We start from the raw sequence: 70,706 nt of genomic DNA, 5'->3' as shown, positions 1-70,706 counted from the left end.
CTTAAATATACCTCCGATCTTGCAGAATGAGTGAAATACACCCCAAATTTTCGTCAAGTTTAAGGGTGCTTAGCTTTCAACACTTCTTTAAGCTTTATTAAAAGTTACATGCTCCTAGTTCGTGACCACTTGCTATGTCATGTTTCAAATCGAATTTATATATAAGTTTTATTAATCAAAGTTTTTTCAAGATTGACAATAATTTTGAAATGAAACTAGTAATTTGTGCTAATTTTACGAATGTTTTCAACTGTACTTTTCTCTTTTCTTAAGATGTTCATTTTATCTTAATAAAGAACTTGAAGATTTGTTATCTGAATTCAAATAAAAATTTAAATAATTGATCTGCATACATGAATCTCGTTATGAAAAATAAAAAAATTGATGGAAGTTATATCTACTAAAAGATGAGAGCTTATAATTAATATAGTTTGTTTTCCAAGTTTGAATTTCATACACCTCCGAATAACGATACATAATTTATTGATCTATCGATCATTTGATTTATTGATCGATGATAATATAATATTCATGGCACAATACAAATACTAAGGACCAAACTAAGGACGAACACATTCTTCCTTTTGTTAGGGACAACATATAACTCTTATTCTCATTTATATTATATGCATAATTAATTCATCCTTTTATCTGACCTTTGAGCAATCAACTTTAGGGCTAATCTTGAAGGGAATATTTTTCACCCCACATTTTCCAGGGAGGGCTGCAGCATTCTTAAAATCGATACCACTAACACTTGAGGCAGCCATTTTCAAGCACGAGCAAACGCCTTGGCGGTCTGCCGTGGTTTTGGCGATACTGTAGAGGGACTTGATCCCTCTACAGCAAGTCGGTGGCACCTTGCCACCTTTTACTACGTAGCTAAGGCACGGGATTAGGCCGTTAAACACCGAGCTACACGTGATTGCCGCATCAACGCGAGGTGATGCGGCAATTACTATGTAAATTAGGAACAAGAGAGAAAGGGGCTTAACAAGATTTTTTGAGATAGCCATGAATAAACACAAAAATGTGTGAATAAAATTTTAGGTCTCACTAGGAAATTTATGAGACTCTTCGTAGTCTTGTTGAAAGGTGATGGACGATTATATATAGGAGTGAAGATTATTGATTTGATACCATAATATTATGTGCAACTTCCAAAAACAATTATTTAATATTGGTAGAGTTTAACTAGTAGTGGCCTAGTGGGTACGTTGACTAAGTCCATTCTTTTTTAAAAAAAAAATAAAAATAAATAGCAAGCTATATAAAATCTCACCACTTTAGATCTAACTACTTTAGATCCTAATTAGTAAGAATTTCTTTAATTATTTATATTACTTTAGATATTACGTTTTGGCTTTCGAAATACATGTATTATGGCCTATCAAATACATGATGGAAGACAATTTGATTATAATAATAGAAATTCGAAATGAGATATTTTACGAACTTAAAAAAGATATAAATTCAATTGTGGGTTATATCCATTGTGTATAACAACTAAAGATCAAAATTTTGAATGTAGTAATAATGATGAAATATTTTTTGAGTGAGATATATCGATTGTTCGATTGAGAGTTGAAGGTAGATGAAATTAACGCTACTTCAGATACATATATAAAATTTTGTTTATTTCTTTTCCAGAAACATGTACAAAAGTGAATAAAAGTTCTTCTTGTTCGATTTTTCTTCTTTAAATTTCGATTTCTAATCTTCATTTCAAATTGTAATCGTGATGGTGAATTTATTTTTAGCCAAATCATCATCTTTCACATTTGAAATTGAAAGTATTGTGCAAAAATAATTTGAGTTACAAAGACAATAAAAGCTTAAATATATTAACATATATAATAAGATACATAAAGATACTATGTGAAATACATTAATAAACATACTAGATATAACCAGAGAAGCATATGCACGCCTTATACATTTAAATAAAAATCAGATACAAACATTAATGAGTTAGATACATTAATAGACAGTAGACACAAGACATCAGAAGTTTAGATACATTAACAAAAATATAGATACATAAAAATATACATGTAAAACACACGAGATACATAGGGCAATTAAAATCAAGGCTGGCTAAAATCAAATACAATTTATAAAGTTTGGAATCGTTGAAATTACAGTTAGATACATATGAAAATTAAACTATATACATGATAAAATAATTTTACAAAGTTCTGGAGAGATGAAAGGGACACTTGACGAGAGAGAAAAAATATTAATTAAAATTGGATTATTATTTTGATGTTTAAATTTAAAGATAATTAATCAATCCTAAATTTAAGAAATTTTTGTATCTAATTATGATTTTAAAATATATGGTATAAAATAATTAAAGTGGTAATATATGTAATTGTTTGAAAGTAGAGATAATATTAGTACATATGGTAGAGATTTTTGTATCTAATTATGATTTTAAAATATATGGTATAAAATAATTAAAGTGGTAATATATGTAATTGTTTGAAAGTAGAGATAATATTAGTACATATGGTAGAGATGTATATTTAGTTAGGTAGTTTTTTTAAAATTGGGGCAGGGGAAGGGAAAACAGGGAGGAAATTACAATGTAAGGAATCAAATCCTTATCAATATAGCGAGAGTTTAGGTTGTCAATCAACTACACTACTCCGTTCTTTTTACTCTCCTTTGTTCCATTTTACTTGACATATATTTATTATAGCTCATTATGGATTGTGGTGTAGTGGTAAGACTCTTCCATTCTTAATCATATGTTTCAAGTTCTAACCCCGTGTATGAAGAAAATCTATTCGAAGTTGCGGTGCACAATCCGAATTTAGCTGCGACTCCAGTGCGGGTTCCGGACAACTAGGGATGGTAATAGAGTGTTAGGGGTAGATTGAGCTTAACCCGCAAATTTAATTTAATCTACCCCACTCCAGTACCCTGCATAACAACTTTTTTCTTTTTTTTCAATCATGAATCTGTCTCGCATATTTTTTGTAGTATTTTTAAGTTTGATACTAAAAAATAAGATTTATAAACAAAATTATTTTTTTAACTAAATTGTATTGATTTAATAAATAATGACGTCAAAATTTATTTTTAGAGGTCAATTCGAAAACATGTAAGAAATTGTATCATATCTTGTTGGACCATTTTGATTTACTATCTTTAATATTTTAATAGTTTTAAAGAAATTATGTTAATAAATAATGTTCTACCACTTATAACATATACAAAAAGTTAAATTAAATTAGAACTCGCTTAAAAACACATATACCCCCAACTCGTCCATCCCACATTAATTTTTAAAAAAGCTCACTTCAACCTGTCCCACACAACCTTTAACCCGCCTACCCCGCCCCATCCACCCCCATCCCACTGCAATCCCTACGAACAACAGGTGAAAAAACAAATATTTATTAGAGATTTATGTTTTTAAACTAATTTAATTAATTATGCTGTAAAAGTATAAATTTGACTATTAATATTTTACATAGTTAATTAATAAAAGAACAGTATGAAGTAAATAATAAAATTCTCTTGATAATTTGCTAAAATATACAGAAACAAAGTAAATGTTGAACAAAAGGAGTGCATTTTGGATATAACTAAGCATTATCGGACGGGTGTAATATTTTTCTCCTCCAATAAGAAGTTTCTAGAAGTATTTAATTACTATTTAATTTCATCCACTACATAGTGCTGCATTTTTTTTATGGTGGCAGTGGCACTATGCTTTCACCTACCAACTCAGGTTGAAAATCATCATGCCATTCATTTTAATAAACTCAACACTCTCCTCCGTTTCAAAAAGAATAGCCTACTTTGATTTGAAACGAAATTTAAAAAAAAGATTTTTTAGTTTTATAATTTTAAATTAAAGTTATATCAAATGTATCAAAATACCCTTTAATCTTGTGGCCTTTGATTTACCCCCACCCCAGCTATTTTTGAAAACAATTATTCACAATTAAAATCCATACATAGCAATGATTTGTCAAATAGCTCAATGGTGGAAACTATGACAATTGGCAAGTACCATAGTTTCAACTCTGAGTGGAAATCAACAATTATGTTGTTAGTTTTATGCTTAACAAATAGTGAATATATGGAAATAGAGTGAAATCAAAATTTATAGTTCAATGTGTTCAAATTTTTAATATTTTTAAGTTACTCAAATCTAAATTAATAAAACGTATACATATTCAATATTTTTAAATAGAAAAGGATAATGCACAAGTACCCCTCAATCTATGATCGAAATCTCATAGATACACTTATACTATACTAAGGTACTATTACTCTTTGAATTTATTTTTTTATCAATAAATTTTTACCCATTTTCGGCGTAAGTAGCACAATCTTATGGATCCAACGCTGGTTGACTTTTTCTTTCAAGCTAGTGTCACGTAAATCGAAAAAAATAAAAAAAATATTTATAAAATAAATTTAAGAGATAATAAGACTTTAATATAGTATAATATATCTTTACAATTTCGAGCATAAATTAAAAAAATACTTATATATTTTTCCAATTTAAAACTAAAACTACTAAATACTGTTGAATTCATAATCTAACATTCTTGGAATATGAAGGTGAAAGAACAAGAACTAAATAAGTACCGAAAGGGAAGGGTCCAAGAAAATTATTTTCCACTTTGGGTGTATTTGACACGTGGCTACAATTTTTTCATTTTGATTGATCACACTATTTTTTTTAAAAAAAAATACTTTCTTTCGTTTTATTTTATATGACATTTTTTCACATTTTGAGATTCAAATAAATTTATTTTTTATCATAAGTTTTTCATAGATTCTTTTAATATTTTGAATTATCAATTATTGTAATTTATAGTATTTTTTACGTAGTTTATAAATATATAAATTTAATTTCAAAAAAGTTGAAAATTCCATATGCAAATATCTGATTAAAATTAAATTGTTTGACTCTCGAAAATAAAAAGTCTCACATAAAATGAGACACATGGAGTAACAATTTTCTTAAAAAAAGTTCACAATTGTACTTCGAAATTTATTACCATCCATCACTCTCAACGAATATACATGTGTCATAATTTTATCCGTTGATTAAATATCAAAAGACAAAAAAATTATACGATATATCGCTGTTTAATCTTCCATTAAAGTAAAAATTATATATACTCTAATTTTTAGATGATAAAAACATCAATGTCTAATAGTATGACAAAAGATATTTATAATATTATTTGCAAGAATATATTTACCTCTTTTCCCTTTAAATATTGCACTGCCGAACCTCCACACCACGCCGCTTAGATTCTTGAACCTAATGATGGGTATGAAACAAATAAAAAAGTAACCAAATTAGTGTCAAAATAAATTTACAAACTACATATAGCGCACTAATTTAGTTGCTATATAAGTTTCAATTACAATGAATCAGATTGTTATGGACAATTGATTTATGTAGTACTAAGGCAACACGTAGCGTTAATCGAAATTGGACAACTAATGAGTGTTCAACAAACATTTCTTAGCTAAGAAGAGATTACCAACAGTAATGTGCTACATGGAAAAAATATTAGTTTGAGAAAATATTAGTCCTTGAAATGAGTGGATGGGTCATTTGGTAGGCCGCATTAAAAGAAATAGTTTCTACATGATATTTGATATTATTTAGTTCTATGTTTGGTAGCAATTTGAGTCTAGCTATGTATAACTATTTCATCCTACATAATATTATAGGATGTATAACTAATGAGGTATTAGTAATACATAGGATATAATACCATGTGATTGTTGACACCCAATTTTGACCCCCGTCGTATAAATTAATTGTCGAGCTTCGAGAGTTTTTCGAATTATTTAAATTAATTAGTTTTATAATTTTGCGAAAATATAACGATTTAATGTTTACATAGTTGTGTATATAGCTGGTATCTTGTGTATATTCGAAACCAACCCACATTTCCAATTGACCCCAGGCCCACTCCTCTACCAAACCCAATTAATTCTCTTCTTCCCCTCCAACCCAATGTCAGCCCAACTCCCTTTATTTGTTCATCCGACCCAACTAACAACCATCTGTAGGCCCAAACATAACCCATCCCAACTCTTTCAGCCCACCAAATTAATTCCCAAACCCGGACAGCCCAATTACCCTCCAACCCAATTGCTTCCCCTCAACCCAACCCAATTCCAGCCTATCTTGACCCGTCCGCTCAGACCCGACCCAGACCCTTTTCCCCTTTCTTCCTCTTCACCCAACACCCAAAACAATTCCCAGAAACAGACGCAAACCCAGAAAAAAAAACAACAAAGAAAGAAAACAGAAAATCTCCCCTACGCTCTCCCACCCGTCTCTCCCCACGCTCCTTCCCTCATCCTCTCTCCCACGCAGAAACCCACGCGCAAAGTCGCGACCCCCAGAAACCCCAGACGCGACAAAAACCCAGAAAACGCGACCCCCTCTTTCCCAGAAACAGACGCGCGTTTCCTTCGCGTGTTCACCTCTCCCTCTCCTTCTCTCGTTCCTCCTCTCTCTCTAGCGCGTGGAAGAACGAGGTCACCAACGGAACCTGCAGTCCTGCTGCTCCGTACGCAGCCACACAGTAAGCAAAAGACGCGCCTTTCGCAGGCCAAGTGTCTCAATCTCGTGTGCTCACTCGTCCTTGCTTGAGGATCGAACGGCTGTGATTTTGATTCCGTTGAAGGTTGGTACGGTTACATCTCTTATCCTTATCCCTTTAGGGAATTTCGAATTCAAAATAGGGGATGAAATCTCGAATTTGCCCCGATTTTTTCCAAGAATTCCTCCGCCCTCCCTCTTCCGAAAACCCTAATTGTTCTTCTATAAAAACCCCACCTCTCTTTAAAATTAGGTTGGACGATTTTTCTGGGAGAATTGGAGAGTCATCACGGAGGATACAAAAACCTATTATCGAAAATATTTTGGTCTTTTCAGTTCGCTGTAGAAAAACAAATTTTGAGGGTTGGGCGATTTTAGGTTGAGAAATCTCAGAGAGAAAAACTTAGGTTGGATTTTTTTTGGTGGCTGAAATTTGGAAGAAACTTTGTGTTTGTTTTCTGCTCGTGTAGAAGAACAGTTAGAAATTTCGTGTCTAAAAGTCTAGGTTGGATTTTGGGAAATAGATTTTTAACACAAAGTGTGAAAAACTTGGGGTTTAGAAGTTTCGAGGGAGGGAGGGATTCTGTCGGATGGTTTTGCTTGAGCCTTCTCATCGTTTTGATAGTTTTCAAGTCGCGAAAGAGATAGTTACGAACTTAAAGGGGATAGAAATCTTATACACTACGCGAGAGTGTAAGAAGAAGACTCTCGAGAAATCGAAAGGCTGTTCTCGCCATCTGCTGGTGCGTCTGTGGTGGAAGTTCGTTGTCCCCTTGCTCGTCGTCCCAGCTTTGCTGCGTTTAGAAAGGTAATATCACATCTTTCGTTGTAGTGTCTCGCTTCTATTTTTCTATGTGTGACTGCTAGCCGTTGGTATTCCTGAACGCGTGCGTTTGGTCGCTTCAAAACAGAGTATGAAATGAAGATTTTGAATATCTGTTGACCTCCATCTAGTATCTGAAGTTCTGTATATGTTTGTCTTGTTCCATTTCGAGTTCGTTCATGGCATGCTCTTTGGGTTCCATCCTGTGGTATTCGTTATGCCTTGCTTCCTTTCATCTTGACACTGATCTTATCGTACTAGTCGTAATCTGTCCTGTTTCTGAAGTTTGGTAACGTGACGCTTGCTCATCATATTGCTGCTTCTGTGTTAAATTTTGGGGGTCATGTTATGTCGAAATATTCGAATGTTGAGTATAGGGTCTGTTTGCCGTGAATATAAGATGTTATATCTGTCGGTTGCTCGATCTCGAGGTGTAATTGCATTTGTCTTTCTCCTAGATACATGGCTTTCTTGTGCACATGCATATAAATCAAGTATTTTGTTGGCTTCTGTTGTTGTCGTATACGCCATTAGGATACTAAACGTTCATATTGAATTGATTTGATTTCCTACACAAGATAGCATGTTTGTTTCCAGTAACTTGTTTATGCTTAGAACAAGTGTAGTCAATTGGATTTTAATTTGAGGGTATGGTCATGTATTGAGAATAGTGACATAAGTTATTAGATATGACATTTTACTTGTGTTAAATCAGGGTGTGGCTACCTATTCGTTATGCTTTCCTTTCATGTGCGAGTATGATTTGCAATTTCATTTTAGAATTATATAGGTTTGTTTGTTATTCCGCATCTTTCTTGGATAAAATATGTATTTTTATTAATTTAGTTTGTTTTCTTGCATATGTATCCGTTGAATCGTATATTAATTCCTTTCGTTTACTTTGTGGCATGTAAAATCCGTTTGAGTTCACCACGAACTCTCCTTCTCCGTATCTCGAGAGAGTCGTAAAGACTCATAGTCTTTTATCAAGCAAGACAACCTTAAGAGAGGCGTACAAGTCATGAAGTTGGAAGAAGAATCCAAAGTGGATTAGAAGACGTTTCCTTATTTTATTTATTTATTTATTTATTTCCGTTTTTTATTTTGTAATGGGCATAAGCCCTTGTTGCTTTATTTTCTTGCATTTTATTTTGTATGTATAGATTAGGACAGGTACAAAAATGAGTTAAAAACCCAACGACAGGTGGGTCCAAAATTCGGTCAAGGCGAACAGAATCCGAATTTGGACCCAAAATCTCTCTCCCTTCTCTCTCTCTCCTTTAGTTGCTTTTTCGTGTTTTGTTTTGAATGCCGTTAGCTTAGGATTAGAAAACTCCAAACCCCCTTTCGAACGCCTTTCTATTTTATCAAGTTAAAACTAAATCTTAAAAACAATAAGTATTTCAACTTATAAATTTGGCCAAGTAATATTCTAATAAGTTCAAAATAACTTCAAGTTTGCAAATAATAAATAAAATAGTCAAATAAGTTGATCGTCGGAAAACTGTATTTAACGGAGTGTTTTAGGTGCCTTACACCTTCCTAAGGCACTAATAGGAATCCTGAACCCTTAGAATAATTTTCAAAACAATTTTCTGTTTAGTTGTTCTGAAAATAAGTTTTCTTGATTTTTTCTTAAAAATTAAGTGGCGACTCCAAAAAGTCGAAAATACCCTTTAAATAAAATGAACTCTTTTTGAAACCTTTTTTCGATAAAACAGTGAAAAGTCTATATAAGATAAAAATATCCCTCAAATCAATTTAATTATTTTATTTATTTTCTTGATTTTATGTTTTTTTTTTTATATTTGTACTAGTAAATTTATTTAAATACATTAGTTTACAAATTATTTAGAGGGAATTATTTAATTTGTATACGAAATGTGAGTTACTAACATTTACTCATTCAAAAGACAAACATATCGTTACATAACGTGTGTGTATATATACACACACACACACAACACACACACACAAATATTTGTATTATTTTCTAATTATTTGTATTTTGAACAATTTGAAAAGTCACATACATGTTAATACTATAACTTGCAATTTTTATGTGTAGTGTAGATGATTGATATTTTGCGAATGAGTCAATTCATTAAGATGATAATTATTTATCCTCAAATAATTCAAGCGAAAAAAATAGGGAACATAACAACAAAATTGTTCTCATAGCTAGTTAGAGGGCTATATAAAATTAATATTGTCCGACAATTATTTACTTTGACCCAATTACATAATAATTATACGGTATAATTGGAAAGAACAATTTGAAAGAGTTCTAATTCAAACACAAGATGAGATTAAAAACAATAAATCAAATACTTGATAAAGATAAACCATAAATTACTAGTATCTACATTATTAATTTTTGCACTAAACGACCCTACACCGTTAAGTTCTAAGAACAAGACAGACCAATGCCTTTAATTTCGCCTAACCTTCAGAGGTTTTCAAATGCCGCACGAAGTGTTCGTAACACATCACATTATATTAATGGCTATTCACCACGCAATCTAATATGGTTTTTCTACAATAAGGATAATTGTGACCATCAAACACATTGATTTAGTCTAGATTCTTGAATATTCCAAAAATATCCCAAGGGGAAAATATAAATGCTATGAAGTGGTAATTCTATAACTTTGAGTTTTATCTATGGAGTTTATGTGCATTTGGAGTTATACAAGAGATTAGGGTGGACCCTTTGTTGAGGGTGTTGATGTCCATGTTGTTCAAACTCCAAAATATTGTTGCACTCATGTTAATTTCTTCAGAAATGCACTATAGAAGGATTCGATACACACTCATATTCCATTGATATTTATGAAAAATCCAAACAACAAATTGATGTTAGAAGTTAAGCATTTCCTCTTTGGGAGGATTGCTTGATAATCGCTGATGTATATTTGGGGTTGAGGCGAAGTCTCCCCTTTTATTGTGCTTCTATATGATTTATATATACATCGTCAGGATCGCAATTTTAGAAATTTTAAAAAAATAAATAAATTGATTTGAGTGGCCTAAGACCAAAACCTCAAAGATGAATTGGCTTCATTGAGTCTTAGGTGATGTTTAAATTATGACAAATGCAGATCAACTTGGTTCCGGTTACCCGTCAAAGGTTAAGGTAAGTTCAACACACCAAAAATGATTTTTAGTGTAAATTAATTAATAATAACAACTTAATTGACACTAAATATCTCTTTTAAAAGGCAATTAGCTCTATTAATTGTAATCAGTATCAAACAAATTAAACTAGGAGTTATGCTCTCAATAATCAATTAATTCTCACATGTTCATCTCAATTATTAGATTTCAATTTTGGATTAGAAATTAATATATGATAGGAATAAGAGTGACATAAAATTAAGAGATCAAATCCATCAAGAAGTGGATATATATATATATATATATTGACCAAAAACATAAAACTTGAGTACATGCATTGCCACTTCAACCAAATTATTCAGCCATAAACATAAAGTAACTAGTGCTCTTCAAGACAAGGATACTATAGAGCACATATTACACAAAATTTACTGGACTTGAGAGCAGTCAATGTTTGGGCTAATCTTGTAAGGAACAGTGACACCACATTTGCTAAGTAGTGTAGCAGCCTTGCTGGTATCAATACTGTTTCCAAGACTTGCTGCCCCTGATTTCAGGCATGAACATACCCCCTGTCGGTCCGTGGTCGTGCTGGCTGCTGTATAGAGGGACTGAATCCCGCTGCAGCAGCCAGCTGGGGCCGCCGCCCTGTTGCTACCTCCCATGAGGTAGCTGAGGCAGGGCATTAGCTTAGAGTACACTGTGTTGCATGAGATTGCAGCTTCTGTTTGAGGTGAAATGATCACTATGCATAGGAGGAAACAAAATGCTGAAATTTTTTGCATTTTGGAGAAAGTCATTTGTATTTTGATAATTAAATGATGATGATTGGATTTGGGATGCTTAAACTATCTTCTAAAGAGTGATTATATAGATAATGGTTTAGTGGAGTAGGTGAATCCATTTCAATTCAATACTCAGGGTCCAACTCAAAATTTCTAATTAAATTCTAGTACAATCCTTATTATATACTTGAGTTGTGAAATTTGAGTACTTGAAATATATCATGATGGTGCCTCACTTACTAGGCATCCATTATTTACAATATCCCTCCACTAATTTAGTGGATTGTATTGAGGTGCCACTCATAGGCAATTCAGGGAAATGGATTAGATTGATTTATGGAGCTTCAACCAAAGCTTATAGCACCACTTGGGCATTTTTGAATTGAATAGAAGGTGGTGCATAATTCTTGTTGGAGATCTAATGAGAGAGGTATAATGGTTTCAGCTTCATTTTTTTGAGTTTTCTTATTAAAATTCAATTAATTTGAATTTATATTACATAATATTTATTTGGAAAAAATATTTTTTATCAAGGATTTTTTTTTTATTTTTCAGTTTCGAAAGGTTATTTTCATATCTAATAGATGGTCAGTTCAGGTTTTGAGGCTTTCATTTTCAGTTTCTGCTGTTAGATGTTTTAACATTTAATTTTGGATAATATTTTTTTTCTAAACGTGCTCAAATTAATTTTTTTAATTATAATGATGTGTGTCATATTGAGATTAATTTAACTTATTATCAAAAAATTTGCATTGTTTTATTTAAATATGATTTATAAATTGATATTAATATTTTTGAAAGTATATTCATGCTCTTAGATTTTTTAATGCAATAAATTAATAAATATTTTATTATTGAATAATCATTCAGTTAATAATATTTTGAACACATTGTAAATCAATTAGTACCTAACATTGAACTTTAATGATATATTACGAACAAACTAACGATCAATTAATAAATTTATTAGTAAAACAAATAATCATACTAACATATTTAAAATTTATTAGCAACAGAGTTGTGGTGTAGTGGTAAGTAATCATTCATCCTTAATCAAGAGGTCTCGGATTCGGTTCCCCTTGAACATAGAGCCTCCTTTGTTAGAGAGGTAGAAATTTGCAATTTTTTTATTTGAAAAATTCTAAGCAATATTTTTTCATAAAAATATTTAAATAAATGCGTAAGGTTGCAAAAAAGTTGATATGAAAGAGGAAATTATCATTTAACTTTTTTAAAAAAAATTAATTTTTATTTTTATTCTTTTATTCAATATTATATTTTAACTTATCATACAATTAAACACCAATATGTATTTTTATCTCATCCTAAATTTATGAAGTACAAGTAATAATTAATTGAATTGCCTATATTAATTCAATAATATACATATTATATGAGATTGATATACTAATAAATAAATCAAATTTTATTTTCTAATATAAATATTATTCACATTCTAATTTATTTTATTTTTTTTAAAAATATTGTAAGTATATATGGATTTCAAAGCACTCAATTAATTATTTTAATAGTTGATTGACCTTTAATATTATTGAACCATTATATAATATATGATTGGTGTAAGTTGACATTCATAAGTGATTTATATATCAATATTTTTTAAAAATATATGTATTTATAATTATTCAAAATTGAAAACATTATGGTAAGTTTTAAAAAACTATTCTTCATTGCATAAAAAAATAAATTATGATAAAAGATTTTTAAGTATGATAATTTATACTTAATAAGCTAATATATATAAAGTTACAGTTATAGTTATTTATTTATTTTTTTTAAAAAAAAATTATGATCATTGTTTTAGTTAAATAGGTTTATTGAATTAAATTAGTTTATTATTAAAAAAAGACTTTAATGACATGTCATGCCAACTAAGAAAAAGTGAGGCTTTTGGAGTATCAAGTATATTTGGAGGAAAATAGTGATAGATGAGTGATATTTTAATTCTAAATGAAACATAAATGATATTTGAAGGCAATTTTCTAAACTTTGGTGACCATTTAGGGAATTGACTCATGATATGAGATGGAAGCCCTCACGTTAGCAGATTCGGGTTTCTAGGAACAATCTCATGGGATGGAAACTCTCACGTTAGTTGAGGTCGGGTTTTATAGTAACAGTCCCCTTATCCCATAAACAATGCCTCATAGGTCTTTACCTAGTGGATCCACCTAAGCTAAGAGTATGGTTCTACCTTAGGCAAGTAGGACAACCCCTTTTCGATGTGGGGTAGACACTGAATTCCATGTTAGTTCACTTGGTCTATGTCGATTAAGGCCTATTCCCAATATGATAAGAATACGAAATATGAACTATAGTAACTCAAGAAACTTTACTCAGTATGTTATGGGATCTTACTCATGTATTGCACAAATATGATTTGAGGGTATTTATGACATGTTCTTATTATGATACGAAGATTACGAGTTGTTTATGCTTATGACTTATACCTTTCCATTTTCTTCAAAATGATGCTTTAAACTAGTAAATGACAATGCATTCTACTAGAATGTCTTTTTTAGCATGTTTTCAAGGATTTTATGCAGGACTATCATATTTAGTGCAATTTTATGAAAACTCATATTTTCTACATTTTTCTCAAAGTGTAGAGTCTGGTTCTTAAGGCCGACTATCATTTGGTTCAAGTTTGGATTTGACTATTCACCTTGCTTGTGGCGAGTCCTCGTGCTTCGAGGACGGGATATTTCACTTGAGTTTCTTCTTTGTACTTTCTATCTCGGATTATGTTGTTGGGGCTGTGACCCTATTTTGACTCATGAATTGCAATAGATGGCTAATTGAGACAAGTCTAGACTTCCAATTTCCTTTATAAAGATTTTATTGACTTAAATGTGTTTTCACTCTTATTTTTCTATTACTTTATGTTTTGATATGCTTAGTGGCTTACATGGTGCCTTTAGGGGTACTATGTGCCTTGTTATGCCTAGGGGTATCCTTGGGTTGTGACATGTACATGTCGCGATGACACACCTCTCGTTGCCGACGGGAGATCTAATGATCAGGTATACTGGTTTGATGAACTTTGAGCTTCATTTTTTTGAGTTTTCGATATCCGTATTAAAATCCAACTAATTTGAATTTACATTGCATAAGATCTATTTGGGAAAATAATTTCTATCAAGGATTTTTTCATTTTCATGACTTAAAACTGAGACCTCATTAAGAGCAACACAAGTGAACTTTAGCTCGACTCATCAATCTTCGTGACCACTTTAATATAGCATTACAACTAATAAAGGATTTTGCGACAATTAATTATTAGTGGCAATAAGATAATTGCCGTAATATGATAATTAGCGGCAATAAAAAATATAGGTATTTATACATCGTCATAGTCCATGTAATACAACTTGGAGCAGATAGTCCATCGTCAAACTAAAGTTTGAAGTTTCTCAAGATCATCGTTTCCAAACAAATCCTAATTTAGAGGAGTCCTAATTTTGATCAAGTAGTTATTATCATTCATTTGCAGGAATACAAAAAATGTTGTGATTTAAGAAGTTCCAGTTGAATATCGATATTCTATGAATCAAGTTCTTATAAGTTTAGACAAATCCTAAATTATTGATCTATCACATTTAAAGTAAAGGGATAGGTACTGCAAGACTCGAGCATATATAGTTATGTGAGGTAGTTGAGCCTGATTAATATATATAACTTGATGTATATGTTCCATATGCTTCAGCAGTTGGTAGTTTGATGTATGTTATAGTTTGCACTAGAACTGATATAGCACATACAGTGGGAGTTGTTAGCAGGTACATGACGAACCCTGGGAAAGAGCATTGGGAAGCTGTGAAGTGGCTTCTGAGATATCTGAGAGGTACATCCAGTACTTCACTTTGTTTTGGCAAAGACAATGTGACTCTACAGGGTTTTGTGGATACTGATCTTGGTGGGGATGTTGACTCGAGCAAGAGTACATCCGAGTACATTTACATCATAGGTGGAACAGCAGTGAGTTGGATGTCCAGACTTCAGAAGTGTGTTTCTCTTTCATCTACTTAAGCTGAGTATGTGGCAATAGCTGAAGCTGGGAAAGAGATGATATGGCTGGCAGATTATCTTGAGGAACTGAACAAGAAGCAGAGCGAGAAGATTCTTTACTCAGATAGCCAGAGTGTCATAGAGTTGGTGAAAAATCAGGTCTATCATTCGAAGACAAAGCACAATAGAAGGCGATACCATTTCACTCGCAGGGCAGTGGAGGATGGTGATATGTTCTTGGAGAAGATAGAGGGTGCAAAGAACCCGATTGTGTTGATGTTGGGAAACTGAGGTTATATAAAACATCGGTTGGTCTTCTGTAGTTGTTGCTACAGATGTTGCGGTGCGGTAAAGATGTTGATGATGAAGAGATTTTTTTTTGTTGAGAATGTATTTTTTGGATGACTGAGTCAGTCTCCAAGTGGGAGAATTGTTAGATAGATTAATATATATAACTGTTTAGGCTTTTCTATTTATTCTCTGTAACCAAAAATACTCTGATTTATTAATATAAATATACCTCACCGCCGTGGAAGTTTACTCACGGGGTGTTATCACGAAATATTGGGTTTTCTCTTTCTCTTTCTAGATCTCTCATCTCTTTCTCTTGAAAGTTCTTGTGTTCTTCATTCATCTAGTGTGTGCATGAATTCGATCCCAACAAGTTAAGCATATCATGATCAATCATACGACAGAATGCTTTCAACCAGACTGGTCTTTAATTGTTCCCATGCTTCTGCAACTACCTATCTGCTCCCAGCATCGGTAGATTTCCCTTTAATAGTTCAAGCTTTTGAGCATCCTGAAAAGAAAAGAAAAAACACCTTCTTTCCTGGATAGTAGAAAGCTTTCTGAGCTATTGTTGAAAGGATCCAAGTGACTAATCTCTAAATCAAATATGCTCAGTTAACAAAGCTTATTTTATTTGTATAGTTTAAAGAGCCAACTCGCATTATCTGAGCAATGACAAGAAGGAATTCAGAACAATCGCGATCTGAATGTTTCTATATTAATTAGTGGATCTTACAACAGATGCATTCATGATACTACCTAGTACAATAAAAAAAAGTAAAGTTGTGAAGCAAAATTATAAGTTGCTTACTTTCATATACTTTCAACATATAAACAAATTTAACAGAAAACAAGAAGTAATGACTGCTAATACAGTAATTCCTCTACCAATATGCAATGTAGGGCCTCACAACCTTCCCATATCCAATGTCCTTCTTGTAAACTGGTTTGCGCATCATACCACATTCTGCTTGAGACTGTTGCTTTATTCCATACTTGTTCGCCTGCTGTTCTCTCTCAATAGGACCACAATCTTTGATTCCTCTATCTCTCCTTGTCGATTTCCCGCTTCTAGTGGACTTCTTTTTTTCAGCCTGAATCACCTTCGACTTGTTCTGTTTTCTCAATTTCCTCTCAAAAGCATTGGCATCACTTTCACCCAATTTATTACCTAAATAGTCTTGTTCCCTTGATTTTCTTTTCTTTACAGAAACTTCCCTCCCATTATGTGCTTTTACATCAGTTGAAGCACCACGGTTTTGAAAGTTAATTTGGATGAGAGAATGGTAGAGGGCATGTAGAGCAGTTGTGGTATGGTCCTCACTAATGTCACAACAGCTCATGCCAGGAAGCCAGTCTAACATAGTGCAGACCCAACTCTGAGAAAGTTGATTGGGTTTTGTACCATAGGGGAGAAGCCTACGCTTCCGACATGTAGAACATTGAATCCAATCTTCTTGTATAATGAATGGAGCAGGTGGTGGTGAATCACTACTCTTCGGGGCAGCAGTTTTATCAGAAGAACGAAACTTAATCCTAATCCTAATGGGTTTGTGAGAAGAAATAGGGGTAGGGGAAGGGAGTTTTTGAGATATCTGTGGTTGAATTACAAGTTGATCACTTGCCAAAAACGAACCATAAACACCAAATGTTGGCCCCAAATTCTCAGCTCCTTCAAAATCTTTCATATATTCGCCCAAAACAGATGAATCTTGACATCAATGTCTATGTGATAATCATCATGTATTTCTCCTTCTTCAACTTCGTCTTCTTCCTTTGGAATTTTCACATCACTATAACTATAAACTAAATCATCATATATTTCTCCTTCTTCAGTTTCATGTTCTTCCGCCATCGTATCTTCCTAGTTCTAAGCTCACAGTTTCTAAATTTCTTTGCTAAGTTCACAAAAAACATCTAAATTTGGTAACCTATTTAATATAGTAGACACGCTAATTTTACAAGTAAAAAATAATTTGGTAACTTATGACCCATTAACTAAATAACCAGATACGTTAATTTTGTAATTAAAAATTAATTTGGTAACTTAGTACCCACTTATATAACTAATTCATTGGGCATCATATTTAGTTCTTCTCATATTATTATTATTATTATTTTTTGTTGGACTGTATTATTGTTACTATTATCGAGCTAATTTATTTTGCGGCCATTACATTTTCTTTTCCTTCTAATTTTTATGTTAAATTTCCAAACAACAAAAATATTTCCACATGCCTGTTGGCTGTTAGCATCCCTTTCAAGATCTCTTTTCGTTTAGTAGGCACTTGGTTATCTTTTTATTTTTATTTTTTAAAAAAATTTAAAGTTGAATTGAAATATTAAATGCAATTATATTTGTTTATACTTCTGGTTAGAATTGTTAAAAAGGGTCGGCTTAGTTCCACCAGATCCAAGCTTTGCAGGGTAACAGAATTAGATGGTCTAGGGCAGGTCAGCCCTTATTTGGAAGGGACTGAAAATGTTCAATCCAATCCAATCCTAAAAGGGTCGAGGGTTACGATAAACTTAGCTCTTTTTTTCATATTTTTTCTTTCAAATTAAAAATTCTATAACATCAAAATATGAGAATCTTCAAATCAAATATGACAAATAATGATGTTTCAATAACACTAGCAAAAAGTCTAGTTTGATTAGCATGTATCAAGGATACTAGATACACGAGATACATGTATTTGGTGTGTTGTATCTCAAATATGCAAGAGAGACAAGAGAGTGACGAGTGGGATGGGAGGGAAGCAAGGGTGCCGAATTTGTATAGTCTAGCTACATGTGAATCTGCTTGAATAGAGTATATCCAGAACAAATTCACCTAATTTTAAGTTTATGCATCCGGATATACCAAAAACTATTAAGATTCATAATATTACAACATAATGTGCATTTAAGTAATTAGTTTATATTGAGATTATTGTAAATTACCCTTAAATAGATAATTTTGACTCATGACCGACCCTGGCCTGACTCCGATCAAATCTCAAGGACCAATGACTCATATGGATCAGATTTATAAGCATCAACTTTAAATGGGCTTGAAAAATCCATCCCAAAAACCAAAAATAAGTTAGAAATTTTTGTTATAACTGACATATCTTTGTAAATTCAAAAGAAAAATAATGATAAATTGCTCATTTATACAAGGAAAAAAGGTTAAATATATCCTTGAACTTTCAAAAACGGTATGTATATAATATTAATAGTAAATATTAGTGGAACATATTGTATGAACTAGGATGATTATTAACCTAACATTAGGTTCTATAGTAATTTGCTAGATTAATATTATATTAGTGGAACATATTGTATGAACTAGGATGATTATATTACAAAGAAAGAAATTAAAATAATTATATATATATATATATATATATATATATATATAAGTTTATTATATATAAATATGTGCACTGACTAATTATAAAATTATCAATTAAAAAATGACATGTGTCCAACTTATGACATGTCAACATCTGTGTGGTGTATTTATTCCACTTTAAATTAGTTTAGGGGGTAAGAGGACTCTAGTTAAATTTAGGTGTATCTCCGAAATTTCGATCATAATCTAGTGGGTTACTTATGCATTTCTTTTCTATTTTATCATAACCCCACCCTATTATCCATTTATTTTACCCACCCATATTAAAAAGCTCAGTCCTCACATTGTCATTATTCGAATCAGAAAACTCTCTTAAAGAAAAATTAAGGCCAGAAACTCGGGCTAAGCTAATTTAAGTTCGCTTCACAAATCAACTTACATTGGGTATCATGTTGTTCATAGATAGATTACATTTCAGAGAATGTCAAGATCTATTCTAAATTTTGTATACCTTTTCATTGCCAATGCTACCTTTCTATATCAGAAACGTATCGTAATTAAATAATTTGTAATATAGATGATTAAATAAGTGAGAATACCATATAAGATAGACTTTTTAATTGTTTATTGTCCTCTAAATTGTTGTTTTTTTTAAAAAAAAAGAAAAAAAGTGCCAAGTATGTTGATAAATGAGATAAGACATTGTCACCGGCTCGGTGTAGCTCATCGGGATATTAAGTCACACAATCTATTTAACGACCGGATGAACATGGTAGGAACAATTTGAAATTAGTTGATGTTTCTAGATTAGGTTAGCGTTTTTCTAATATGGTTGGTAAATTATAAATGGATAGTTGGAAGGGTATTTTAATTTTGAATTAAAAAAATCAAGTAAATTTTGAGATGGCGCCATGTGTTTTTTTCGTTTGCATAAAGAATATATATGAGCTGAAAGTATGACGATAAGGGTATCTATAGTTCAAAAGTATAATTGAGAGTATATACATAGCATTTTCGATAGTTCAAAAATATATATGACTTTTTTCTCATTATACAATTCATTAAAAGTTTGATTTATCCATGACAATTTTATCTGATAAGGATGCTTGTTTATGTCATTTTGTTAATTGGATTTATATAGACAAGTCAAACATTTAATAGATGATGTAAAAATCAGCTTTTCTCATAGTTTTATGATATATTTTAGCTTTTTTCTTTTTAAGAAAATTATTTAATTAATAATGTGATTGAATCATAATTTACCACATGCAAAATTGAAATTGTTTTTAGTTAACAAATAATAATATGGGTGAATATTTTTCAATCGGAAATGTCATATAAATGAACCAAACTTTTAACGGATGACATGGATGAACCTTTTATCAAAATTTGATGACATGTTTGGGCATTTTCCCAAATTTAGGGTCTGTTTGGTCATACAATATGAAATTATGAGACGAAATCACGAGATAAAGTTGAAGTTTTGTTTGGACATGCAATTTGGACTTTTTATATTGTATGTTTTCTCATAAACATAAAAAATACATAAATTATAAAACTATTAAAATTGTCCTAATTCTTGTACAATCTTACGAAATAAGCAAAAACATATAAATTTGTATCACTAAACCATTCAAAAAAAAAAATACAACATTTATTAATTAAACTTCAATTCAATTAAAAAAATAATAAATTGAACACAAGTTATAGTGTACTAATTTTTAATATACTCTCCCTAAATAGTATAAATTATCTTCTCATATTGAATTTGCATTTCCCAATCATATGATTGAAAATACAAACCAACATTGTTATTTTGAGTCATTTGTTGATTAATTCGGTTGAAAAATAAATTTGACCAAAAACTATGAATTAGGTGAATATAAATGGTAAAAAGAATTAATTTGAATTAATAATAAACTCTAAATGGATTAAAAAGTAATGACTTGAGTTATAAATTTATTTATAAATGAAATAATGGTTAGTAGATATAAATATATGAATATTTTACGAAATATAAACTTACAGATCAATTCTTATATTTGAAAAATCTCAAATCATAATTTAAAATTTCCTAATTATGATTTTTGGAGAAATTTTTATATCAGTGAAATTACATATTTAAACGTTAATTTCATTTCATAATTTTATATTAAAGTATATAAAATTTCACGTCCAAATGCCTCTTTAAAATATGAATTTGAGATTTTTATGATCATTTTCAAATAAGTGATTTTTTTTTTTTGAAAATAAATAAATAAATAAATTTGTTGAGTGTGTCCTTCCTTGTTCTTCTCACGTGTTATCATCAACAACACAATATTGTCTTCTCTTCAACCCCCTTCTCTCTCTCGCCCAAACTGAAGAAATCTCAAGATCGAGAAAGGAGAAAATTGTTAGCAAATCAGATTTCACAATGTCAGCAGCTTCAACAATGGCGGTTATGGGAGCATCAAGCTCGTGGTCGAGAGCTTTGATACAGATCTCACCTTACACTTTCTCTGCTGTCGGAATTGCCATTGCTATTGGTGTCTCTGTTCTTGGCGCCGCTTGGTAGTGTCATATTTGTGTCGAAAGATCAAATTTTTATGCTCTTGTTGTTAAAGGGTACTCAAATCTGACTACAAGTTTTTGACTTTGTGATTGTAGGGGGATTTACATTACTGGAAGTAGTCTGATTGGTGCTGCAATCAAAGCTCCTCGCATCACCTCCAAGAATCTTATTAGGTAATTTCATAATATTACACTTTTCCCCTTTTTTTCCCTGTGATGATTATCCTTGTGAATCCTGGAATGTTGCATTTGATTTACTCTCTCCTTTTCAATTTGTTTGTTTGATTTTGACTCTGACATAGAGTTTAAGAAAATAAAGAAAACTTTTGAATCTTGTGGTCTTATATTAAAGATACGTATAATGTATCAAAATGTTGTTTAAAATTGTGGTCTTAAAGGTACCTGTACAAAGTAAGAATTAAAGAGTTGTAAAAAAAAAGAGATTCTTCTTGGAACAACTAAAAAAGGGAGGTAAGACGAACAAATTGAAACATAGGGGAGTATATATAAAGATTATCCTTGTGAATCTTGAAATGTTGCATTCGACTTAGTAAAGCTTTTTACAGTTTTAGGCTTGTTCTTTAAGAAAATACTAGCTTGATATTAACATGGATGGGCACAGGAATTCACTAAAGTAGTTCAATAAAAGATAGTGAAATTGTGCTAGACTTTGTAGTGAAGGAATTAATAAGATGTGCATACAACCACATAAATAGTTTTATTTTTTGGAATGTAATTAGTAATACCCATATATAAGCAGTAAAGTTCTTTTGGAAGATGGATTAAGTTGAACCCCGCCTACATAGGTCTGCCCTGTTGATATATAATTCAGCCCTCTTCGAGTTATCTCTTGTATTCCATATTTATCTTCAGATGAAGAATGCCTTAATTGTTGGCTTATTAGAAGCTCAAATGATTCTGTTAAGGTACCATATGCAGCAGATTGAAATCAGACGCTCTCGATAGGGTTAAATGCATTAACCAGTTTATATAAATAACACTGAAGGAACCAACCGTATACGCTGATTTTAAGCTATATGAATAGCTATGCAAACTAATTATCTAGGAAACAGATAACAGATTTAAATTTTAATCATACCTTATTCTCACTTAACATATCAGATATTCTTGAAATGCACAAGCCTCTCTCTCTCTCTCTCTCTCTCTACATATATGTTCAGTATATGTACTTGTATGTTTGATGATTTGTCATTGTGATCAAGTTTTAATTATATTAACATTACTAAGAAGCGCCATTATGCACCCATTTTTTCTTATGAAGGGAAAATAGTCTTGGGTAATAAACTAAAAAACAACCAAGTCTTGGGTAGGAATCATGACATAGGAATTATGCACCTTGTGAGACAAGTCTTGGGAAACAAGCAACCACCCAAAGATGTTACCAGTAGTATACGACCTGACTAAACAACAAGATCCTCCAACGTTTGTATCCTATTTCCCTAGCAAAGTTCTGAGTTACCAAATATCATTACTACTAAGCTCTTAAGACTCAATAGACATATAGTTACCTAGTCAAGTTCCAAATTTCACTACTTGTACTATGAAATCTGAATAAAACTTCTAGTGTATTTCTTATATAGAAGTTGTATTTAATTTCATAACAATCAAAATATTATTCATATTTGTTTTTTTTTGAGAAGTTAACATAAAATATTATTCATATTTGTTGGAGTGTTATATAGTGTCTTTGTACCTAATAACAGATGATATTGTTGTCTAATGTTCTTTACGTACCAGATTCGTACTCGTTGTTATCCTGTCAGATTTTACACATGTACACTGGTTGAAGAGCACCCTAAGGACTGCTGATCTCCAGCTAACTATTTTAGTTGTAGATTTAGCTCCACCCTGTCTTTCCATAACCCAAATTTCCTATGTGCTTGCCTAGTTATTGGCCATTTTAGTCTTTTTTTTCTGGTTTACTAAAGTTACATGTCCCATCTTTCACTTCACTCTGTCCGGAAGTTGTTCCCTCTACTCTCCATCTTGAAAAAGAGAAAAGGAAAAGAATTACATGTTTTTTCTTTGATAAGGTAAATAATTCTAATAATTTGGGAAAATTCCCATACACAAGTAGTATACCCATAAAATCTTGTGTTTTCTAGTGCGAATATGAGTTCATTGTTCTCTTTGAATAGAAATTTCAACCACTCTACTGTTCTGTTAAATTTTATGATACCCTTGTAATAAAACATCAAAAAACACAAGAGGACTATGCTTAAGTGTAATTTATGCAAGTATCTTCACATACCTCCACGAGATTAGCTTACCTTCCAATGGCATTGATGTCTCTCTTTCACATGTATTTGATAAAGAGAGAAATGCAAACTCAAGCTTCTCCTTGACTTCCTCAGAAAGATGGAATCAGCTACCTTGATGTAGAGGCTCTACAGATCTCTTAGTTTGTCGTGTTATTAGAGCTGGGAATTTTTCAGGGGTTGGAGCAGTATATGGTGGAATTGTAGTAGTGCTGAATTACAGTGGAAGCATTTTGTTAGTGATATTGTCATAGATTTTAACATTTGCTGTCCTGATATGTTCTGTATAGGACGGATTAGAGATATGATAAAGTCTTGTTTCAAATATGTCACTAGTATTAAGCAAGAAAAAAATTGCAATAAGCTATTAAACAAAATTGTGATATGACTAAGAAAATTAGAAAAAATAAACAACAGTTTTATTAGAGTAGTATAAAGATGTAAAGATGGATTTTTTTTAAAAATAGGGATAAAACACAACTATCCCCCAGACTATAACTGAAATTCCAAAGACACACCTTAACTAAACTAAGGTCTTATTACTCCTGAACTTATTCTTTTTGTAATTTTGTACACCTTTTGTCTTACGTTGCACACTCCGTTACTCCACGCAATTGAGGCGCGTAGGAGATATTTAGATGCCACGTAAGCCAAAAAGATGAGCAAAATTACAAAAAAAGGGATTCAGGGGTAATAGGACTCAAGTTTAGTTAAGGTGTGTCTCTGAGATTTCTGTCATAGTATAGGGGGTACTTGTACATTTTCCCTAAAAAATATAAAGAGTAATGTGTGTTAGTGTTTGGAGAGAGAGATGAGCAAAGGGTCAAACCACCCATTGATGTTTTGGGATAAATGACGTTCGATGCTCCCCACTCCACCCCGTGGTATTGAATTATCATGAAGAAGGAATTTGAATTCCCTCGTCACTCCCAAGTTAAAAATGTTAATTGAATCAGTCAACCAACTAACCAATCTCAATCTCAAGTTAGTAGAGGTTGACCATGGGATGTTTTTTCTAGGTTCACTCTATTCAGGATTATTTCCTTTCAATACTAAATGATTTATCAGCAACACAAATTTGGACCAAAGTTCTTGGTTATAATAGTTATTTTCCAATATTCTACCTGAACTACAAATCCGACTACCCTGAGGCCTTAGGGACTAAACTATACAATAAGGTGGCAGCATAGTGTTCAACTGTGTCATGTCAATACTTACTGTATTGGGATATCTCTGTCACATTTGTGTCATGGGCAGCGGTATTATGTTCGCATTCTCAAAATACTCTATTGCCCGACTCACTGTTAAATACTTGTTCCAAAGGATTGAATCAAACTTATGGTCATTAGATACATGTGACTTGTCCTTTTCATACTGAAACAAAAGGCTAACTTATCTTTACTTCTTGTAGTGTGATTTTCTGTGAAGCCGTTGCTATCTATGGTGTTATTGTGGCAATTATTCTGCAAACTAAATTAGAGAGTGTCCCAGCATCAAAGATATATGCAGCAGAGTCCCTTCGAGCAGGATATGCAATATTTGCCTCTGGAATAATTGTGGGCTTTGCCAACCTTGTTTGCGGGTTTGTAACTTTTTCTTATTAAAGGAACTTGTTTGCATACAGCGTTTTCTTCTGTTTCACTTGACCATCTTCCTAAATATATTCCTATAAACAGGCTCTGCGTAGGGATTATTGGTAGCAGTTGCGCATTGTCAGATGCACAAAATTCCACCCTTTTCGTCAAGATTCTTGTGATTGAGATTTTTGGCAGTGCACTGGGATTGTTTGGAGTGATTGTGGGAATAATCATGTCAGCTCAAGCAACATGGCCTTCTAAAACAGCATGATCGCGTACTTCGGCTTTCTTTGTGCTGCCATTTGGAAGCTGTATTTGCTCTCTTGCCAATAGTTTATTGTTTTTGTAGGAGTATTAATTGAAGAGGTTCTTGGTTCTCCCATTGTATTTGCATAAATGAAATCGACATAAGCTAGGCCATGTCTGACCTGCAACCGATATGTCATTTACACTGTTGTATTATTACTTCACTAGAACTGAAGAAACATGAAGGAGTCGCAGTTATTTTTTTTCCTGGAGAGTGCTGCGTGTACTTATTCTCAGCAAAGGAATATTGTTTGTACGCGGATAGCCGCTGAAAGTTAATAAGCTCCTGCCTGAGCCCTGAATGAATGCAAATTTGCTATTCAAATGGACTATTGCATTTGCCCTTTACATATTTGTTATTCTTCACAATAGGCTTGGGGACTGGAATTTCCTCTTATTCTTATAGGCCCCAAATGCCTAAGTTGGTTGTTAAACACACACAAAAATAGTATCTCTATTCCCTCTTGACTAGAGATCATACTTGATGCTTGTGAGGTCTCAAATTCAAATTTTAGCAAAGATAGAAAATCAGGTAAATTTTTTTCATATGTTCTAACCTTAGTTGTCTATTACATGTTGGTGGTAAAAGGTGATGGATATTTAAAGAAGTTAGTTCGAACATCGTGATCTTGAAAAAAATAAGATTGTAATGATAAGTAGTAACTATTGTTGAACCCACGGTCTAATTAATACACTGTCCAAAGAGATAGTCCATTTACTTATAATCTCATTTTTGAAGTGATAAACCTCGAATATAGAACTTGCTTTGAATTACTTTCTTTCCCTAATTACTTATTAATTTTTGTTTTATCAAAAAGGGATAATTTTTATTTTACCTGTTATATCCTCAATTAAATTTTGCAAAAGGTAGTACTTTTTATAAATTATAAATTTTTAATTCATTCACTTCATAATTAGTAAGAATAAAATAGTAAATTGACTACGTCAATTATTATTATCTTAATAAGTGTATCAATTCAAAAATGAACAAGTAATTAGGGACAAAGGGAGTAACGGGCAACCGAAGGGATGGATAATCTTTTAGAGGCGAAGAATTTGAAGTTACCAAGAGGGAAGCAAAGCTTAAAAGGTTCCCTTTCTGCCACTGAACCAACAAAACACTGTGTTAATGGGTTCCTAAGTCATTTTTCTTATAATTTAATGGATTTTTTCAATACAAATGCAAGATCTGCCCAAAAGTTAAAACTGTAACACATCCAATAGACATGTTTGTACTTCTCAAATCATGAGTGAGTATAGGATGATCTGCATTTTCAGCCAACACCACTTTGTCAGAAAACCTGCTCTGTGTCAAGGAAATTTATGTACTGGCAAGTATGAACTTTATTCTCACTATACTACATTCATGATTTCTATACAGATACAACAACAATAACACTGGCCTGCTATATGTTTGTGCACCAGAATAGTCATTTGCGAGATGGACATATACACAAAATGCTCGTCTCAATTAAGCATCCAACATTGCTTTAATAACCCGGCCAAGATAAAAACCAGTGACATCAGTTCAATATCGAAGGAATATCGTAGAAATGAGGCATGTTTTTCTGCTGAAGCTCTTCACAATCTTCTGGACTTGTAGCTTTTGGATCAAAGGACGAATGATCTGAAAGTGATAAACCTTGTTTAATACGACCTAGTCTCCTTGAATATAGAACCTGCTTCGTAGTTACTGGCAGCCTAATAGACTGGTATTCTTCAAGGGCAGAGTTCAGATTTTCCACTTCCCACTTCTCTAAGCATTTGCCTAAAACAGCTGCATCCAGTATCGACATGTTTGTACTTCTCAAACCATGAGGAGTAGTAGGATGAGCTGCATCTCCAATCAACACCACTTTGTCCCAAAAAATCTGCTCCAGAGGATCACAATCATATATTACATTTAGGAAAGGCTCCTTAATTTCTTTAATTACTCTGACCAATTCAGGAACCCAAGCCTTTTCAGCTTCTTCATGCATGTTTTGAACCAAGTTTTCACTAACCTTCATCGTCACAGAATTCCCCTAGATTTCATAACAAACTATTGGTTTTCAGAATCAATACTCTCAATATAAACAGACTATAATCAAGATACTGATCTGGAAAAACAAGCATAAAGTAATGGTACCAAAGTCCCCAGTCTACTCCTCTAGGTAACACTCGAAATGTGTTGAACTTACATCATTAATTGTATATCAGATATGTGGTTCAGCAAATGATCCGTCCATCCACTCTCCAAATCTCTAATTATTATCTGATCTAATGGAACTATATGTTGATCCATTCATGATAAATAACAGTTCTACATCCACTTTAAATCAATCAACTATTAATCAATTTTGAATTTATTGATATTAGCTATATCACATTGTTTTATTCAGGTCCATATTGTTCCAACGCTCACTAAATAAGAGGTACACACTCCCTTCATTCCAGTGGCAGGATGTTCTCTTTAATCCATTCCATAAGAATGGAAACTTTCTAAATTTGGAAACAATAACTTAACTTCTCATTTAATATTATGGCATGTTTATGACACAAGTTTCAAAAGTTAAGCTTTTCTTTACGAAACACTCTGTCCAGTCAAACTATGCCATATAAAATGAAACGAAAAAGGTAGCTAACTCTTTTACATTGGTCTTCAGCTTATTAGAACCCACAATTCTCCTCTGTTTTCACGGCTAATGTTAACGATCATTCAGGATAGAAATTACTTTAATCATATCACTGGATTTGACAAGCTTATTACCTTGAGGTTTGGTTCGGGCTGATTAATGTACCATATCCAATTGAACCTATGGTTCAATAATTCATAAAATACGCTATGAGTTCCAGAGCTCAGGTCAAAGTACAGGCATTTTCCAAGATCTGGATACACTTTCTTAAGGTTGATAATGGCTTCTGAGTGCTTCTTTTTGGAAAAATCAAGAACCCCTCTCCACGCACAGTAACCTGAATATCTAACAGAACATAGAAGTCACTGAAAACACCAAACTGATGCATTTCATCGACTGGAAGAGGGGAAAGAAGAACATCAATTGACTTTATATACTAACCTCAGCTTAAGGTCAGGAAGGAAATGTTGTCTGATTGAAGACAGACAACCATCAGCAGCAATAAGCAAATCAGCAACAAAGTTGATTGTAGTACCCGTTTCAAGGACTTTAGTTTCGACTTTCACTTTTGATTTGTCACCATACATGGAAAAGGAGAGGAACAAATAACCCCATAAAACAATATCTAGCGGTAGTGCACCGTACAAAAGGCTATGGAGATCAGCCCAATAAGCTGCTCTGAAATTAAAATGTTCATCCCTTGCCAATGTCTGGCTCACTTTTGTTTCTCCATCAGTTGCCTGGTTCTGTAGTTAATAGTTCAAGAAAACATCAAATAACAGTAACAAGTGTAACTACTGTATTTTATAAAAAAAAAAATGAGGAAACCAAAAAAAGGATTACAACAATAGAACACAAACTCAATCAGAAAAAAATGAAGAAATCCTATTGGTTGAGTGTCATGAACTTTCAACTTGTTGGTGTGGTTTCGATTCCTCACCTTGTAATCTATCTCCCCATTTTCCCCTTGCCCCAAATCTCAATTTGAAGTAAAAAAATCAACATAGCTGGGGAAAGTAACTACTCTATAACTTACTTGATCGATGACGAGAGGCAAGGTAGTTTGTTGGAGGAGTTGGGGTTGTTGAATCCAAGATTGAATGATTTTGTGAGAGAAAGGGTCAATTCCAAGGCCAGCACCAGTGGGGCTACCAGTTGGAGGTTGTGGAGTTTTCTCAATAACCACAACATCCCAACCAGCCGTGATGAGAGCATGTGCACAGCATATACCTGCTATGCTGCCTCCAACAATCACTGCTTTCGGTTTCCCCATTTTTTCTCTCTTTTTCTGCAAAAAAGCCTTTGGTCTGGGTGTGCTTGTACAAGGTTATTACTTTCTCTGTCTAATTTTATCCATTTTTATTTGTCATAAGATATTTTTAAAAATTAATTTGATAAAATTTTAAGGTTGGATTGAATTATATTAATTTAATATTTTAAATAAAAAATTAAAGTTTTTAATGCTGATGTATAATAATGGAAGTGATTATAAGCCACAACATAATTAACATTCAAAGTTTTGAAACTTGTTATCAATAGTCATATTAAATATAAAGTTTGTAACGAAGCACAATTACATAAACTATAATTATAACATATATATGATTTTTATATTTGTTAAATCTAAAATTTACTTGATTTTTAAATTTGGTGATTTCTCTATATTTATTTTAGTTTAGATGGACAAAATTATATGTTATTTGGGAATTAATTAAAATACACACCAACTCACTCGAACTGAAAAAATTAAAAAAAAGGAAAGACGTTTTTTTCTTTCTTCATAATGAATAGAATATTCTATACAGTAAGCAAGTCATATTTCATATAGCAATAAGCTCTATATTACTATTATAACAAAATATAACTTTAAATGATTGGTAATAATACTAACAATTACTATAATTTTAAGCTAACAATAAAGAAAAAGACATTGACTTAACTGTTTAGGAAATAAGCCAAAGAGTTGGAATCCTAAATAGTTTAGGGTTTGTATCCTAATTCATATAGGAATAGACTTTCTAATCCTAGTCTAATTTGATCCGTTAGCCTTATTAAATAAGAGTTTTGTGTTCATTCTTCTATTGCTTAATACGGAAATTGGGAACATGAGTGACAGAAGAAGAGTTGGTATTCATTTGAGTTTCGATGCACCTGATGAAAGAGACGGTGTTGAAAGTGGATGGAGAGGATAATATGGGAGAAGAGTCGGCGTATCTCACAGGGAGGAAGAAAAAGTTATTTGAATTGAGGTTAAAAATGAACAATCTGCAATGGTAGCAGAGAAGAAAAAAACAGAAGCTCCACCTGCAGAGTCGCAAAAATGGATTGAAGAGAGGAAGAAGAAAATTGGGAATTCGTTGGATGCTGATGGGTTAGATATGAGCAAAGCATATACACAAGAGTCGGAGCCTGCTCCAGCTGGTTCGGATGTTTTTAATAAGAAGACGCTATATGATGCACACAAGAAGCGGACAAAGAATGTTGCTGAGTATAATAGAATGAAGGAAGCTGATCGAGAAGCTTCTAGTCTCCAGTATGGAAAGGCACCAAAATTATCAGACGACAAGAAAGAGAGGATGGTGAAGGAGCTCAAGGACAGGGACGAGAAGCACCAATCATTTAGTCGGAGGAGAAAGTTCCATGAAGAGAAAGACATTGACTCTATTAATGATCGTAACGAGCACTTCAACAAAAAGATTGAGCGTGCCTATGGAAAATACACCTTGGAGATCAAGAATAACCTTGAGAGGGGAACTGCTTTACCTGATTGCGATGTTCCTTTGCTCTCTTGCTTTCCTGTATCATGATTTTAGATAATGTGAATTTCTATTTATAAACCAGATACAAATGAACTATAATATATCACAATAATATAGACACTTATATTGTCATTTTTCACTCATCAATTACTAGTACGATTAAAACTTGAAGGCAATTCAACCAAACAAAGTAAAATATGAAATCTATCATGATACTGCGACCTGCATAATATTTAAATGGTAAAGGTTGCCAAATTAGTTGATAAAATTTAAAACCAAACAAATCAAAAGGTAGATTGCTTAAACATGCAAGGTATAGGCCAATGACGAACAACTTGAAGCTTAGCATTCACCAAAGCATGCTCCTTAATGATCAATTCAAAGTTCATAATGTTGGGTATGTAGCAAGAATTGATGGGAAATAGAGGGAAGACGAGGAATTTGAAAAGTTGAGAACTTCAAGAGTTGAGAGACGATTGTCCCTCATCGGTAATGGAAAGGAAAATAGGAGAGTTTAAATGATTGATTGCGAGATTATTTTTTGGACAAAATTTGTTTTAATTATTTATTTTTAATTAATTAAATGGCCAAAAAAATATTTTCAATTAATTAGTTGATAACAGAAGTTAACCGAAATGTTTTTAACTTTTTAGTTAACCCGATTCGACTCGGATCCGCGCGAGTGACCCGTTTTATTTTTCCTTTTTATTTAAAATTTCCGTCATGACCTTTCTGAAAGGTTGCAACTTTCAGCAACAGTCAATACCATTTGAAAGGTTGCAAACATTCATTAATGGTCGTGTCAATTCTGAAAGGGTTGCAACCTTTCAGAACATATTCTTCTTGCCTATAAATACCACTCAGTCTTCAGAATATTTTTCAACGAATTTTTTGATCTTCCTTCTTCTTCAAAACACATTTTTCTTTGTGTACTTTGTTGTTGTGGATTGATTCGCTGATAGTAGAGTTTTTGGTATCTACACTCTGCTGATTAAGATCATTTTACCCTAGAAGATTATATTCCAAATCAAACCTCGAATACTAAAGGGGAATAATTTCCTTAAGGGGACACTGTAAGTTCAGTGGACTTGATCTTTTTCCAAACTAAAAGATTGTTTCAGATTCTGGTACATTCATTTTAAATATTTTTTATAAATAAATTTATGTTCATCTTGTTTACTGGTTCTATAAATTTCAATTACTTCGTGTTTCTGAACAATTTATTACAACCACTAATTTCTGATTTTGATAACACAGATTAGCTAACACATAATACATTATTCATCACTATAATTGCAAGAGTATCATTGTACAACTCCCAGTATTTTCCATTCTATTAAGTAAAGACAAGTAAATAGAGGGGTGTACGTGATTCTTTCACGACTCGAGGTGTTAATTTACTTATTAAAATATAGCCCCCCTTTACTAGATAGATTGCAAAAGGGAGGGCTGAGTGGTTGAGGCATAGGAATAACAACAGGAAAATCCTAAATTTATATCGCAGTACAATACTATGTGTCAAACACACACATTTGCCCTAACTTTGGTAGGATGGATTATCCAACAACTATGCTTGTAGCCCGTAGGTGTGGCAGCTCGTCTGATGGATTTGTCGAGGTGAAAGCTGGAAATGACACTACCATTACACAAATATAGTTAATAAGGGCAGCCATACCAGACTATCTCCGAGAAAATAGGGGCCCCAGTGCACCAAGTTCCTGCTATGCGCAGATCCAAGGAAGGGCCAAACCATAAGGGTCAATTGTATGCCGAGGCTATTCCACAGCTCGAACCAGTGACCTCCTGGTGAAATGACAACAACTTTACCTTCTGCCTTTTGAGTTTTCTTCACTCTCAATTCCCCCCAAATATCAGCGGCATCATCAGAGGTGTTTGGACACATATATAGTAATAGTTACTAGTCATATATATGTGCATATCTATTTACTAGTCAGGCTCAGGCGTTTCTCAAATCCTACAAGCTAAAAATTTTAATTATACTTCAGGATGATATTAGTCCAAAAAATTCAATTCAATAGCTGTAACAAAAAATTATCAATTACATCTTTTATCCTTTGTAGCGTTCCCATGATTCGCATAAACTATTTTAAACCTAAAACAAATATCACTAGAAAATTGCACAGTGAAAAATGTAGCATAAGGTGTTATCCCACACTGCCACTTTACATATTTTTAAAAAACAAAAAAAAAATGTTCCTAGCCTTTAATCACTTCTCTTCTTGTTGTATACATCCTGAGCTTAGGTTAATTGCTTTATACTAAGGGATTTGCCGTAATTCCAACAGATGGAGGAGCAGCAGCAGTGTTAGAGCATAATGATGGAGGTACATAAAAGCAACTCTGGAAGAAATTGTGCTGAAGAACCTCCACCGCTGTTGGCCTCTTGCAAGGATCCCACGAACAAAGCCAAGTTATTAGATTAATTGCATCCTCGCTAACATATGGGAGTACGTTAGACAGAGTTACACCACGTATCTGTGGAAACTGGTAGTTGATAGCAGCAGCAAGTTCATGTCCATGAGCCCATTCACTCTTTGATGGAGTACCTATAACACTGCATATTCTGTAAATCTCATCTGCTTCACCCAAACCAGGGAATAGAGGACGAAGAGTTAATAACTCCGCCATTATTGCACCCATTGCCCACATATCAACAGCAGGACCATATATTGGTGATCCTAAAAGAACTTCAGGGGCACGATACCAGCGTGTTGAGACATATTCAGTATATGGAGGCTGAGAATTGATCTCCCTAGCAGAACCAAAATCAGCAATTTTTATCATATAATCTTTTGAAACCAACAAGTTCTCTGGCTTAAGATCGCGATGAAAGTATCCTTGTTGATGGATGGATGCAAGACCTTGAAATATTTGGAAGCACCAAATTCTCACTTGTGACTCTACGAAAAAATGAGGCCGATTCTCCATAAGATTATATAAGTTGCACTCCATGTATTCAAACACAAAGTATAATATGTCATTCTCGTTAATCACTTCCTTGAGCTTAACTACATTTGGATGGTTCATTCTCCTCAATGACTTGACTTCTCTCAAGTTGATGCATTCTTTCCATGAATAATACTTCTTCTTCATTTTCTTAATCGCAACCACTTCACCACTCTGTTTATTCAAAGCTCTCCATACATTCCCAAATGAACCATTACCAACTTCCTTAACTATCAAGTACCTTTCCATTAGAACAAACGAAACGTTGTTACGTTATTCCTCTTCAATTTGAAAAAAACAATATTTATCTATTCACTGGGAACTAGTAGTCTAACACTAGGAAAAAACTTGCCAATGAAGGACTTTCTGGAATAATTTGAGCAGAGGTACAATTGGTCCATGGCTTAAGTAAAACTAATACACTGGAACTGAACTCTAACAAAGCCACAGAAGAAAGAATGCTTAACTCTACCAAACCCTTAAAAACTGAAGTTTATTTGTTCTCTGTCCTTGAATCTCAGGTCCTATTTATAATGCTAAGAAATTAACATAACCAATTCCCATATAAATGCTAAGTTCTAAACAAATTAGGATAAGTGACAAAGATACCATATTTAGAATATTAACTAATCAAATTGAATTAGAATAAGGAAACCTTTTCTGAATATGAATTAGGACAAATTAATTTCTACTCTTAGTTTATTTCCTAAATAACAGAAGAAATATTGTTAAGTTGAAATTTAAAAAATTGATTTGAAAAATAAAACATAAAAAATAATAATCATTTATTTCCACGCTTTAATGATCATAGCAATAGTCCTAAAAAAAGGAGAGAAGTCAGAAACATGAGCTAAAGGCTCTCTTAAACTTAAATGAATCTCCATGGTTCTTGCTATATTGTTATTATAGAATTATTTTTTTATCAAATGGTACCAAAATTGTGTCTTGCAAATTAAAATCTCTCACTTCTTAAACTCGCTTGGCACTCATGTAAATCTAAGCTATTAGAAGAACAAGGAAAAATTACGTCGTTAAGTAATTTTATACTATTTAATTATTTATTATAGCTATAGTTTGCTATAATTACTACTCATGACTAATATTATATATTAATTACGTGGGCTGACTTTTAGTTTGTATAATTAGTCACATTTGTATATGTATAATTCGCCAGAATATACAAATACATATGTATAATATACAATTATCTAATCGATATACATATACAAATTCACCTCTCTCCACTCTCTGCCTCTCTCCCTCCTTTCTCTCCTCCCTCTCCCAATCTCGCTCGCCTCTCTCCTCTCTCAGTATCTCGCTTGTCATATATACAAATGCATATGTATAACATACAATTATCTAACCGATATACATATACAATTCACCTCTCTCCCACTCTTTGGCCTCTCTCATTCGCCTCTCTCCTAATCTCGCTCGTCTTTCTCCTCCCTCTCCCAATCTTGCTCGCCTCTCTCCTCCCTCTCCCGATCTCACTAGCCATAAATACAAATACATATGTATAATATATAATTATCTAACCGATATACATATACAATTCACCTCTCTCCCACTTTTTGCCCTCTCTGTCGCCTCTCTCCTCTCTCTCCCAGTCTCACTCGCCTATCTCCTCCCCATAACATGTTGCTACGAATTGTAATTATCAAACTATAGCTATGAAGATTAATTAAACTATTTTGAATAGTTATATATGAAAGTTTCCTTAGAATAACTCGGGGGAATTTTATTATATTCCCTTAGTACTTATTGAAAGGGTTCTTAAAAATCCATAATTGAGAATTATTAGACTAATCATTTAGTTCTAAGATTTTAAGAAGAATAGAAACAGATAGAGATTTTTCTCTTGAAGTTATAATTTGATTCACTTGAAATCAAACAAGTAAATAAATAAATTTGAAATAATTTTCTATCATCCTTCAAATCACCTAAAAAAGAACTGTTTTTTCAAGCAACTCAAAAAGAGCTTTTCTTTTCAAGTATATGTCCAAAAAGAACTTTTTATTTTTCACTTATAAAATTTAAGAAGTCCCTCAATTAATTTAGTTAAATAGGTTTTAGCTAACTCTTAGAATAATCGCATGTTAGTGGATGTTTCAAGTGCTTAAAACCTTATTGATCAAATATTAATAGAAACCCTTATCCGTTCTTTAATTTTTTAAAAATTATTTCTGTTAGAATCATTAAAAGTAAATTTTTCTAGATTTCTCTAGTATTAATTAGTGATAATTTTGTTTCAAATATTTTTAAGTATTTAGATATTTTAAAGTGATTTTTCATTCGGAAAAAATAAAATCACGACATAACAACTACTCATTCCCAAAATTATTTTTCCTTATGAGGGGAAAAAAAACTCCTAAAATTTCCATAACATCACATTTTTCATTAATGACCAATTTTGATAATATTACGTTACTATAACCTGGTTTCAAAATATGTTTCCTTACAAGTCATAATTAACTCTCAAATTATTGTCCACTATTATAAAAAAGTTGTAAAAATAAAAAAAAAAATAAGACAAGAAATATAGAAGATGATAATAGAAATAGAAAGCAAGAGATAAGAGCATTTTTTATTCTTTCAAATATTCAAGTGTTCACCAAATCTTCAAATGTCTATAATATGAATTCTTATACATCTATTTATAGTATAACATAGATAAATATAAAATATTATTTATAAACATGAACACAATGAAGAAGATTATGAGGGTGAAAAGTTACCAGAATAATGTTCATAAAATGTTCTAGAAAGTAATTTCAATGAGGATACATGCAACCACATATGCAATACCCAAGGAAGGAAGAGAGTACATATGATTGGTGGAAATCCCAAATTGAAGCCAAATGGCACTTCCTGCTTTTATAACTTGGCAAATTTGGAAAAGGAGGAATGTGATAGAAACATGGTGGAAATATGTCAATAACCTCAATGATTTTGGAGATACATAGAAAAATTTATTTATTTACAAAGAGTAGATATACATGATTAAACAGTGTCTCTCAAAGTTGATCGTAGTTGTCAAATATTTTTTTTAAAAGAGATAATAAAATAAAGTTTTAATAATTTTTTTTTGTATTCACTCTCTCTTTGCCAGATAAGTATTCAGAGAGATATTAATTTCAGTTTTAAACACTTCGAGGGTGATAAAATTTTAGTAAAATTAAAGCATGTAATTAAAAAACTAAATATAGTTAGGAAGACTTTTGATCATTTTCTCTAATATTTATACATTCCAATCATTCATCTTTCATAGCAAATTGATTTTTTTAATCCTAACCAATTTGAATCTCCTCTAAATAGTCTTAAATTTTAGGTATAAGCTACTTTCGGCATTTCAAGCCTTTTGATATATTATTCACTTGGAACAATTTGCATTTGTGGTAGGTCAAATTTTGAGGATTTCAATGGACAAAAGGTCAAATCTTTCTCTAAATAACTCAAAATTTATAACCTCCTCTTGGCATTTCAATAATGTTGATATATTATTCATTAGAATGGATTCCGTTTATAAATATGTCAAATTTTAAAATTTATACTTCGAATTTACATTTTTTTTTTGGTGTGTAAACGTGTCACTACTCTAAAGAGGTACAAATAGAAAAAGCTTTATAAGTATGATTTTGGAGCCTCTACACAGATGATTAGGTCCATCCAAAAGGATATGTAGCAATGTGATGAACCATTATAAGTCAGGCTCCAACCAAATCTTACCGCAACCCTTTTGAGCCATTTACAGTGTCTAATAATCTCTCAACAGACGATGGGTGCGGGGCGTGAAATGTTAATCTCCTTGGACAATGTAAGGGACAAGAACATGATGCAACTGAAGAAGATTAACACTGCACTATTCCCAATTCGTTACAATGATAAATACTACTCTGATGCGCTCGCCTCTGCTGATTTCACCAAGCTAGGTTCGTTTTCACTCTGGGTTATTTTGACACCAGTTTCCAACACTATGCCATTATTTTAGTAATAGATACTATAGAAGGTAAACCTATTTGTCTGCACTGTTTCACAAGCATGTTGAAGGTCGGACAAAGGGATAGCAAAGGAAGATGCCAAATGAAGAGTGTGTGCAGCGGTACAACTCAAGACTAGTTCCATGAAAAAGAATGAAACTGCAGCTTGTAGTAAGGAGTTTTACCCTGCATAAGTTTAGGTTTAAGTGGTTAGAGGACTCTCAGAGGGACAAAGGAGGTGACCAGAATTGGAGTCTTAGCTGCATTACGTGATTAACCCTCTGGCATATTTGAATGAAGTTAACTCCAAAGGATTTAGAAAAATGGGAACCATTTATGATGTCACATCCTTAAGGGCTGCTTGATTTTTCATAACTGGTACTCTAGTCTTCTCTTCTTCTTTGCTAGTTTATCTTGGGTTGAGATCTGACATAGGTCTGCACCATCAAATTGTTGCAATCTCATAAATTTAGACTTATCTGAAACCCAACAAACTCTCACCTCCTTCACTTGCTTACACACATACAACAAATAACTCAAGCCTCCCTTCCCAGTCATCTCATTTACACAATAATTACCATAAAAGACCCGTTATTCATTTCCATCTTCCTCAAAACCCACCCAGAAATGAACATGGGAAGTATTCCCTCCATACCCACTTAGGTTTTCCCTTATATATTTTGGAATAGGTTTTACAATAAGATTTCAATTTTTATAGGCACAATTTTATTACAGTATGGATGTTCATATTTAAAAAGGCTCTCAACAGGAATTATAGCCGGTTTCTACAGTATCCAAAAGTTCGTTGAAACTCAACCTCAAATTATCTGAATAGTTGCTTAAAATTTACTGATCACCTAGGAATTTGAATTAGAACCTCTTTCCGGAACAGAAAAGTATTGCCTCAGTCGCATTATGGCTAATGGCATATTCTGCCTGTACTAAACCTAGCTTCACACCAACAACATATTTGGAGCCATGACTCTCATATGACTGAGTAATTTGAGGTTTGAGTATCCAATGCTTATTTTCTCTTTTCTTGTATATAGCTAGGCTATTTGTTGTTTGAGTTATTTATTTATTGCAGTGTGAGACATGAGTTTCTTAGGGAAGAAAGAATTCCAGGGAATGTAGTGAAGAAAAACTTGTTCGGTGTGAGAGAGCGGGTAAGAGAGAGCAATGCATTGTGAAGATGGCGAGAAGGTAGTCTGAACAAGGAGTGGGCCTGAATGGTGAAGCTCTTTCCAATGGTATTATTGGAACAAGGGAAAGAAAGATGAGAAAAAGAGAAAAAGCGAGAATAGAAGCATAAAAGAGGTCTTTTATTTAAAACTGTTTATTGTTTAATTTTAGATTTCACGCTTCTGAAAGTCATGTGTATCACGCGCTTTGTCCAGATCAATTATATAATTGCCACATAAGTAGATTTACATATTTCTAGGTGTTTGGGTAAGAATTCGTAGAGTTGGCGACCAGTAACAGAGCTCTGGCCTCTGTGCATATATGGGTGTCTAATTGGAGATCAGTGGCAATTGCCAATCCTTTTTTTCCATTAAAAAATGTGTTCTGTGAACTTTCAGTACCAAAGCTTGTATAAAACCTAGTTAAACGGAACTTTTACAGACCGAGACAATAACTCGACAACTCAAGAGCATTAGATCTTACTGCTAAGGCAAAAGCCCTCACAATTTTTATGCAACTGTTTAAGCTACTTAAAAGGTCCACTGAAAATGGTTCCTCTCAACTCCCATGGAAATTTATTTCTCCCCATGGAAATTTAAAGGAAAAAAGAATGTATACTCTCCATTAGCAGTTATCCACCTTATATCGTTGGACTGAATATAATAACATAAATAAGTAATTATTGTTGCTTGAAGCACTATCTGCTGTTCATTTGGAACAATTTTTTTTGAGGAAGTTGAAACAACAGCTAGTTAAAGATATGTTTTTCCTCGTTGTGGTTTTTACAGAATGCAGTCAACACATCTGGCCGTGACTATTTCAATATTCAATTCAAATTTTTTTTTTCGGTTTTTCAGCCCCTATTGAGTATTGGGCATCATTGATATTAAGCCCCTATGCGGGTTTCCCTTGTCATTAAAAAAAAGGATAGTAGGGATATTTGGTGAACGTACTATATCTTTTGGAAAAGTTCAACTTGATAATATTGCTGCAAGTAGGTATTGATGTGTCAATTGTTTATATAAGCGTATGTGCGTGAAAGAGGTGAGGTGGGGTGGGGCCTGGGGGTTCCCCATAGCATTCAGGAAGATAAGAATGATTGATGGAAGTATGATAGATTTCATAGAGGCTCCACCGGAATAGGTCAGGGAGACACAGTGGGAGTTCATTTACTTTCTGGGCTACTGATGTAAAAACTTTTGCTGCACTTACTGCTCTTGCCTCTTTATCCTCCTTGATAGTATTTTAACAAATGTATGTCTAGCTGGCGATTTCTCCAATGTTGACTGCTGGAAATTTCAAAAGTTTTATCTGGTTTAGTTCTTTTGCCTGCAGCATATTATAGTGACATTTGTGTCGGTTCAATTGCGTGTCGACTTGAGAAGAAGGAAGATGGAGCTGTTTGTGTTTATATAATGACTTTGGGTGTTTTAGCTCCATATCGTGGTCTAGGTATTGGTAAGTGATCAACTTATCTTCAGGGTGAATATTAACATTAAACTTTCCTCTGTTTGTTTCATTTTTACCCCACAACATTTATGTATTGATGGAGCCCCCAACTTTCAGTACATCTTTTCTCTTGATCCTTTCTTAGTCAGTATCTTTTCTGGTGATCTTTGAGATCTGTCTAAAGGCTCCGAAATCTTTAAGATTTGTGACAAAATGTTGGATTCTTCTGTTGAAGATGAGTAGCTACAGGGAATCCAATTGAGGTCCACTTTCTCCAGATAGCTCATTATAATAAAACTGCTTCTTGTGTATTCATCATGTTTCTTTTTACTGTGCAGGTACAAAGCTGTTAAATCATGTTCTTGATCTTAGTACAAAGCAGAATAGCAGAGAGATTTACTTGCATGTGCAGACAAGTAATGAAGATGCCATCAACTTCTATAAGAAATTTGGCTTTGAGGTCACTGATACCATCAAAAACTATTACATAAACATTACCCCACCAGACTGTTATGTCCTAACCAAGTTTATCTCTCAAACAAAGAAATGAGCCTTGACATAGTTTTGAGGTTCTGAAACTTCTGGTTCTAGTTTTTGTTATTTATGGGGTAGTATTCCACAATTTTTGAACTGATTTTGGCTTGATCTTAATGTTCAGCAAGTGGTTTTTAACGGTTAAAGATGTAGGAGAGTTCATGGTGAGACAGAATTCTGTTATTGTTTAAGTCGTGATTGATCCGACAATAGGTAACAATTGGCTTAAGAGATATCCTTTGACTGCTATCAGGTATTGTAGATTAGTTGTATCGAAAGCTGATCTGGGATGGAAATGTCATCATGGTGAGAAGGAAGAAATGAATGCTGATATGTGATACGTCTATTCCTGTCGTCAATGACTAATAAAAGCACAAAAACTGGCGAAATACTGATGTTTGATGCATTATCAGAATAAATATTTGCTTGTTACATTCTATAAAATGTACAAGTTTCTATATACATGATTGATCAGTCTTTTCTTAATACAACGAAGATAGTAAGCAACTGAACTATAATTATACTGTATATTACTCGTACTCACAGCAGTGAAGTTATAATGAAACCACATTGATTTCCAAGCTACTGTGGATACTAGTTCAGTAAGCCACACCACCAGAGAAAGTATCGCCATCGTGAAGCACAGATTCTGTCAGCCAGTAGCCATCCCAAGACCCGCCAACACGCTGTAAAATTACAAACCATATGTCTGTTATCATCTTCTTGCTAAGTGAAAACAGGGAAAAGAAAAATGAAAATCCTAGAAACAGATAATGGAAATGTCAAGTGTAGATGACATGGGTCTGATTTAATGTTCCCGTAATTTAGTATGACTGCTTCCAAATTCCCTGTATGTGACATTCAACTAAGAATAGTTGCACACAACCAACCTAAAGCATCATGCCAACTAAGAATAAATATATGTGGGAATAAAGAACACAGACAGTTGCATTGTTCTGTTGCAATACAGGTTTATATTTTAAAGTATCTTGGCACTGAATTGGTCATGAAAAGACCTACCTCAAATTTCCTAAGGTGCTGGAGCAGAAGAGGGCTATGAAAAGCAATGAAGACCACATGGATCACAATACCAGCATGTATCTGGTTGGTGTCTGTGGAAGGAAAAGAAATAGAAAGTTTTCTGATGGACTACTTTGAAAACTGAAGATTTTAATCTGATCTGTATCTTTTTGCCCTCATGTTAATGTAGAATGAATTTTGTGATGATCTTGAAACCTGTTAACTCTATAGAGACTTCTGTCATGACCCGCCACTTCACTGCTCAAATTTGGCATCCGGATAAGGAAAAAAAATCTAGAGTTGTGGACTAGAACTCCCTAGATATTTTCAAGAAGACTAGAATTTTCTAGAACTTGTAGAGAATTCTAGATTAAGACTAAAGTGTAAATATTGTAGGGACTTGTAAAGTAATTATTATTTACACCTAGGCCCCTCAGACGTAGTATAAATAGAGGGCTTTTCATTTGCAAATTCATCCAACAAAGTTATAAGCAATCTTCCACAAGCAATACAAAGTCTTTTTTTTTCCAAAGCTCGTATCAGAGCCACGTTGACTGTCATAACCTGTCACTTTACTGCTTAAATTCGGCATCCAGACAAGGGAGAAGAATCAAGAATAGTTGAGGGGAGATTAGTAGAACACTCTATAACTCCCTAGATATTTTCAAGAAGAGTCACATTGATTGTCATGACCTGCCACTTTACTGCTTAAATTCGGCATCCAGATAAGGAAGAAGAATCTAAAGTAGTTGTGGGGAGATCAGTAGAACACTCTAGAACTCCCTAAATATTTTCAACAAGGTTATAGAATTCTCTAGAATTTTGTAGAGAATTCTACATTAGGACTAGTGTAAATAATAATTACAAGTCCCTACAATATTTACACTTTAGTCCTAATATAGAATTCTCTACAAAATTCTAGGGAATTTTATAGCCTTCTTGAAAATATCTAGAGAATTCTAGAGTGTTCTACTAATCTCACAACAACTCTAAATTTTCCCCCTTATTCGGATGCCGAATTTGAGCAGTGAAATGGCGGGTCATGACACTTCGCACAGATAGTCAGGAATCTCGAGGACGGTTACCTGACAACTTAGTTAATGTACAAATCTAGCTTAACCCTGATATGGTGGAATATTAACTAGGTTCCAAATTTGTCCAACACAAGTGGGGCTCCGTGAAGATGTGGAAATTCAACAGTTACTGATAGGGAGATGCAATGGAAGGTTGATCCTGAGTTTCTGTCTTACAGAAGGAATTGCAAGATAATTCCTTCTTTATTAAGTTGTTGACACAAGATGAATCATTGAGGCCAATGCATTTTGGAGGCTACAAATTGCAAGCTAAGCTACAGGAAGATGTAGAATTTTGGAGGGAAGGATTCGAGCAAAAGGTGTCTTGCCTAAATAACAAAGATCAATCTCCATTTTCACTTTTCTCAAAATATAAGCAGGAAAAGAAATCTTCTTTCGTTAAGATAGGAATGGTTGAATTACTAAAATTTATACATATAAAAAATCTAGTCAAAGAGCAGATCAGTAAACTATATCTAACAGCTTAACGAAAGTCAGAAGCGCCAAAAAAGCTAGTACAAAAGGAGTTGCAATACTTGCTACTTCCTGTGTGAATAAACTAGATTCAAATAACAACACTCACCACAAGCAAAAGAGTTGTTCTATAGTTTAAGAACTTCTATTGCAGCGTCTCATTCTTTCTTAAATTTGTTTGGTCCAATATAAATACAAACAAACTATAGAAGTGTTTACTATCTTGAACAAGTTGAAAGTAATTATAAACATAGATGGAGAATTCTATACTACATAACAGACTCAATCTTACTCTCTCAATAGTCTAATTTCCACAGTAAGCATATTTTAATAGTAACATTTGAAATGAAAAATCAAAGGGAAACACAGTTAAAGAAATATCGATTCAAATATGCTTCAACAGGGAGGTGAGCAATAAAGAACAAACCTGAACCATGGTAAATTGGAAAATTTCTTCTTCCTCAGGTCGAGTGCCACGGACCCAAACACGCTGCTTATACAGAGTCTACATAAGCATAGTGGAAGTTAGACAATTCTTTAGCTTATCCTTGCATATCCCTTAAACATTTGTTAGCACTTAGCAACATGTAAAACCTGACAAACCTCATTTACATGCAAACTGCTCAAAATCTCCCTCTCCTGATGGCCAAGTAATACCCTATAAGTTGAATGATGAAATATTCGCCTGAATCGTTCAAACTGCACAATAGACAGTAGACATACCAAGTAAAGATAGGTATTAGTAAATGTTGTCTTTTCGTTAATTCATAGAATGACTACAAGCTTCTTTTAGTTGCCGCCTCTGGTGCAGGAATTATGTTCAAGTGCCTTGACCTAAAGAGCATAGATTTAACAGGCAGCTAACTCTTTGAGCAGTCATGGCGATTGAGCCAATATAAAGCAAAAATTAACGATTAAGGAGAAAATTAAAACAAAAAAGGTCAAAAAATAGAACAACCAAATTAATATTTTGGTAATGATTACTAACCTGACCCAAGTCAAAAAAGCGTCCGAAGTAGGTAGACCTTTGAAAAGGATCAAATCCAGCAAACTATCACGAGAGGTTAGTTAAAGATTACCAAACAGCCAGCTTCAGCTTGTTATGAACCATCATACTCAAAGAGAAAAAGAGTTCCCGAAATTACTCTGTACATGACTTCAACTCCATAATCGTGATGAGGTTGGTCATTGTACTTCAAAGCATCAAGCTGGTTTTGAACTGCTTCTTCTGCACTAAACTATTGCAAAGCCATAAAGTAAATTGATACATAAGCAAGTGCAGAAACCTCCTAAAATCCATGAGTGTTAGAAACTTACACATAATCTTGGACCAAATGGCTTTTTCCTACGAGATTCAAGCCTGCAGCAGATAATGCATAGTTGCAAATAGTTTAATTGAATTTCGCAATAATGGATTATTAAAGATGCAAGTAATTAAAAGTGAAATATCGCCAATTATTTAAGCTTTTAGATGAGGTGGTCATATAATTCAACATGGTATGCAACAAAGATTTTTACCTCAAGTTTCACGGTTTATCACAAATAATTTTCACACACTTTGCCCAATCTCTGGGAATATACGTGAACTTACTTAGCTAAACAAAGCATGATAGAAGCAACGGATACATATAGGCGATATCAACTTTGGAATCAAGGCCTAGCTTGTTGGTACACTTATATAAGATACAGTGTCTACCAGAGTCTTTGTTCAGTGAGAGATCTGTACATCAGTACAGAAATGTAAGAGCTAAAGAGCCTCCAGTTCTATAAAACTCTCTGTTTATTTCGAAGGATAAGTTATTGGGGATTGGAGTTGAATTGTCCTAAACAAGCAAAATGGACATAATGTATTCGGATAACCAACCCAACTAGTTTGAGATTGAGACTTTGTTCTTGTTGCATCAGTAAGCGTGACAGTGGAAGAATTGTGCTTTAACTTAACTGTTTAACGAATTGAAGTTTTTGAAAGCAGCAGAAAACATCATTATTTCATTTACAGTGGTGGTGGCTGACCTCAACTAATGGCAACTCAACACTACCCAAGATCAACCAAGGTAACTGGCAACTTCAGTTCACAATTTCTTGTGAACGTAGTATTGACCAAAATTACAGAAAATAAAACAAACTGTAAAAGTATCAACTCAATAAGTCAAAAACCCCGAGTTCAATCCCTGGGAAGAGCCAAAATACTGAATAAATTTGTGATTTTCACTAATCCAATAGCAAAATAAATAACTTTACATCATTTACACATAAGAACCCAAAAACAACATCTCTGCCTTCACACAATATCGCGTAAGACCAAGTATACACAGTAAACAAGAGAGGGAGATAGAGATGGATACCAATTAGCAGAGAGAAAGTCAGGTACATCGGCAGAAGCAGAGATACATGGGCTGTAAGGCTTAGAAGATCGGAAAGATTTGGGGAAGATAGACAGAGACTGTGGAGATGATGACACAGAGGAGCAAAAGGACATCGTGTGTATGCTTCTCCACACAAAGCTCCGTCGATGATCAATTGAAGAAAAAGCTCTGAATTGCAGCTAATACAACAAGACTATTAATTTCGAACCGTTGGATTGACATTGTAAGGAAATCGTACGGTCGTGATCTCATCACCAGTTACCCAGGGAGTTAAACGGCGACGTTCCAAAGGAAGCAGTTGTCCAAAATTGCAATTTACAGTTTTCACTAATGTAACACAATTGAATTGCTGGTCATATATTCATGAAGCACTCTGCTCCTTCCCGCCACCTTATTGCCGCCGCCGCTTTTACCGATACTGCGTCTGCCGCCGCCAGCGCCACCATGTCATCTGCTCAATCAGTAAGAATACTTTCCTGAAATACGGAATTCACATTAACTTCCATTTCTAAACTGTTGATGTAACTCTCCTTTACAGTTCCGAGGAGGCAGGGGACGCGGCAGGAGAAACTTTTCGCACCGTCCTTCCGGAGAACGAAGTGAAGACGATATTGTAACTGGAGACTCTCACTTCAATTCTGTTCGGGAAACCAATCGAAATCTCCGCCCGTCTCCTAATTTTCGACCTTTCCGGCCTAGGGCACCATCGCCAAATATTCATCCTACTCATCATAATTATGGACAATTGCCGCATCCTCAACCACGTCAGCAGTTTCATCCCAATCAGCAATCCTATAGAGCAATGCCACCACCAGCAGGGTTTTATCAGAATCAGCAGTTCAATAGAGCAGTGCCTCAGCCGCCACTAAGACCACAATATTATCAGAATCAGCAGCTCAATAGACCGAATTTTTATGAGAATCAGAAGTTTAATAGACCCAATTTTTATGAGAATCAGCCGTTCAGGCCACGGCCATTGCCTCCCAAGGCTTTGAACTTTCGGAATTGGGAGTATGCTAGACCTGGACCTCCACCTCATTGCGGTAAATTTGCATCTCTTTTCAATGTCGCGTTTACTCAGTTTGGGTACATTCAACTGTTGGTACAATTCCAAGCCAGGATAAAAGAAGGGTGTATGTGATAGGTTGACAACCAACTTAAAGCTAGTCAATTGGTAATGAATCTTCTTGCTTGAGATTGAGACATTGTTGTGGTTTTTTTTGTTGTTGTTGTTGCTTAGAGGGAAGGATATACATGAAGTTAAGAATCCATGTATCCAAATCGCTATATGGATAGTGTATTATGTTTGTGATATGAGTTTGTAGTCATAAAATATGGTCAATTTAGAAATATTCCTCTGGCTTATTGGACGACAGGATGTGGTAGAGAAAAGTGAAGTACCATATGAGAGGATATATATAGGTATTCTAGGTTGATTATTCTTTATAATCAAACAAAGTAGGACCTACTTGTTTCATATGAAGTGTTCATATGCAAATGGTGTGGAGAAGAGTTGCAGTGCCAGTTATGCTAGGCGAATTGCGACAAAACTGTATTATGTTGTTCTAATCTAAATGTGATCGTGTCAAATGGTCTAACATAGGTATAAATATTTACTTTGGATACTCTAAAACACATTAAATGCTTACTGAACTTGAAGATACTCTTGTAGAAGAGAATGGAAAGAAGGGGAGGTAAACAAAAGAAAGAGAGGAAGCGGAAACATCATTCCCAGTTTGCTCCTCCCAAAAAAAGCAGTGCATTTTTTTGAATTACCCGAATCTGATATACTGTCCTAGATCAGGAATCCAAACTTCATGGTTTTTGGTAGCTCATTTGATAATGTGTGATAAATAAGGAGAAAACTAAATGCTGCCTTTGATAGGGATTACAAAGGAGGTCTAACTTTGCAATAACCACCGTAGTTGAAGAAGGGTAAGACTAGTGTGTTGTGAGTCAGGTAGGGTAATAGTAATACTAAAACTTTCAGTTTAGGTAATGATTTTGGAAGCTGAATGAAATCCGGAAGACTGTCTCAGGGAAGAGGATTTTTTATGATCGAGAAATCTGTTAGGATCAACTGGAGCCTTTTGAAGTTGGTGATAATGTGTCTTGTCCCTCTACCCTTCTCGACTTAAATACAAGGCTTAGTTCACATGGTACTTGTGACCTGAGTCACAAGTCCCTCAATCTTTTTCCACTTGAAAGCCCTAGCGGCATCAAGTTCACAGATGGAGAGGATAAAATCTTACTAGAATAGATGAGAATGTCACAATAGTTGTTTCAGCCTTTTCTAGACAGAAAATTTTCATGACGTAGTTTTTTTTTTTTGGTAAATATACTGAGTTTATTACCAAGTTAGAATTACAAAGCAAAAGAAATAATACAGAACTGGACATCTCCTAGAACTGTAATCAACAAGTATTCTATCATAATATGCCCAACCAGCTACCTAGTGTTAGAGCCTGCATACATCACAGTGGCTATTCACTTAGGGTACCGATCTAACACCTGCAATGTTTCACCCAGTTCAGACTCAATTCTATCTTTAATATGGACCTTTTGAACAGTTTTGCTCACTAGAACTTAACAGCTTCTGCTTTCTTCTGGAGGATCCTATGATTCCTCTCCTGCCAGATGTAATATACACTAGCTGGTAGTGCAATTTTGGATTCTTCGGCTTCTGGTAGTTTACCTGCAGTGAAATTGATCCCACTCTGCTCCTCTGCCCATCCTGTAGCTTGCCAGTTTAGGATTTTCTGCCAGACTTGGGTTGAGTAGGAGCAGCTGAAGAACAGGTGCTCAGTGTTGTCATTCCCATAATCACACAGGTCATAGCTGATGTTGTCCACACTCCCCACGCAACTGGTCTCTCCTTTGTCAGGAGTCTACCATGTAAATTCACATCTCAATTGTAGGACCTCTTCTTCATTATACAAGGAATCACGTGTCATGCAAAGAGATGTCTCAGTTTTTCTTTAAGGATGGACAATAGGAGGAAGGAGTGGCTTTGAATTGAAGCTATGTAATGCCATCCCTGCCACAATTTGGTGGATCATATGGTGAGAAAGAAGCTCTAGAATTTTCGAAGACAAAATCGAAAATGTAATTAGTCTTAGGTTGGATGTTAAGGATGTAGAGGCCTTACTCGAGTTTATTAGTTCTGTTCACAGTCAGTAAGGCTTATTTTTTGTAACTGCTTCTAATCACCAACATTCTCTTGATGCTGGTTTTCATTTATAAAATAATCTTTTAAAAAAACATGAGCTACAGCTCTCCACATGTCTCCTTTGAAGATTTGCTTGAGTAAGACAAGCATGTAGCTATTAGTTAAATAGCATAAAACAATATCACATGCTTAAACGAAAATCCAAATATGAAGTATCTAGGAGCTCATCTGTCTTAACCTTTATGGACAGAGTTACTTGATACCTGTTGCAGGTATCCCTGTAATTAGTCAAGGTGCACGAAAGTTGGCTTAGACACCATGGTAATAATAAAAATAAAAAACTCGGGGTAAACAGGGCGAACTATTTAAGGTGTAAAGTGTTCACAAGGTGTTAGTCTAAGGATCAAAGTGTATATAAGGTGAATGCCTCATTTATCAATGTGATAGCCTTACAAGAGTTTAGTCCATGTGGTCACTCTGATTTCTCGGGTGCTGCTTGACTTGATGCTTTCTCTTGCGAGTTCCATTGTAAAGACTCTGGGACAACTTACCACCTATTGCTGACACATTAGTAGGAGGGGAACCGGGAGCATTCATTTTGGCATTAAAAAGTTCCTCTTGCTTGTTACTGTGGAATATATCCTTTCAAGCTATTCCCTTCTGGAATATGCCTTTTAATTGCATCTTAGAAAAGAAAAAAGTTGGTCAAATCATTTCTTTGCTCCCGTTATACCACTATGTTTTGGAACATTCCATTAATATATTACAAACTCATTCATCTAATTCAGCTGAAATGTGGTCATGATTTTAAGATTGTAGAGGGCCAAATATTTTTGACTCGTGCTGTTCATCTTTGAGATACTTGTTTACTTTCGATGTCTGGCTGTGTGTAGGTCATAGTTTTTGGTCTTAGTCTGCTAAGATTGGTCTTCACCAAATTGATGAATGGTTTACTTGCCATTATATTTTGCAGAACGATTTACAGTCTTATCATACAACATACTAGCTGATTACCTTGCTAATGATCATCAGAGAAAACTTTATTTTCACATACCACAACATATTTTGGACTGGGAATGGCGTAAAAGAAGTATCCTTTCTGAGCTTGGATGGTGGTCAGCTGATATATTGTGTCTTCAGGTTATGATTCTTTTCTCAATTAATGTTGACCTTCTACACTCTTAATCACAGTGACGTTGTGGAATAGGCATAGATTGATGTTGTATGATTGAGGGTGTTGAAAAATATTCTAAAATTTTTAATATTTACTGGTTCTCCCTTCCAGTTTGGCATGAAAGGTGCAGTAGTATCAGTGAATTGATAATTTTGTTTGTAAATGTATGTCTGTAGGCTCCCGCAGAAAATTTAAAAACCATGGTTAAGGCGAAGAGATTTTATATTTATAAAAAAAAGAAGATATTTTCCTCCATTTGATCTTCATCTATATGTGTATATGTGTGTGTAAAAGAGAGAGTTATGTATATAGTGAGAAATAAGAAACATGGGATAAAGAATTGGGAGGATGCGTACAGATAATTATCAATTGAGAGAATCTTTGAAGATATTCTTTTATGTTCACACTCTTCAATATATATTGTTGCATTACTCTGTGGGTTACGCAACTTATAAGTTTCATGTAATCCTAGTCTATTTGCACAATATATGTAACACTTCTCTTCAATCTGGTGCATACAACGGAGATATATATGTGTGTGTGTATGTGTGTGTGACTAGTTTGTACAAGCAAGGAATTTGGTGAATATATATGCAAGCTAGTCATCGATCATATAAACTATGTGGCATTGTGTCCTAAGAGTTTCTCTTTGATAAGTGAAGAGTGACAAACTATGAAGTGCTGCTTGATCATCATGCATAATCTCTATGTGAATATATCACCAATCTCTCCAGGTTTCAAATCTTTGAATAGTTGCTTTGAGATCATCTCTAACACAATGCAGAAAATCAAAGAAAGTGTATCAACACTTTGTATTCTCTGTGTAAAGAAGAGGGTATAGAAAGAACTGAACAGTTAGTAGACTTCTTAGGATCTGTGTAATTATTGTTACTCTCCTTGTATTGACTTTTGGTCTTATAACTTCTTTTTGGAGGTTGCCGGCATGCCCTTAATGCTGAAGAATACAATCTTACCTTTCTAAAGAAAAATATATGTGTGTATGTGCGCATATATTTTATCTTCTCACCAAAGCTTAATATAATCAATCTTGTCCTGTCCCCTCTATAATCATCTTTCCAGGAAAGAAAAGTTCTTTTGTAAAGTAATGCAAGTCACCAACCCAATTTATCATTCCTAACCTATAAGTCTGTGTTTCATTGTTTATTTATATAATTTCTAGAAGTAACAATTCATAGTAAGGCGTATGATGTTTCCTCATTTCAGGAGGTTGACAGATTCCAGGAGTTGGAGGCAGAGTTGAAGTTGCGTGGATACAGTGGCATCTGGAAGGTTTTTGATGCTTTCATGCTATTTATCACATATTGAATAATTTTACAGATTATTTGTTGGTGGACTTACTGTTGATTAATATGTTGTGGAACAGAACCAGAGCGAGGGCCCAACCAAACCCAATTGTATCTGTATTTTTCCCAATTTCATACATTATAATATACATCATTAGTCAACATTTTGTTGTGAAGTGCAATGTGTAGAGGAATGAGGACCCAATAATAAATTTAGCAAACATCTTAGAGGGAGGCTTTCTTACTTGATTTTGGAATGCTGAATAATCCTCTGTGTGTTTCAAAACAAGGAGGGTTTATAATTTGAGTTTCTTATTCGCTAAATCAGAACCATTGTATGATTTCTTTGATAAACTCCAAGTCGTTTGTTTCATAGTACTACTTTCTTGTGCCACGTGGAATTGATTAGCTGATTAACATGATTATATTTGATGTTTGATGTAGAGGCGTACCGGAGATCCAGCTGATGGATGTGCAATATTTTGGCATGCATCAAGGCAAGAAAATTCTATTCCTTTGCACCCTCAAATTGGAAGAATAGACTAAATTGACAATGCTGGTACTTAATTGTTGCATGAGGAAGCCCTTAGTTAAAATGTTTTTTGTTTATTGATCAAGTGTTTTGTACATTTGTTCTAGTCATGCCTTTGCAGATATTTGATACTTTTAGCTGTTACGTCTGTTCTTCAGTGGCTTTTATCTAGCTTCTCTTTTATGGATTTTATGCAGTTCTTACAGGCTCTATTTTTCTAATAGTTAGTCCTCAAAATTTGTCGTCCTTCCTTGGCAATCCTATAGCACTCTGTTGCCCATATATAAATGAATTAAGGATTGATAAAGTGTTCTTTATGGAGGAGTGCTAACAGCATAATACTTCTTTCTGCACCGGCAAACACAATCAGCCATTCAGTCTATCATGTTTTAGTGTGTATTGTTTCCTTGATAAACTAATCACATTTACTTCCCTCATTCTATGATCAATGTTATTCTTTCTGCATTAGCAAACATAATCAATCACATTTTAGTGCATATTGTTTCCTTGATTAACTTGTCAGATTTTACTTGCCTTATGCTATGATCATCATCGTTTGAACTTCCACGAATATCAAAATTTTGTCCCTATAGTTCTTATATTGTTAGTATTTTGGCTTCCTGGTTTCCACAGATTTGTATCTTTTGGCAGTTCTACACCTAATATTATATGGACAAATGTTAAACTCTTGTCGTACTTCATTGCCAGTGATGGTTGTTTTCTAATGACAACTGCTGGTCCATATATGATATATCATTTCTGGTAAAAACATAGTCACTGATTTTGGCTGTTTGAAAAGCTTGTATATAAGCTATTGGATATATTGTACTGATTTGCATAGCAATGAGTTACTTTGATGTGCTTACTAGCTTCAGTGATTCTTAACTATGTGTCTGTTCAATGTAAACATTGGTGTCACAGAATCCAGTCTTATGTTACATCATTGCCACTTTTGTAGTGTCTCTGGTAATGTGCATTTCTATTGGTGTGAATTCTGTACTATAGCTAAGCTGGAACTTGCTTGATATGCTCGCGGTCATTTAAACATGCTGGTAGTCATTTCTAGACCTTTGGCAAATATAATTTGGCTGTATGTCTAGAGATCCGCGATTCTGGCATATTAATTACTTTTGCTTGATTACTCTCAGATCCTCAATGCACTATTCAATGATTTGTGTTATCATCTTAATTTTAACCTTTTGGCGTATATTTTTTGCAAGATGCAGTACGTGTGATGACATCTAACTACTGGTCCACGATATTATCTTGTCTGAATTTAATTTAAATTTTTTATGTTAGATTCAAATTGGTGCATGAAGAATTTGTTGAATTTAAAAAGTTTGGGCTTCGGGATAATGTTGCCCAGATATGTGTATTTGAGGTGCGTAAATTCTTCTTAAATATTTCATCGCTTTACTGTGGGTATCTTCAAGTTCAAAACTTGCTTTTCTGATGTTGTGTTCATCTATTGCTAACAGTCTCTTGGTCAGCAAAATAAGAGTTCACCAGCTCCCTTAGCAAGGTAGGTCTTCTTTGTTTTGAGAGTTGCACTGTATAACAACTTACTCTTGAATGTTTGATTTGTACCTTATCATTCAAATATCTGTTGAGGGCTTTCTTATTTTTTTCCTTTTCCCCAACTAAATTATTGCACTTGCAGCACTGGTCACTCCAGTAAGGTTGTAATTTGTAATACTCATGTGCTTTTCAATCCTAAAAGGGGAGATATTAAGCTCGGACAGGTACTTATTGTCAATTAATACTGTCTTTTCAATTTTCATCAATGTGTGCAATTTATTTCGAAACAGCTATCCAGTACTTGTATATCCTTTACTTGGTAGTTATCCAATCACACTTTACTCTACTTCACACATTAGCAACCTGCTAGATTGTAGTCATTGCTCATATATGTATCTTTACTGATTTCCCTGTGTGCTAAAATGCATTTAAAGAGAAACTAGTATTTATCATGTTTCTGTGATAAGTGAATACAACCTCTGTTTATTAGAGGAAAGTGCCCCCTCCTGTCTCGCCCCGTTTCCATCCTACTTCCCTCATTTAGTATAGCATACTTGGCAGATCTGTCTCGTTTGTTTACTCATAAATTTGGTTTGCTTTCAATTCATGATTGACACAACTTCTTTAGTTTAGCATTTTTAGATGCAAGGGAGATACCACTTGATTGGATTCAACTCTTCTTCTGTTTAGTGTAAATAAATTTTGTGACAACCAGGTTAGGGTGCTTCTGGATAAGGCTGGTGGTGTTTCAAAACTTTGGGACAATGCTCCTATTGTAATTTGTGGAGATTTTAACAGTACACCAAAGGTGGGTTCAATAATTCCCATCGAAGCGCTTATGACATGTTTTTCCATCAGTGCATATATTCTACTCTTACTTGCATGTGAGAATGTTATGTTGTGCAATAGTTCTGTTCATCTTTTTACACTTCCCAGAATCCATGCAATAATTCCTTATTCTTCTTCTCCTTTACCAGAGTCCATTATACAACTATCTTGCCGAGGAAAGAGTAAGCTTCAGATAATATTTTCTTTCTTGTTGCTGCCCCCACTCCTTTTCTTCTGTGCCTTCTCTAAAGATATGATGATTTTGTGCTTTGGAATGCATTTTGGATATTTTTTTCCCACAGCTAGACTTATCAGAAGTGCCTCGGGATAAAGTGTCAGGACAGGAATCAGCTACAATTTATACAGTGAAGCACAGCTTCAATGCTAGTGCTAGGTAACGACTTCTTACCTTGTTAAAAGAAATTACGTTAAATTCATGGAGACTTTGTACTACATTGTTTCCTCCTTGACCTTTTCTTCTGAATTCCTTGAAACAGCTCATGTATAATCCTACAAGTTTTCTACTTCAATATCATTGCTCAACTACGCCCCAATCCCTAGCTATTTGGGGTGGACTATATTAATCCATCCTGTATATCATTCTTCTCTATTTAGGTCCAGTACATTTCAATACTTGTATATAATGTATTTTTGATGTAAATCAGTGACTTTTTAAAACTAGAGGTTCTAAAATTCACTCTTATTGCTACACTGGCATACAGGTATTTAATCAAATTAGAAAGACTTTTGACAAACTCTGGACTTCATGCAAGTGTAACAACTAATGATTAATCCCTATAGTTGGTATTGCTAATATGGATTCTTTGTTTTTTCTTTGGCTAAACTAAGAGATTAACATTGTAGGGAGATGTCATATTATCATAGTTGTAAACCTCTCAGCTCCATTACAGAAAAGACAAAAAAAAAATATTTTTTAGCGCCAGTACATGAAGTCTATTCTAGAGCTTAGGAGCTAACAAAGTCCAAAAACAAGTCAAACATTAACATGTGTGAGAAAGCTCCAACTGAATAAACAAACTGAACATTTCGCCTTTGTTAATGTGGATCCTTTGCTTTCGTAGTGTTCTAGAGAGTTTGTGGGCCATTCTAGAAAATTTAGCTCCATATGATTTTGGTTCGCCTTGTCCTTTTGGTCTTCAAGGCTCAAAGGATCATTGTACCATCACACCTATAGGCTGGTTCATTCAGAAGTTCACTAAATATATCAAGTTATCTCAAGCACCTTCTGTCATTTTATTCTCAATGTGCTTTACTTGCATTCTCTGTCTGATCTAATCATTTCTAGTTTGTCTATTACTAAATACTCCCTCCGTCCCATTTTATATGTCATCTCTTTCTATAAATAGTTGGTCCATAATACTTGTCATTTCATTAAATCAATGCATAAATTAGCATATTGTTCCTTTTTTACCCTTGTGAGTTATTAGCATTGAAAACATACATTGGACCAACTTAGAAAAGTTAAGTAAATGATTTATGTTCATTGATTAAATTAAATAATCAAAATAAATTAATTCATATTCATTGATTGAGAACTTGAGTTCCAAAGAAGGGTAAAATTACATCATCTCTTAATGCAAGTGCAAGGTAAAAAGATGACATATAAAGTGGGATGGAGGGAGTAACTTACCAAATGCGGTGTCCATTTTTTCTGAGGATTTGAATTTGGCTTGTAGGGATTGCAGTGAAAAAGAATTATAAAATGCAAGATCATTATGGGCTGTCCACCGGTCCTTTCTTTGGATTTGTTGATCACATATTCATGTTGAGATTTAAGCACGGACCTATTAAAAATTGTATTTTGAGTTTCTATATTTTATATTAAGGAAGGATCTTATGTTCTTTCTGTAAATGAAGGAAGATTCACATTTACTTCTCTCTCTGATCTAATCATTTCTAATGTTGTGTTTTGGATGCGTGGGAAGCCCTTAAATTAAGTATTTAATTATTATTTTAGTAGCTTTATTTATTATTCTAGAATAGGGTTTATGTTACATAGTTTTATAATGATTAGGTTATGCTAATTTGGAATCGTAAGAATTAGACTTCCTATTGATGTGATAAGACTCCTATTTAAAGGGGATTTTGATGAATAAACTGGTATGTCATATTTCAGTAAAAAGCAAAAGATTGGAGTTCTCTCTTCCATTGAACTCTAAGGTTTCAGTCTCCCTTCAATGAGCTAAAGTTATATACAAAAATAGGTCGATCTAGGAATTCGAACAAAGGCAAGGGATAGTCGAAGTCCATTGATTTAGATTTTCTTACATAGTCCTGTGACTCAATCCTTCTCTAAAAATCCTAACATGTTGTCTTCTATTTGATAAATAACTCACCAAAAGTGGGGCCATTATTTCTGAGGATTTGAGTTTGGCTTATAGGGATTGCAGTGAAAAGATAATAAAATACAAGATCATTATGTGTTGTCTATCTATCATTTCTTTTGATTTGTTGATCACATATTTATGTTGAGCTTGAAGCACGGGCCTATTCAAAAATGCAATTGGGTTTCTATTTTTTTATCAAGGATCTTGTATTTTTTCTATTTTTGATTACTTTCTGGATCCACCCTTGATGTTTCTAAAACTGGATTTCTCTTTTGATACAACAGACACCAGGATGCAGTTAACTCTTCTCAAAGCTCTGAAGTGGCTAGTGAGAGAGAGGTAAAAGACAATAAGATGGCATCAGCTGAACAGAAATTCGATACTCGAGAAAAAGATTCAGGAACTGGATCTTCTGCATGTACCTTATCTCAGCCTCAGAGTTCTGTAGAATATGAGCCAGGAATTTCTTGTATGGTTATCTCATGCTCTGAAAGTACAGCTGATTTGCCTAGAGTAATCCATGGTAATGCAGCTGACAGTTTTGGTCAAACTATTTCAGTTCCTTTTGTTGTTTCTAGAGAAAATCCAAGTAGTTCTTGTGATGAAAGCTCATTTTTCTAGTTGAAGGTACAAGTCATGAAGCCAATTCATTAGAATCTTGTCAAGAAGATGAATATGATAAGGACTCTGAGAGTGGATATAACAAGGCCGACCCTAATGCCACTTCTACCTCTTCTCACAAAAATTTTGTAGCAGAAGTGCGTTCAGGAATTGATTCAGAGAGAGTTAAGGATGGGCAGTCCAATGTAGGTGATTTTGGTTCTGAAAATGTTTTGAGCATTCACAGGCCTATAATACCCCATTGTTCAGATGTGTCATCGACGGGGCTATTTTCTGATTCTTCAGATGTACATGAAGTTTCTCTTCCAGAAAGCTCGGAAAGTGTGTCGTCAATTGGTAAAGAGAGTTCCCCTAAAATATCACGTGAACTTAAAAACTCATACACAGAGACTTGTTTTGATGTCTTGTTGGACGAAAAGATGGCCAACTTGTCACTTAGTGTGGTCTCTGAAGGCACAAAAGAAGATGAACTTTTGGTTGAAAATCGTGAAGCATTTTTGTCTCAGTTACATGATGAAGCTGGTTCCTTTCCATCAGACTCTGACCAACTTCAAACAACTTCTCTTGAGGAATTGGATGAGTCAGTAAAGAAGTGTGACGGTTCCTTAGAGTTGCGTTCTTTAAGTGATGAGATTGCACATGATGCTCCTAATTTGGATTCTGAGGTTGTTGACAGAGAGAACTCGATTTATGATCCATCAGCTTGGACGCCAATTGATATAGAAACCGCTACAGGCAATGCAGATTGCAAACTATTGGAACATAATCTGAAGTTGACAAGTGCATATAGGGAAGTAGAGGTTGCTCTTATTAAAAGAAGCTTTTAGTCTGTCTTTTTTCCAATCATGCGGAAGATATGAACAATATATTCTTCTCTTGGCTGGTAATTTGGTTACTACTAGCTCATCTTTTAACTCTGCAATTCACATATTGGCAGTTGCAGGATTTTTCTGGAACTAGAGATTCAACAGGAGAACCTGAGGTGACCAGCTATCACAGGCTTTTCATGGGTACAGTTGATTATATATGGTGAGCATCTTTTGAGTTCTTCCTTAGCTTCTCCTTCCTTTTTCTTCACGGCATATTTTAAATGCTCTTGATATGAAGGTACCTAAAGAATCTAACCACAATCTGTGGTTAGTGGTTTTGGTATTCTATCAGTTAGAAATCAAGAATGACATGAGATACTTATTGTTCAAATTACACTCAGGCGTTCTGAAGGCCTTCAGACTGCAAGGGTGCTTGCTCCGATTCCAAAAAATGCCATGCAATTTGTGAGAGGTTTCCCTACTAAGGTATATAAAAGAAACTCTGACTAGTTTCTTTACGGAACAACAGTGCTGATTCATCCTTTCTGCACAGAACTTTGTTTTTATTATGCATGGGGAAACATTTGTTTGATCTCCTCTCATATAATGGCCTTCAAAAGTTAGTGCTGTAATTTTAATTTGCGATAGAGATGAAATGCAACTTAACTTCCTGCAATTCTTTATCACTTGTGTACCTGCTGCCTTATGAATAGCCTGTAAGTTTAACTTTTATGACACATCAGTACAGATTTAGTCCTTGAAATATTAATTCATGATCGACTTACTGTCATATACTTGAGAGAAGCTCAGATACAGTTTCCAGGTTAAGATAGATGCACATTTGTTAACCTAAACCTGTCAGGTAGGGAAGTTTCATTAGACTGTTGAGTGAAAAGAGTGTGAGGATATGAGAATAGAAAGATGTATTCATGATTTGATAGTATTAGTATTTCAACACTTAAACTTTAGGTGTCAAACACGGCGCAAGACATTTGCCCAATGTGGACAATGTTTAAGGTTTTGCCTTTAAAATTAACAATTCCAAATATGACCGCTGAAATTACTGGAGTAACTTACTTTGGTGAGAAATGTAAGTCTAGCTAAATATAAATTTTGCATCTAAAGTAGGGCTAGGCTTCTATGGCCATGAACATCACAGGGAAACTTTGAAGTTCCTCAGAAAGGTAAGTTCCATTTTGATCAAGAGGTAATATGCTTATTCAATTTGGAAATAATATTGAATTTGAAGATGTAGAAAAGAAAGTTATCCATAACTGGAGAAAAATCCTTAGAGGTTGTAAGAAATAAAAGAAAGGTTTGAAAGAATTAAAAGAATATGGAAAGAAATGTCTTACACCTGAATCCTTTTTTGGCCACGCTTAACAATGGACAAGATGGATTTTCCCCTTTTTGATGTGGTCACCAACACTATACTACATTAGGTCTAATTATTTACAGTTACACGGTTACACATATCTAACACTCACCCTCAAGTTAATTCATGCGGTCATATATCCTGAGCATGTTTCATGTTATTGATCAAGCCAAACAATGTTTTTGTAACTGTTAATATTATGCACCCTCTCGGTTCCACCAGATAAAGCCAAAAATTGTAGAACTGGGAAAAAAAGAAAACTTTGGCAAGTTGGGTGGCATAAAGCCGTTCTCTGTTATGCGGAAGATATTTGGATCTCTATCTAGATAATAGATGCTTCAATACCATGTGAATAGGAGGAAAGTTGTTTGGCAGTGTAGTCTAGCAATCAATGAAGTTGGAAAGATAAGGATGGGAGACTAAGGTTCAGATTATAGCTTAGGCAAAAAAGCCAGTTTATTTCGTTTCATCTGTCTAAGCTTTGTAAGAGAGTTACGCAGTATCTGTTATGATGGGAATATCAGATACCTGATTTGGTGGCAAGATGCACACTAGTTGGCCCAAACAGCATTATTATTACAAAGAACTGGTGTATTTATAACTTGATAATTTGACGGAAGCAAGACTTACCTATTTGTAATTGTCAAACATATAAAACGTAATATGGAAAATACTTAACATAAGAGACGTGACACTATTCAATGAGTAACGGATGTATTTTAAGTGCCAAACATAATTTAGATCATGCAGGATAACAACTAACATAAGATATTAACGCTTCTTACATTCTACACTCACACTTGGGGGTCATTTGGATGATGGCTAGTTATGCAAGGATTTTAATATATGTAACAATTTTATAGAATGTTATGATAACACTGGGCTGATATTAATTATGCGGGGATTTCAATGTATGAATAATACATATCATAGCTTTGAGGATATTTGTCAATTTAGGTGCTCTTATTTAGATTGCTGATATGAGTAGTCTTATTTCACATCTATTCTGCATTAAGTAATACATAAATTCCTGCATAGATTTTTGTAGTATCAGTAATGGAGAAGTCTATTTCAGAAACCAAATTCTGTACTATTTGTTATACATGATTCATTTTAATAAATCAGAATTTTATGTCAGAAACCAAATAATTTAGTTATATTGAATTTTATGTTGGAATTATTTTTTCTTATATGACAAACCAAACGAGCTGTTTACAATAAGAAGACAGAGAGACTATAGAAACATTATTCGAGTTATGCACTTAAACCTTTAAGAAATTCACATTAATTAATTGGCTGGTCATTTATCCTTCTGAGAGGCAAGTGGGTATTTCTAAAGGGCTGAGACCGAGATCACTTAAAGCATGAGCAAAATTTTAGCAGCCAGTAACATGTCCATCTCCATAGTCAGTAAAAGCTAGATTGACCTCCTTTGAAGTATTATAAGTAGCATTTTTTATTTCTCTTGTTTTTAATTTTTATAATGGTGCAGTCATCTAAGAACGGAAATTATTTTTGGTGGCTCTGGCAAAGCAGTCATTTTCAATCTTCTAATAATCATTGGTAGATGTTTTTTCATGTTTTTTAAAACCGTACAAGCTATCAAATGAAAACCAACAATGCAATTGCAAAAAATGCATAATCCATACACCAAACATTTCTGGGTTAAAAGTGCCAAACCTTGCTTACAATGGTAAAAAACACATGATCCGTGAGCTGTTTCTTTAGTTCTTCTTGGCATGCCTGAGCACATGACATACGACTCAATTGTTTGTAGGGAAAAAAGTACATCTTGGAATTAGTTCAGTTGTCTATGAACCATCAGTTTCATGGTAGACATGAAACTTCTAAGGGTATGGGCTCCCAGTAGTTTTAGCTGTAACATGGATAAGATCTGCAAATGCCCCGTTCTCTTTTATAGAGCCCGATATTCATACGAACTTTACATTAATAGATAGCATGAAGTGGAAAAAGTTTATTACTCTATTACAATGCAGTCGAATTGGCTTGTTCTGTTACAACTCTTACATTTGTTAGATGCACTTTTCATTAACGATTTTTCTTTTAGCCATGTGATTATGTGTTGAACAGATATTCTTCTTTCTTTGTTTTGCTACTATTCAGAAATGGGGAAGTGATCATATTGCTCTGGTTTCGGAATTTGCTTTTACAAGTGATATATCGGTCCACAATACTAGCGTCCAAAAACAGTAAAATTATGTCCACTCCAAAGGACTATACGAGTTTTCAGGTAAATAAAAGTTGAAGCTTTTTCATATAGTCTTAAGAGGATTATCATTTCCTCTGGTTTTCTACATGAATGTGTTGGTACTGTCTTTTCTCTTGAATTTGGAATTTCATGATTCCTTTGGAGGAATTTCTAGAAGTTATATACCAAGGGTCCATCTTATAGCTTCATCCTTTGCAGTAAGTATAACTTTTTGTTCTACTAGGGGGGGGATGAAGGAATAGATTCATCTTGGAAGAGCTTCAATCTGGATATGAATAAAGGATGAAGGTGTTCAAGGGCACTAATGATTCAAAGTACTAGTGCATCGATAAGTTAAGCTACACGAGTTCTGCTTTACAGGTAGTCTTTACTCTATCCCTTTTACACAGTGTTGGGAAGAAGTGGACTCTAGAGGTCCTGCTAATTGAGTTGAGGAAGCAGATCGTTGTAATATCAAGTTCTTACCACAACACATTTTTGCGATCGTCAGAGTGTTTATCCTTAATTTTGAAGGCTTTTCGTTTGCTAACTTCTTTACTATTCTTTTGATCTCTAATTAAGCTTCAGATAAAGATGCTTTAAAATAGTATGTGTTGCATTAAAAAATTATTTACAAAGATATCCTCCACCTCTTATAGTCGAAAAGATGCAAAAAAAAAAAAGTTGAGGGACAATTGGGTCTTTTATCATTTTAATCTATGCATTAAAGGCTTAAGTCATATGCGGCCACTTAAAGTTGTCCAGAGATTTCACATGGACACTTCAACTAAAATCTGTACCTATTGAACCCCTCTAGTACTTCAGATTGATACCTATTTGACATTTTATTAATAATTAGCCCCAAATATTAAGCGAGTGAGATACACTCGTGATGACATGGCACAACAACAAATTAAATTATGACATATGTCATGTGGGTCAAAAATATTATTAAAAAAAAAAATTTAAAGTTTAAAAAATAATTGTTAGGTACCCCTTTACAACCCAACCATCCACCCACCAAATAGTCTTCCCTTACCACGATGCTGCCATCCATCGGAAACAATCCATCATTTTCTCTTCTAACTTAAATCAATCCTGGAAGATTGAGATTCAAAATAAATAAAATTACGATTGAGCGGCGACGTTAATGGCGTTGTAACCTTGCTTTCTTTCACAAATCCATAAAAAATAATTTAGTCCAAGATTTGAAGAAAAAAAACACAACCAATTCATTCTAAAACTGAAGAAAAAACACGACCAAGCATATAAATTTGAAGAAAAAAAATGACTGAGCAGCGACGTTAATGGCGGAGATGATAGTGACAACGACTTAAATGAGGAGGGAGAAACGAATGTATGAAGAAGAAGGTGTATGGTGGCGGCAGCAATGGTGGCTGCCGGAGAAAGTGACTGTAACCTTCTTAAGGAAGAAGAAAGAGATTTTATTTTTAAAAAAAAAAAAATTAAAATGTCTAAAGATATGTTTTCACGCGCTCATTTGCCGTGACACATTTAAAGTGCCATGTAGGCAAAACGTGCTTAAGTGGTATCAATTTAAACTACTAGAGGTGTTTAATAATAGGTACAAATCTCAATTCAGGTGTTCAAGTGAAATATGCGGTCAACTTTAGGGTGCTGAATATGACTTAAGCCATGCATTAAAACTATTGCATTGCTAATACCTAAAAATCTATGGTATTAGCAATGCACACCTTAATACACAATAGAGTGTCATTAGTTATACATAGGTTGAAAAAGAATACCAGACAAGGTACTATTAATACGTAAGGCTTAAACATGCATTATTTTTTCTAAGACACTTTACCAAACAAAACACGTATGATACAAGTTTTATTCATCAAAAATACTTGTCATACATTTTAATACACTTATAGTAAATTGTATTTATTTTTTACAAAACAAGCATAATACGTTTTGAGATACTTCTAATATATTTATATTACATGCATATTTACTTTTAATACATAGCATATTTATCATTGTATTGCTATCAATGATACTCTCTTCGTCCCTATTTACTTGTCAAAATTTCATTATTTGATTTCTCTTTTTTGTCATTTTTGAAAAATTAAGGAAGTACAAATTTTTTTTAATTATATTCTCAATTTATTGTCTTTGGAAAATTTAGTAAATAAATATGTTTGGAATTGGATAAGGAAAATATGGTATACACACTGTATCGATTATTATTTTTTAATTTATGTGTCGAATTAAAATTTAACAAATAAATAAAGATAAAAAGAATGATAAATAAAAAAATATAGCTAATATGAATAATTATTATGTTAAAAAACTTACTCATACAAGTAGTTTTTTTCTTATTAAATCACACATTGATAATACATTGTGTCTATTTGTTATCAACTAAGCCTAATACATTTTAAAATATTTATAATATATCTATATTACATTGTTTGTTTGTGCCCTTTTCACTAAAACACAAAGCTATATTTTCTAAATCTTGCAGTTCCTTAGTCGTAGAAGTTTTGCCCCCAACTTGATTGTGTTGGAACTAATATTAGTATTTTTTTTTTTTAATACAAGTGTTAATTCATGTAAACTTTTATTTACGATTAACAAATAAATGCACATTGATTGGCCATATTTATTTGGGAAAATTTACGTGAGGTACGACTTAAGTCCAGTGGATGCTTGTTTTAATACTCTCCTTTATTCTTTATTGTTATATTTCATTTTTCAAAAGTCAATTCAATTAGTTTTCAAAGTTAAAAATTTAATTTTGAATAAAAAAATTGAATTTTTAAAAATTACGAAAAGTACTATAAATTATATTTTTTCCATATCAATATGATGAAAAAATAAATCATAAAATATTGATCAAAATTCTTATAGTTTTATTCTAAAAAGAAAAATTATATCAACTAAAAGTAAATAAAAAATAATAATTTTCCAACCTAGAATGTAATTTTCCAATGAAGAATTATCGCGTTGATAGCTTCGCCTAGGACTGCGTATAGTTTATAAAATATAAATTTAATCCTTCATTTTCGCTCTCTCCACACACCTCACGATAGGTAGAGAAACTTTATTTTTCAAAGTGAAAAACGTTAGTAAATTAAATTAAGTTAAACTCAAAAATGAATATGCAATTGTATAAACTAATTAACGCCTAGCTGCCCCCTCCCCACCTACACATTAATTATTTTTACACGTTAGAAAGAAACTACCAACCAATTTATAATCGCTACGGAAGTGCTGGCGTCCATTTTCTTCTCATTTTTTCTTTTCCAAGACGCATCATTTATAGTCCTACAACTAGTCAACTAGTATATATCTATTTAATAATTCATATCTATGGGTTGAAAAATGACTTGAAAAAATGTTAAATAATGATAAAAGAGTAAATTTATTTAGCTTTTTAATGTACTCAAAATTCAATAAAACCGTGACATATAAATAGAAATGAAAGGAGTATTTCCGTATAGACGATAGAGGGAGCCAAAAGCGTTACTAGTTATTTCAGTATGGATGAAATCATTACTAATTATTTTAGTATTGGATATATTTTTCAAAAAAAAATGGTATGTATTAGTAATTAATAATAATAATGGAGTCAAAATTTTTATTAAGGAGTGCCCAAGATATAAAATAAAAGTCTATAAGAGTTGTTATAAAAGATATAACACACAATTTTAAGTTATTTTTGGAACCCCTTAACCACTACACTAAACTTTGAACTTGTATCAAGGGGTGTTAAAATTTATGTATATTTATTAAATCAAATTTTAACCTATATATAGAATGTAAATTTCCAATAAAGGAATATCGCTTGACAAACCTTGCCCTATTAACCGTTATGATTTGACATAAAAAAATATTGAAAAATACTTAGAAACAAGGTGATAAACCAATAAACCATACACATCAGTTCACAAGTTACATCCGGCTAAAAGGGAAAAATGACATAAATAGTCTCTTAGCTATAGGAGTATAGTCTCTAAACTATACACTTAACATATATAGTCCTTTAACTATTTAAAAACTTGTCAGCTTTGGTCCCTTAACTATAAATTTACCGATTTTAGTCCCTTATAAAGTTACCGATTGTAGTCCTTTAAGTATTCAAAAACTTATCATGTTTGGTCTTTACCCATTTCTTTAATACAAGTAGCTTAGGTTTATTTTAACAAAAATATTCGTGAAATTAAATCTTTACCCATTTTTAAAGTTGTTTCTCTATCCCCACCTTTTTTTTCTTCAAAATACAGTTATTAAAAGAACAATAACGTCTACAATTCAAAATAAAAATTGATGAGGAAACAAGATATAAATACTAATTTTGTTCAATGGAGAATAAAATTAAGCATATAATTATTTTAATGACTTGAAGTCGCACTTGAATATATTTATTAGTGTGGATTTTATTGAATTCACTCAAATTCTTTACTTAAAACAAAATGAATAGAATAATAAAATTGATCTATTTAAAAATAATTTTTAAAAAATAATAAATATATCATTTATAAATTTTAATTTTTTAAAAATTAAACAAATTCTCTTCAATGAAGTCGTTGAAGTACAAATGTTGAATTTAACGGGGAATATCTTTTTTCTTTTATAATAAAGTTTAGCATATTTAAGGTAAATATGCTTCATTTTGTCTTGTATTAAATAAAATTGACTTATATTATTTTTACTCGTGAATTTTATTTTGAATCGTTAAGGTTAAGGTTCTTCGCATTAGGTTAATTTGAAGAAAATGAAGCGGAGAGAGAGAAACAACAAAAAAAGTTGCTAAAGATTTAATTTCTCGAGACATGAATTTCGTTAATATGAACCTATACTATTTATATTAAAAATGGAAAAAGACCAAACCTGATAAGTTTTTGAATACTTAAAGGATTAAAATTGATAATTTTATAGTTAATGGACTAAAACCGGTAAGTATATAGTTAAGGGACCAAAGCTCACAAGTTTTTGAATAGTTAAAGGATTATATTCGTCAAGTGTATAGTTGAGGGACTAAAATCGATAAGTGTATAGTTAAGGAACCAAAACTGAGAAGTTTTTAAATAGTTAAAGGACTGTATCCGTCAAGTATATAGTTAATAGACCATTTCAGATCTACATCTATAGTTAAAGTGACTAATGTGTCATTTTCTCGCTAAAAAGCAAACACTTTTACGTTGTAGCATAACCCAAATATTTGAGACAACAAGAAGTAAAAATAGAAAATCAAACTCAAAGTCAGGTATTTTATATACAAAATGATATAAAATTAATTATTTAATTTACAATCAAATTATTGATTAACCCGTTTAAAAAAAGCTTCAAACCATTAAAAATTGATAACCACGGAACATAAACCCATTAACAATAATATTAATAAATTAATAATTTTTTCAATTCAAATTATCTCTCTTCGATTTAATTTTAGACCGCCCTAACTTCGCCCCTAGTTAATAAAATAAAAAAATATTTGTTAAAAGAGCTAAAAATAAAAGTTAGAACACATAGGAAGAAAGATACCCGTCCAACATGTTCTCTCACCAAAAGTATGATTTTCATGGCACTGAAAAAATGGCCCAAAACAAGGGCCCACAGCTCTATGTAGAAAAGGCTGCAAGTCTACATTAGGGCCAACATTTTATCCTTTTATTAATTAAAAAAAAAACTTATATGTAGAATCACTCTTTTATTTTTTGATAATTTTACTTCTTCTTTTTTATGTCACATCTATGTACCAAAACACACACCTTATCTTATTGTTAAATAAAATCTTTTTAAAATTCAATCCCAATTTCCACTTTCTTAATTTATAAATATTCTGATCACTTATTTTTTTTAAAAAAAAAAATTATTCTCTTAAAAGATATAAAGTACATACTAGTTAAGAAGCATATTAAAAGAAAGAAGGTTAAATATATTAATAATTTTTTGAATACTAAAGTTTTCATTTATTTCAAACTATTAAAAAAAAAGTCCAAGAATTGAATGTAGTTCATATGTTGATTTTTGACCATCAACTCTTTTTAAAATTCAATCCCAATTTTCACTCTCTGGCTTATAAATGTTGTGATGAATCACTATACCAATTTAAAGACCATCTCCTCACTTCCCTCTCTCTTTAACTTGTGTTTTGAAGGTTTCTTATGCCCTTGTCTTTAATTGTTTTTCTTTTAACTTTTTAGTTTATCGAAAATAACCTATCTATCTCTTTTGCGGGCAGGGTAATAATATAGTTTGTGTATACATATATGTCATTGTTGTTGTAATATTGATTGATGTTTGTTGTTCTTTTTCTGCAGGTGGTTGTTTGATTTTGGGCTGAGTTTCTGGTGAGGTTGTTCTTGACTATTGTTTGCCCCCTTTGTCGTTAAACTACCCTTAAAATGTTGTAAAAATTCAATCTTGACTACTGGGGAAAGTCAACCTTTGTAGGTAAAACATTGCCCTTAAATAATAGACTCAATCTTGATTATAGGATTAAACTGTCCTTCAAGTGTTTGATTTTGGGTTTCTTAGAATTTCATCAAAATGAATGAATCTAATCCATCTTCAAATTCAAGAAACCTTCCTGATTTCAAACAATCTGTGAAACTTAAGTATGTTAAACTTGGTTATCATTACCTTATTACTCATGGAATGTACCTGTTTTTGTCACCTCTAGTTGTTATTATTGCTGCTCAACTCTCAACATTCTCACCAAATGACTTTTATGTTCTTTGGGATCAGCTTAGGTTCAATCTCATATCTGTTGTCATTTGTTCCACCCTTTTGGTCTTTTTGTCTACTGTCTATTTCATTACCCGTCCTAGCCCGGTCTACCTTGTTAATTTCTCGTGTTATAAACCCGAAGATGCTAGGAAGTGTACAAAGGGGACTTTCTTGGAGATGTCTAAGTCTGTTGGAACATTTTCAGATGGAAATCTTGAGTTTCAAAGGAAGATTGTTGAGAGGTCTGGTCTTGGTGATTCAACTTACCTCCCTGAGGCTGTGACTAATGTACCGCCAAATCCTTGTATGGCGGAAGCAAGAAAAGAAGCTGAGGCTGTCATGTTTGGAGCTATTGATGAGCTTCTTGCTAAAACCTCTGTTAAGCCTAAGGATATTGGGATTTTAGTTGTGAATTGTAGCTTGTTTAACCCGACCCCTTCTTTGTCCGCGATGATTGTTAATCATTATAAACTTAGGGGGAATGTTATTAGCTACAATCTTGGAGGAATGGGTTGTAGTGCTGGTTTGATCTCGATTGATCTTGCGAAAGATCTTCTTCAAGTCCATCCCAACACTTACGCCTTAGTGCTTAGTATGGAAAACATTACTTTGAATTGGTATTTTGGTAATGAGAAATCCATGCTCCTTCCGAATTGTTTATTCCGGATGGGTGGTGCTGCTGTGTTGCTCTCAAATAAACGATCTGATAAGAAACGATCAAAGTACCAGCTGGTCCATACTGTTAGAACTCACAAAGGTGCTGATGATAAGTGCTTCACATGTGTTTACCAATTGGAAGATTCCGATGGAAAAGTTGGCGTCTCTCTGTCAAAAGAGCTGATGGCAGTAGCTGGCGATGCTCTGAAGACAAACATCACAACATTAGGTCCTCTTGTGCTTCCTATGTCTGAGCAGTTCCTTTTCTTCGCCACATTGGTGGGAAGGAAGCTATTGAAGGCGAAGATAAGGCCTTATATCCCCGATTTTAAGTTAGCATTTGAGCATTTCTGCATTCATGCTGGTGGAAGAGCTGTACTGGATGAACTAGAGAAAAACCTTCAGCTTTCTGATTGGCATATGGAGCCTTCACGAATGACACTTCATCGATTTGGCAACACTTCAAGCAGCTCCCTTTGGTACGAATTGGCCTATTCAGAAGCAAAAGGAAGAATCAGGAAGGGAGATCGAACATGGCAGATAGCATTTGGTTCAGGATTTAAGTGTAACAGTGCTGTTTGGAAGGCTTTGAGAAGTATAAATCCAGACAAGGAGAAGAATCCATGGATGGATGAAATTCACCAGTTCCCTGTTGATGTTCCAAAAGTTGCAAGAATCTAAACAACTCAATGGAACTTAATATTAGCTAAGTGCTTCCAAAATGTGTAAAGTCATTAGTTGATCCAAATTTGTTTTGAGTTTCTAAAAGATTTATGAATATTGAACTACTTGTTTTCAAATCTTTGAATTCCAAGTATACCTGTCACGGACTTAGAGTCTTACTAAAGCTTTATGCGGCACTTGACAATTTATTCACTAATCTTTCAATCTCGTAAGCTCCGTGCGGAACGTGACAATACCTCTCATTATGTTTTGTCACTAGACTAACAACATACTTTGTTTCTTGTATGGATTTTTTAATATAAATATAAAATTCGTGTAAAAGTTACCAAGTTTCAGAAATCCCCATTCAATACCTTAATATTCATGTAAAATTCTTATCTAGACAGGGCACGTGTTATCGGGATTCATTGTGTAATATTAAATTATTTCATCAAACATGTTTACGTTGGAGAAGAGTTGAGGAATTATTGCTTTAATAATTGTTTTGTTTCATTAATCATTCAACTCATCCTACCCCACACACACAAAAAAGTATAATTCCAAAAGAAAAAAAATAGTGAAAAAGATTCTAATTGTCCTTTGGGGAGGAGAATATGATATTATAGGAAATACTATTTTGTAATTTTCTTCCTCAAAAGAACAATGAAAATCGAAATATGTAC

General features: G+C 33.4%; 8 protein-coding genes and 1 pseudogene across 13 annotated transcripts; 5 read left to right on the top strand and 4 right to left on the bottom strand.

The window, feature by feature from the left end:
* Positions 1-647: 647 nt before the first annotated feature.
* On the bottom strand, positions 648-1,016 carry LOC101246456 (non-specific lipid-transfer protein 1). The gene has a single exon (XM_004245172.4). The coding sequence runs from the start codon at positions 1,014-1,016 to the stop codon at positions 648-650; it is 369 nt and encodes a 122-aa protein (XP_004245220.2).
* A 20,181-nt stretch (positions 1,017-21,197) lies between these two features.
* Positions 21,198-26,020, top strand: LOC101246164 (V-type proton ATPase subunit c''1). The gene is made up of 4 exons (XM_004245171.4): positions 21,198-21,533; positions 21,630-21,707; positions 25,224-25,394; positions 25,489-26,020. Exons 1-4 carry the CDS (start codon positions 21,397-21,399, stop codon positions 25,658-25,660), a joined length of 558 nt encoding a protein of 185 aa, XP_004245219.1. The 5' UTR covers positions 21,198-21,396; the 3' UTR covers positions 25,661-26,020.
* A 995-nt stretch (positions 26,021-27,015) lies between these two features.
* LOC101245865 (uncharacterized) lies at positions 27,016-30,309 on the bottom strand. Its single transcript, XM_004245170.5, has 4 exons — positions 29,347-30,309; positions 28,752-29,056; positions 28,445-28,655; positions 27,016-27,719 (listed from the first exon to the last, which is right to left on the bottom strand). The coding sequence occupies exons 1-4, from the start codon at positions 29,581-29,583 to the stop codon at positions 27,219-27,221; spliced, it is 1,254 nt and encodes a 417-aa protein (XP_004245218.1). The 5' UTR covers positions 29,584-30,309; the 3' UTR covers positions 27,016-27,218.
* Positions 30,310-30,455: 146 nt separating this feature from the next.
* On the top strand, positions 30,456-31,234 carry LOC101255320 (uncharacterized; annotated as a pseudogene).
* A 1,381-nt stretch (positions 31,235-32,615) lies between these two features.
* On the bottom strand, positions 32,616-34,525 carry LOC101255019 (cyclin-dependent kinase F-4-like). The gene has a single exon (XM_004245357.5). It carries the CDS (start codon positions 34,283-34,285, stop codon positions 33,344-33,346), a length of 942 nt encoding a protein of 313 aa, XP_004245405.1. The 5' UTR covers positions 34,286-34,525; the 3' UTR covers positions 32,616-33,343.
* A 3,169-nt stretch (positions 34,526-37,694) lies between these two features.
* LOC101245569 (uncharacterized) lies at positions 37,695-41,339 on the top strand. The gene is made up of 3 exons (XM_004245169.5): positions 37,695-37,968; positions 40,534-40,656; positions 40,986-41,339. Exons 1-3 carry the CDS (start codon positions 37,815-37,817, stop codon positions 41,195-41,197), a joined length of 489 nt encoding a protein of 162 aa, XP_004245217.1. The 5' UTR covers positions 37,695-37,814; the 3' UTR covers positions 41,198-41,339.
* Positions 41,340-41,562: 223 nt separating this feature from the next.
* Positions 41,563-46,309, bottom strand: LOC101245274 (uncharacterized). Of its 2 annotated transcripts, none has more exons than XM_004245168.5 (7): positions 46,094-46,309; positions 45,066-45,108; positions 44,894-44,986; positions 44,737-44,799; positions 44,352-44,447; positions 44,176-44,253; positions 41,563-41,867 (listed from the first exon to the last, which is right to left on the bottom strand). In XM_004245168.5, the coding sequence occupies exons 1-7, from the start codon at positions 46,225-46,227 to the stop codon at positions 41,781-41,783; spliced, it is 594 nt and encodes a 197-aa protein (XP_004245216.1). In that variant the 5' UTR covers positions 46,228-46,309; the 3' UTR covers positions 41,563-41,780. The 2 variants fall into 2 exon arrangements, with proteins under 2 accessions (XP_004245216.1, XP_025888109.1); XM_026032324.2 differs by having other exon boundaries at positions 44,894-44,981; positions 46,094-46,227.
* Positions 46,310-46,434: 125 nt separating this feature from the next.
* LOC101244977 (carbon catabolite repressor protein 4 homolog 6) lies at positions 46,435-62,606 on the top strand. Of its 4 annotated transcripts, none has more exons than XM_069288164.1 (17): positions 46,435-46,576; positions 46,653-47,157; positions 50,257-50,423; positions 51,682-51,747; positions 52,206-52,258; positions 53,593-53,674; positions 53,772-53,815; positions 53,954-54,035; positions 54,527-54,619; positions 54,789-54,821; positions 54,942-55,033; positions 57,272-57,510; positions 57,615-58,408; positions 58,552-58,637; positions 58,819-58,903; positions 61,917-62,043; positions 62,246-62,606. In XM_069288164.1, exons 1-16 carry the CDS (start codon positions 46,478-46,480, stop codon positions 62,004-62,006), a joined length of 2,610 nt encoding a protein of 869 aa, XP_069144265.1. In that variant the 5' UTR covers positions 46,435-46,477; the 3' UTR covers positions 62,007-62,043; positions 62,246-62,606. The 4 variants fall into 4 exon arrangements, with proteins under 4 accessions (XP_069144265.1, XP_010325137.1, XP_010325136.1 ...); XM_010326835.3 differs by having other exon boundaries at positions 58,546-58,637; XM_010326834.3 differs by having other exon boundaries at positions 57,609-58,408.
* Positions 62,607-67,920: 5,314 nt separating this feature from the next.
* Positions 67,921-70,160, top strand: LOC101244691 (3-ketoacyl-CoA synthase 11-like). 2 transcript variants are annotated; one of them, XM_004245166.5, is made up of 2 exons: positions 67,921-68,131; positions 68,295-70,160. In XM_004245166.5, exon 2 carries the CDS (start codon positions 68,524-68,526, stop codon positions 70,039-70,041), a length of 1,518 nt encoding a protein of 505 aa, XP_004245214.1. In that variant the 5' UTR covers positions 67,921-68,131; positions 68,295-68,523; the 3' UTR covers positions 70,042-70,160. The 2 variants fall into 2 exon arrangements, with proteins under 2 accessions (XP_004245214.1, XP_010325133.1); XM_010326831.4 differs by having other exon boundaries at positions 68,084-68,216.
* Positions 70,161-70,706: the final 546 nt, after the last annotated feature.

This window comes from Solanum lycopersicum, chromosome 8 (assembly GCF_036512215.1).
Source record: "Solanum lycopersicum chromosome 8, SLM_r2.1".
Taxonomy (NCBI): Eukaryota; Viridiplantae; Streptophyta; class Magnoliopsida; order Solanales; family Solanaceae; genus Solanum; species Solanum lycopersicum.
This window is presented reverse-complemented; position numbering and strand designations above follow the sequence as displayed.

Bases quoted from the DNA above. Each gene is read 5' to 3' on its own strand.
- LOC101245569 (XM_004245169.5), top strand. From the start codon at position 37,815: ATGGGTGCGGGGCGTGAAATGTTAATCTCCTTGGACAATGTAAGGGAC. The intron at 37,969-40,533 runs GTTCGTTTTCAC...TTTTGCCTGCAG, and splicing joins TGCTGATTTCACCAAGCTAG to CATATTATAGTGACATTTGT. The intron at 40,657-40,985 runs GTAAGTGATCAA...TTTACTGTGCAG, and splicing joins ATATCGTGGTCTAGGTATTG to GTACAAAGCTGTTAAATCAT.
- LOC101244691 (XM_004245166.5), top strand. From the start codon at position 68,524: ATGAATGAATCTAATCCATCTTCAAATTCAAGAAACCTTCCTGATTTC.
- LOC101244977 (XM_010326833.3), top strand. From the start codon at position 46,478: ATGAAGCACTCTGCTCCTTCCCGCCACCTTATTGCCGCCGCCGCTTTT. The intron at 46,577-46,652 runs GTAAGAATACTT...TCTCCTTTACAG, and splicing joins CCATGTCATCTGCTCAATCA to TTCCGAGGAGGCAGGGGACG. The intron at 58,409-58,545 runs GTTGCTCTTATT...ACATATTGGCAG, and splicing joins GTGCATATAGGGAAGTAGAG to TTGCAGGATTTTTCTGGAAC.
- LOC101245274 (XM_004245168.5), bottom strand. From the start codon at position 46,227: ATGTCCTTTTGCTCCTCTGTGTCATCATCTCCACAGTCTCTGTCTATC. The intron at 45,109-46,093 runs GTATCCATCTCT...TATCTGCTGCAG, and splicing joins GACTTTCTCTCTGCTAATTG to GCTTGAATCTCGTAGGAAAA. The intron at 41,868-44,175 runs GTTTGTTCTTTA...GTAATTTTACAG, and splicing joins TCCAATTTACCATGGTTCAG to CGTGTTGGCGGGTCTTGGGA.
- LOC101246164 (XM_004245171.4), top strand. From the start codon at position 21,397: ATGTCAGCAGCTTCAACAATGGCGGTTATGGGAGCATCAAGCTCGTGG. The intron at 21,708-25,223 runs GTAATTTCATAA...TACTTCTTGTAG, and splicing joins ACCTCCAAGAATCTTATTAG to TGTGATTTTCTGTGAAGCCG. The intron at 25,395-25,488 runs GTTTGTAACTTT...TCCTATAAACAG, and splicing joins TTTGCCAACCTTGTTTGCGG to GCTCTGCGTAGGGATTATTG.
- LOC101255019 (XM_004245357.5), bottom strand. From the start codon at position 34,285: ATGGAAAGGTACTTGATAGTTAAGGAAGTTGGTAATGGTTCATTTGGG.
- LOC101246456 (XM_004245172.4), bottom strand. From the start codon at position 1,016: ATGGCTATCTCAAAAAATCTTGTTAAGCCCCTTTCTCTCTTGTTCCTA.
- LOC101245865 (XM_004245170.5), bottom strand. From the start codon at position 29,583: ATGGGGAAACCGAAAGCAGTGATTGTTGGAGGCAGCATAGCAGGTATA. The intron at 29,057-29,346 runs GTAAGTTATAGA...TATTAACTACAG, and splicing joins TGCCTCTCGTCATCGATCAA to AACCAGGCAACTGATGGAGA. The intron at 28,656-28,751 runs GTTAGTATATAA...ATGTTCTGTTAG, and splicing joins CTTCCTGACCTTAAGCTGAG to ATATTCAGGTTACTGTGCGT.